Below are 72089 nucleotides of genomic sequence, written 5' to 3' on the forward strand. Positions count from 1 at the left end.
TCAGATGCAAATAGTTTACAACAGACATAGACATACCCCTTTAATCACTATTATTCACCATCTTTTTGGAACAGTGCTGAGAGGATTTTTCTCCATTCACGTGTACTTTTTTTTTTTTTTTCGAATTTGGTCAAATAGCCCTCCTCTATTCCCCCCAGCATTGGACATTTGAAATTAGGCCTGCAACTAATAATTATTTTGGTAGTCGACTAATCTGGCGATTATTTTTCTGATTAGTCGATCAGTCAGCAATTATTTCTGCCTTGCCCTCCATCTCTGCTTGCTGTGGGTATGGCTCATGTTTCTTTCTCTGTCTGCATACACAATTTAAGTTTCTACAAAATTTGGAACACATTTTAAATGACAAAAAGTTCCATATCCAACCAATTAGTTTGTGCTCATTAGTTGATTTATCGTGACTTAATTTCTAGATGTTTGCACCTAGGGAACTACATGAAAGTACTGTGTGTGTATATAACAGTGTGGTTTTTTTTTTAACTACCTGTGCACTTTCAAAGTTCAAGTGCCTCGTTTTAAAGAGGGAACTAAACCCCCTGATTTTTGCTGACTCCACCCTCAGCTCAAATATAAATAATACCAACAAAATGGTATTGATATGATTTAAGGTTTAGTGGCTCTTTAAATGTCAGGGCCCTCAGAATTCTACCAATGAAGTGTATAAAAATAGTGATTTCTTCTGGGGGTGAATGGAGGTGGGCTATTTGACAAAAGTTTGTACTCATTACCGTGTTTCACTACAACCCAACTCCTTTAAAAGAAGCTCGATGCAGTCATTTGGAAGAGGTGTACAGAATAATTTGCAGATATAACTAGCTAGTTTTTACGTTCACACATTTAATACCACTTTAAAGAACGTTAAGTTAAAATTTATATTGGTACTTGTAAAAGATGGACAATAGTTTGAGTATTAATGAGGTACAATTCACCCACAAATTTAAAACACAACCTAACTAGCTAACCTTACCTACAAAAAAATATTTTAAATGGAAGTCAATGTAAAAAAGGTTTATTTCAGGTCATTTTGAAGTATTTTTATTGGTCCCTTCTTCGAGATTTTTAGTAACGTTACAGTGTTAGAGGCAGTTTGTCTGTTCATATTATGTTGCTAGTAAACTAAAAGTCGACCAAAATTGAGACACTTGTTTTTCATTTGACAGGGAGGTTTTATAATATAATCAGAGCTTTAATAAACTGATTTAATAATAAACCTCCCGGTCCCGATTAAACTAAGCTAGCTAGTTAACATACAAACCCCATAACTGAGCATTAAAAGTGTAAAACAAACCAGCTCCAGTTCCAGTCTCCTTCACAGCCCAGCGCCAAGCACGCCGCTCACAAATCCTTCAGTCACTCAAATAACACTGAATATCTCCTCATAAAGCCCGCAGAACTGATAATGTAGAGGTTTAAATCTTTAATAAACTGTATTTAAATAAGCTCTATCACAGCGTTGAAAAGTGAATAAAAGGGTAGGCAGCGGACAGGCAGAATAATCCCACCGCCAACTACTGGCCGGAGGACTGAACTGCACAAAACTTACCGCTGAATCAAATCCAAACAAACCAAACAACGAAACAGAGAAATAAAATATTTTATATTTATTATGTTTTTTGAGTAGCACTGCTTTCACATTATTTTTTTTATAATATTCATAATTCTGTAAAACTTCTGTAAACAAACCAGAATATATTTATACTTTCTAGATCTGCACAGTGTCTTTATGAGGTAGAGTCACCTGGAATAGTTTTTTTTTGCGTCTTGAAGGAGTTCCTTGTTTTGTACTGTTTACTACATCATTCTATATGTGTCCGTAATTATTTTCATGTCTTCCTTTAAATTAAATGTCTTAATAAATGAAATAAATAAAAAAAGACAACATTGCATCAAATCCTGCATCCTAATTTTTAACTTATACTGTATATGTGCTGGGTAAAATGGGAAATACACTATATTGACAAAAGTGTAAGGACATCTGCAAAGTATTATTATTATTTTTTTTAAAGAAATTTATCTACACTAAAAAAACATTTAATGAGAAAAGGTGTGTGAAAACTTTTGACTGGTACTGTACTTGTATTTTTTATAGGGGGATACATTACATAGACAAAAGTATTGGGACCCCTGCTCATCTTTTTTTATTTCATATAACATCAAAAATTACACTAAACATTAAAAATAGCTTATTTTGTTTCTATAGTCCAGGGAAGCTCAAATGTTTCTACTAGGTCCAGAGCATTGCTTTGAGTTGTTGAGAGTAGGCTGCATTTAGCAACAAGAGCTTAGATGAGGTTAGGATGCATAAATAAATTAGTATAATTAATTGAATGTTTAGAAATTATTATTATTGTTGTTGTTGTTATTGTTATTATTCCCCACATGCTATTTTGTACAGCTGTTGAGCAAAAACTCACATTTATATACCTCTATACTGTCTCCGCCCACTGCTTTTACCTCACTCCTGATTGGCTGGCCGCGGGTCTCGATGTCGTTAATTGGTCGTGCCGCTGCAGAGCGCGCACTGTGCTGCTGTTGGAGAAACTGAGAGATGGCTCGTGCACTGTGGGCGCTCTGCTGCTGCTCTCTCGCGCTGCTGGTGACCGGGGCGCGCGGAACCACACCTGTCCGAAGACCCGTATATGGACCGGGATTCGGACCCGTACCGGGACACGGATACAGACCGGGGACCAACTGGGGAGGTAGGACCATAAACACATAAATACATACACACACATGCATAAACACACACAGACTCTGTATCATATAGATACCATAAGATATTATTATTATTAATTCATTAGTCTATTGGGTTTTAATAACCTGATTAATTTAATCCACCTCTGCAAAAAAAAGCAGGCTGCATAACTAAGCTATTTGGTCCAGTTAATAAATCATCAGGTTTATTAATAATTCTCATACAGAAACTACCATCAATTACTTGGTAACATTTTAGCATATTTTTTTTAGGCTCAGTAAAAATGTGTATTATGATAGTTATACAGGAATTAATCTGTTGGACTAATCAGTATGTCTTTAGCTGAATTTTTTTAGCAGGGATTTATTTATATTTTATATATATTTGAGATCTTGGAAAACGTACCTTAGAGAGAGTGATTCACATTACTTTCCAAAGTAAGCATTAATTCAGTGAAAACTGACAATATGCAGTGTAAAGAATGTATAGAGACAAGGTAGAAAGATCTTGAGAAAAATCTGTCATTATCTCTAGAAATCACAATAATAATGCAATTAAAATGACTGTCAGTATTTATACTGACATAGTACAACTATACTGAGTTGAAAACTCTCATCAGACTTCACATATAATCAGATTTAAGATTATAGACACTATTTTTTTGCACTGTAGGAAATGAACAGGTCACGTTTGTCCTAAATTTTGAGCATATTTTACAAAACTCTAAAATCCTGAGAAAAAAAATTACATTTATATTGTATTTATTTTTGCCCTTATAAAAACTGCCAAAATCCACATTAAATCATCCATTTTCCAAAATCATTTTTAAATCAAGAAAGCTGGGCAAAAATCAAGTTTAATTGTAAGATATCTGGCAAAAACAGAATAAAAACCACTGTACTATGCATAAAAGCATTTTGGTAGCAGATTCTGCTTTTGCTTTTGTCTACATGTCAAAACATGATTAATACTGTGTATATGGAAAATGTCTTTAAATTTCCTAATTATGATATTTTTTCACCATATCACCCAACTTAACATGATTGTTTACACCAAGAGCAGTGGCTGTACTGTACATATCTATATTGGAATTGTATTGTATTGATCAAAATTAAGAAAAATATTATGCTATATAGGTTGGACTGATAGTCCAGCCCTAAGCAGACTGGTTCTGTGCCATGGCACAATATGATAAAACAAACAAAGTAAACAAAGTATAATGTTTCAGTATCAGAAACTGTTTATAATTCCAAAACACAGCATGCTGTATACTGTATGTAAACAGTAGAGCTTGTATTTTTTTTAAACCTAAGAGAAATGTACTCAAACTGTTAATTTCTTATTTATGCTTAAGTTGTTTGAGATGAATCATGCATCAGGCATCATACTCCTCCTTGATATTTCTATGGTATAATTTGCATAAATTGATTGTACTCTGTTGTACTTTGACTCATGCACATTCTTTTTATACAGTTTCAAAAATATTGATAATTAAAATTTATTGTCCAGCCCTACTTTAACACATATATGAGACGTTTGATATACACTGCTTGGCCAAAAAAAAGTTGTCACAAAAAAATGGTAACACATTGTCGGACCGCCTTTAGCTTTGACTATGCTACGCATTTACTGTGGCATTGTTTCGATGAACAGTGTTGCATTAATTTTTCACCAAGATCTTGCAGCAGCATTGATGATGGTAAAGTCTGACCTCTGCACAAAGCCTCCTCCAGCACATCCCAAAGATTCTCAATGAGGTCTGGACTCTGGTGAACTCTCTCAATCCATGTGTTAAAATGATGATCTCATGCTCCCTGAATCACTTTTTCACAATTCCATCCCCATGAATCCTGGCATTGTTATCTTTAAATATGCTTGTGCCATCAGGGAAGAAAAAATCCATTGATGGAATAACCTGGTCTATATTCAGTATATTCAGGTAGTCAGCTGACCTCATTCTTTCAGCACATACTGTTGCTGAACCTAGACCTGCAGCATCAACCTCACATCATCTACTTTTTTGGCTACGCAGTGTATGAGAGCAATACATTCAGGTACTTTACCCCCCCCCCCCTCCCACTGGATTTTAAATCAATCCCTTTAATAAGTACAAATTCAGAGTTTCTTGACGCAACAACTTGTAGTCGTAATACCTTGTGGTATATGGTGTCTGCAGTCTGAATGGATTTGTTTTTATCAAAAGGGGGCGTGGCTGTTTGGCTGACAGGAAAGTGACCTACCCTTGCTCTCACAAATAAAATCAATGAGCCCCATTCTGATTAGCTGTTAAGTGTACTTATAAATGGGTGGGGCTAAAGTGTGGTAGGCTGAATAATTGGAGATTTGTAAATGAGCTTGTTCTTTTGACATCAGAGAAAAGGTACATTCTAAGTGGGCAGTTTCTGCTTTTTTCAAGCTTTTTGTTTACTTTCCATATATGGACTTTATGGGCTGGGGAGGGAACTGTGTGTTTTGAAGGTTGAAAGTGCGAAACTTCCTTTTTTACTTTGTCAGTGCATTTACTACTGTCATGTAAGGCTGGGCAATATGACAAGATTTTATCATATTGCAATACATTTTATTGCGGTTATACCAAATTTTGTTTTTTCTGAGCATATTGTGGATATATATTTGACATATTGCCCAACCCTACTGTCATTCCAGCACATATATTTAGAGTCAAAATGACCCCTGCCTTGACCCCTTGGCTTCACCTACAAAATGATAAAACTGCTTTTTCACCAATCAAAACAGATGTTCTAACCCAGTAAAGTTCTTTTTGATTGCAGGTTTGTCCAGTAAGAAGCTGCTGATCAGTGTTAATGGCATTAACTAAATTACTGTATAAGAAATCATCTTTTTCAGGCACAAGAAACGCTCTATTTTTTCATTTAGAGCAATCATAACTCATTGCTTTTCCTAATGCTTGTAGTAAATGTTAATATTCTCAGAGCTTTCTATCTATCCTAAATTCCATTTTGAATTACAGCTGTGAAGATTGTAGTAATCTCTTCTTTAACCTTTAAAACTTCTTCATTTTCTCTCTTTTTCTTTCTGTTCTTGCTGTTTCTCTCCCTTTCAACCTCTCTTTCTCTCTCTCTCTTTTTATACATGAACACACTAAGCTCATGGCAATAATCACAGGTATTATGGGTACCACCACTACCACCATCGGCCGCCCTGGAGGTGGCACCCATATACCCACCACCGGCCTGCAATACCTCTCCAGCCCAGGCTTCCTCTACGGCCCAGAGTACCGGTGCTGCCACCAAAACCGAAGGTAGCCATGCCTTGCACCACTATGCCCATTAGAATACCCATTGTGGTCTCCACCGCGACAGTTCCCAGAACAGTTTCCACCACAATACCCACTACTCTACCAACCACGGTACCCACCACAGTACCAACCACACTACCCACCACAGTACCAACCACACTACCCACCACAGTACCAACCACAGTACCCACTACGATGACGACCACAGTACCCACCACGGTACCAACAACGCTACCCAATACAGTATCAACCACGGTACCCACCACAGTGGCAACGACTGTTCCTACTACAGTGACAACGACTGTTCCTACTACAGTGACAACGACTGTTCCTACTACAGTGACAACCACGTTACCCACTACTCTACCAACCACCCTACCTACAACACTTCCAACCCAGCCTCCAACCACCCCACTGCTGGTCAGTACCCCAAGTGGCACATCTACCTCTGCTGCACCTTCCACTAAGCCAGGTAGACCCGTCTTCAGCTTCTTTCCTCCAAAGACACGTCTTCCTGAGCATGCCAAGGGCCATGAGAACACCACTCTCATCCTCACACCTCTCCTCCTCTCACTGTCTGTTTCTAGGTGATTCAATGAGAGATTCTTTACATTATGCAGGCTTGCAAGAAATCCTTTAACATGTACACATACACATGTACTGATGAGATTACTCCACTAATGGCAATCTTGTCCACAGAAAGTCTGCTTTTTCCCTGTTTAGCGCTGATCATGAGCCAGTTCCTTGGTATCTTCTTTTTCAGATGTAGTGCACACTTCCAATGGATCACCTTTAACCCTAGTCAAATCTTTTTCAGATAAAGCATAACGACTTTGATAGCACTTCATAATATTACCTTTATTTAAAGTTGTGCCTTGTACCTTCATCCAACATGCTTTCAGGCAGCTAATGGAGAACATAACACCTAGCTTAGCTTAGAGAATTGCTATAAAATCAAGCTTTACAACACTGATTGTTCCTGCTTTAACAATGCATTTTTATCGACTCCCCTTCAGCTCCAGCTGAGGTGTGCAAGAGCCGCCCGCTGGACTTGATCTTTATCATCGACAGTTCTCGCAGTGTCCGGCCTGCTGAGTTCGAGAAGGTCAAAGTCTTCCTTGCAGACATGGTAGACTCCCTGGATATTGGGCAGGATGCCACACGGGTTGGCCTGGTCAATTACGCCAGCACAGTCAGCATAGAGTTTCGCCTAAAGACCTACAACAACAAGGCCCAGGTCAAACAAGCCTTTTCTCGCATCGACCCCCTTTCCACTGGCACCATGACCGGCCTGGCCATCAAAACAGCCATGGAGCAGGCCTTCACCGAGGAATCCGGCGCCAGGCCCCAGAGTAAGAATATCGCCAAAGTGGCCATCATTGTGACAGACGGGCGGCCCCAGGACAAGGTGGAGGATGTTTCGGCTGCAGCCAGGGCTGCTGGGATTGAAATCTATGCAGTTGGTGTGGACAGAGCAGATATGACGTCTCTCAGGTTGATGGCCAGCCAGCCTCTGGATGACCATGTCTTCTATGTGGAGACATATGGGGTCATTGAAAAGCTCACCTCCAAGTTCAGGGAGACTCTGTGTGGTAAGACTATCCCTTAGGCTAATCTCTCATCAATCGTTTTATGTATTTAGAAGATCTCAATAAGCTCAAATTAAACAAAATAAAAAAAAAGCTTAGAGAAAGGTTTTAGAGTTCAACCCAAAACAACATAGAGACTTTACAAATACACTAGCCACAGTCGTTAGTTCCCTGAAGGAGCTGCAGCTCTGGCTTAGTAATGGGCCTCAGGTGATGGGCAGAGCCTAGCCACAGCACTATTCACTAAAGTGAACTTTTTAGCAGATGGACACTATAAAGCATATGGCTTATACTGAAGTCAGTTTAATTAAATGTCCATTTATTCTATGAGAAGTTGATAATAATAAAATAATAATATATTTTTTTAATTATAATGACAGGCCTAAATTGAATAATATTGCCAGCTCTAGAACATACATCATGCTGATGTTAATAGAAATGCTGTCGAACGCATTGAATTTAGCACTTTTTGAGCATCTGCAAAGCATCATCTACATGAAGAGTTACCCTAGTTAGTTGTAGCATGTGATCCTTACTTGTTCCAATGTTTATAACCTTTATAATCAGTAGAATTCTTGATCCCCTCATTGAATGTTCTACACAAAGCCAATCGCTACACATTAACATGTTGTTCATAAAGAATCTGATTATATTACATTGATAATGAATAGCTAGTGTGATTTCTAACTCTCCTAGTGGCCTTGTGATGATTGTTGCCTGTAGGTGTGGATGCATGCTCTCTTGGACATGACTGTGAGCACGTTTGCGTGAACAACAAAACCTCCTACTACTGCAAGTGCAGGGTGGGGTACGTTCTTAACCCGGACAAGAAAACATGCTCGCAAAACAACGGTTGGTCTTTCTACACTGTTTCACGATTGCAGTATTTTATGAAATGAGGACTGTGATGTGCATGTTGAAAACTTACATAAAGCTACAATCTTTCTCACTAATCACTGGACAGATAACAAATTTGCCATTTTGGGCACTTTTGGACTTTTGACCATTTGATTTGGATGGTTCCTATTGTATATGTCCAAAAGTCTGCACAGACCTGGTTTACCATAGTTTCTTTTGAAAGCTAGGATACTGACCTAGAGACCTATGTCTTTTTTTGCTACTTAAAAGCCTCTTATCTTCTGAATTGGCTTTGCACTAGACTTTGGAACTTTACATATGGGACTGAATACAGATTTTAATTTCATGCAGTCAAATAAGAGCATCAGTGATGATTAGTTCTGACACTCCAACTCATCCCATGGGTATTCCATGGAGCGCCATCATTCCACAGAACCCCACAACCCAACTGTTTTCAACCTCTATCTCATTTCTGGCATTAGAAATGGTGAGGATTGTCCCTTTCTATTGATCAGAGGTGTTCTTTTCATTCTTTTGAACTAGTATGTACTTAATTCATCAATTGGTACACCTAAAATGTATTAGAGGATAATTAAAAGAGCTATCTGGACACTTTTGGGCATATACAGTGGACCCTTCAAATAATCCTTTTACCCTATGAATGTACTGAATGTTCTAGAGTAAGCCAATCAGTAGACTTTTATAATGGCTAATTATGAGTGTGATTGCTAACTCTGCTAGTGCTGCTTGTAGGTGTGGATGCATGTGCCCTTGGACATGACTGTGAGCACATTTGCGTGAACAGCAATGCCTCCTACTTCTGCAAGTGCAGGGTGGGATACGTTCTTAACTCGGACAGGAAAACATGCTCACAAGCCAACGGTTGGTCACTCTACACTGTTTCATAATTGGAATTGTTTGGGAATATGGATTATATATTTAAAAACTTAAATAAAAATGGAAATATTCGTATTAAAGACCTTGCATCGATTTAAGAATGAGGAGAGAATCACTCTTTGCAGTGGTCACCTGGTGTCCTTTTGGAGACGTAACTCCAACCCATATCATATCATAACACATCTCATTCATCAATTAATTCAATGTTGTAGCTCATGTCTGCTGGAAGGTAGATCTCCAGGAGCTGGGTTGGAGATTATGGACTTTAAAACAGTTAGCATTATATTGAGTCCTGTTTGATATGGCTGAACTCCAGCATGGCTAGTTCAACTTTTTAAAACCATGTCTTATAATTAATCAGTGATATCTGCATTTATTAGAGCTAGACCTTTTTTAGTCCATTTGGTCATAAATGTCAAAACTGTGGTAATGCTTATTTCTGCTAGCCCCATATGGAGTTTCTAATACTATGTTAGCTCTTAGCTGGTTAGCATGACCAAGAAGCCACCTACTTTGACAGGAATTGACAATTTTTCACAGCAGTGTCCACCATAGGCAGATGTTTGTTATTGCTGATTAGACTTTCACTGCAAAACAAAGCTATGGACAAAACTTTCTGTTGACCTGTTTGTAATTTATTAGTTGTACCTGGTCATTCATTTCCACTACTCAGTATCTGTGTTTTCTCCCCTCATTTAGAGGCCCGCAGCGATGTGTCAGAGGATGCATGCATGTGCGAAGCTCAGATCGCATTCCAGAAGAAGGTTCACCACAGCATAAAGGAGATAACCAACAAACATATCCTTTAACTTTTCTTATCTTGTGTTTAAAACCAGTTATGGACCTTTTTAAAACACTTTAATGATACTGTAATAAAATGTTCACAGCCTGCTTGAGTGAGAAGGAGTGTCAATGGAGTGTCTCTTATTTGTGGTACCTATTAAAGGTACCACGATTAAGCCAAGACATGTTTGGTATTAGATGTGTGCTTCGTTATTTTTACAACAGGAGATGCTAGGCTAACATTGCTAACAGACACTGGCCTTAGACAATACCAGCTATTCTTAGTCCTGAAAGGAACAGTTTGCCAAAAAGTCAAATCAACATGATTGATAAGTGATGCCAGATGCTTTCAGTCAGCCTAAACATGTTTTTGTGCTTCTTCAGTTTATGACAGGAAATGCTAGAGTAACATTGCTAAAAAAATGTCATGTCCTGTAAATACACTCTTGTTCTAATTAATTAGCTTTACAGTTGAACAGACCTTATTTGAAAAAAACATAACAAGATGTTTCAAAGTAAAGAATTTTTCGTACACAGCCGAGAAATGCAGCCCACAATAGGTGTAACTGAAAGGCAGTACAGTTTTTGTAAGCATTGTTAGCTTAGCGTTACAGACTGTATAACAAAGAATCACATGTCAAATAACAGACATGTCTTGGCTGTTTGACTGCATTTGGGATCAGTGATCAGTGATTTGGGATCAGTTTTTTTTTTTCACTGAACTGCTCCTTTAAGTATTGAGTTCCCACTAATGAAACACATACAGAAATGAATAGGCTAACTAGTATGGCATCTGTAATGACGTGGTGAAAATGTTTATGTAATGATTATTCAAAATGTATTACTTAGGAAACTTAAACCCATTTAAATTCTGATTTTCTTTGACTGTTTTCACTGGACGACATCACCAGAAGAGTTCAGCAGTTTCGCTTCCGCTGAGTTCACCAGGATGGCCTTCACCAGTCTGAACCTGCCTGTTATTCACCAGCAGGATTTCTCCTTACTACACAGCAACCTGTCTGTTAGATAAGCCTATTAGAGGGCACTGCATTGCCCAGCATATATATTTCAGTTATAAACAGTGTTCATTATATCAACACAAAGTGGACAAGTAGCTTATGTTAGTTTTACATAACGTGGCTTAAATAGCTTAATCTCTTTCACAATTATTTATACTCTGTTATCCAGGCCTACCAGAACAGTACAACATATAATTAAACGTATTCCTTTTTGGAACTAATTTTGCTACAATATATATTAATGTGGTGCTTGGTCTTTTATTATGTAAAAGATGGATAAAGTATATAACCTTATGAAGGTTTCTTTTAATGGGAATATTTTAAATATTATATATGTGTGTTTATCACAACTTAATGTATAATGTTCTCTATTTTTGGATACTTTGTACAGATGTCTGTTAGACAATAAAAACACCAAATGGAAAACTTTTGAATTTGTTTTGAATAAAACTGCACACACCTTTTTTGCCAGATAAGAAGATAAAACTGTTGGCCTCACATTTTTACAGATTTTAAAAAAAAGAATATTACTCACACGGCTGTATTAGTTATTTTATTTTTTTTGAATTAAAATAGCTAAAAGCGAGAAATTACTTAAAATTAGTATGTAAAGTATGGATTTTTCAGGGCATCTGGCCTGCATGTGCTGGACAATAAAATTTGTACATTTATGTTGAACCTAAACCTGCTTTACTCTGGAAAAGCTATTCAAAATCTATGGCTAATTGGCTGGCCACTCTCTCACACACATGGAGGACATAATAGGAGTGGGCCATCACCTGTCCTATCTTCTATTACTCTGTAACATTAGCTGATACACACACAGACAGTACTAGTCTAGCACACTGGCTTTAACACACAGACTGACCAATGGCACCAAAACTAGCCTGATTTAGATTTAAAGATGTGCTGACCCAGTAATCTACTTTCACACTTTAAAGCTTGCAATTATTATAAAAAAAAATTGGGGTCGAGCACACATTACCTCTATTCATTCATCTATACAAGACTCAAATCAACAGTAATTAAATCTCAGAATTTAAACACCTAATATGCCTAATAGCCAATGGTAAATAAATGTTGTTTTTTCACCATCAACCTTGTATGATGTAATGCAAATAATATTCTTTGTTATCATGATACTTAAAGATGTTTGCTGACTTCACCCAAAGCTCATATTTAAAAAATTGTGAGGAGTAGTCTGGGAGGGACACTGGGTGATGTATGGGTTTAGAGGCAGGGCAGGAGCACGACCTGATTGGCTGGACTGGAGCAGAAGCAGTGTGCCTCTGATAGCACTGAGACACAGATGGTTGGACATCACCAGTGGGGTGGTATTATTGATAGACCGATCTGCATATTGTGATGTGTCTGCATACCAAAGTGCACGAACACATTATCCACGCCTGTAGCACAGTTGAACCTGAGAGAGTGCTGCAGAGGTAAAATTACCACAATAAAAGACCTTTTTAAAGGTTAGGAAATGTTTATAATTTTTTTAAGCAGAACTGGTATGCTTCATTACTTCAAAGAACACATTTCTGCACTTAATGTAAAAAAATATATTGTTTAGGGTTCAGTAGCTCTTTAATAATTTAACTATATTTGCAACATATTTATTATTAAATAAGATAATAATGTTAAAATATATTATTAATATTATTATTATTATTATTATTATTATTATTATTATTATTATTATTATTATTATTATTATTATTACTGTTATTATTAAAAATAATTAAATTCCCGCGGAGGAATACGTCATTTCCTGTAGCCGGTTACCTAGAAACCAGGGAACGCAGCAGCGCAGCGCTGATGATAATAATGCTGTGTGTTGTTTTAATTCAAAGAATAAATATGATTATTTTGAAGCTCTGAGAGCCGTTTCTGCACTGACTCTATCAGCAAAGAAGAGCGCCGGGGCCTGAAGGAGTCTCTCGCTGAGGACGGAGCGGAAAAAAACAAAAAAAAAAACAGCAGAAAAACTCTAAAAGCTGAGCTAAGCTAACACGGCTAACGGCAGCGATGTTTATTTACCTCAGCAAGAAGGTAACTAGCATAAGCTAACTCACTAACGGTCTCGAGCTCGACTCTCTGTACTTAAAACGGGATTTTAAACCTTAAATTAATGCGAAATAATGTGAAAACAGCTGTTTTACTCTCTGTAGCTGATAAACAGAGCTGCTGAACTGGGGACTGAGAGTTCAGCTAGGTTAGTTCTGATAGATTTCTGTCAGCAGGGGAGTCTACATTTTTGATATTTGAAACCAAAATTATAATAATATTTAGTTAACTAGATTAACTAGCTAGCTAAACGTAGGTTGGCTCTCAGACGTTAGTTTGACTTGCATATCAGTCAAAAACCAACACCGGGTTCACCTGAAGCTTTAGTTTAGTTACTGACAGCAGACCAGCTCATTCACATAACTTTTCACATTGTGTGGATTCTAATATTACTTATGGTTTAGCAGACTTTGTTATAATTGGATTGACATGTGTATGTAGGTCAAGGGTCAATGAGCTTACCAAGCAAATTTTGTGTTCCAATAATTTGTGCTAAAGGAATTTAAATCAATAAAACCACAAGGGTTCCCAAATTTCTGCAGCTGCCTGATAGTTTAAAGAATTATTGCACACTTTCTGCAAATCCTTTAAACTTCATTTCACTTCTTAAATATCACTGTGTTTGTCTGCTATATGATATATTTAACTAAAATTGCTCATCTGAACAAACAATGATTTATAAAGAAAAATCATAAAAATTATCAGGGGTGCCCAAACTTTTTCATACCACTGTACTTCTGCTAGTTTGTCAAACTAATTTTACGTAATAGAGACATGCTTTTATGTTTTCATCTCCAGATTGCCATACCCAACAGCATCCGGCTGAAATGTGTCTCCTGGAACAAAAATCAGGGTTTCATAGCCTGTGGAGGGGATGAAGGCCTACTGAAGGTTCTGAAGTTAGAAACCCAAACAGGTGAAAAAGCTTTTTCTGTGGCCAGTCTGTGTGTGTACCGGAACTGCTTGCATCATTCTCATTACAAAAGCTGGTTATGTAATATTATTGCACACGTACAGTAGTGACCCTGTTTTAGCTTAGTAAATCTAAACCTGAAGTAGATCTCGTGACACAGCAGGAACAAGGTAGTACTGAGTAAAATCTACTCTTGCTCTTTTTGTAGGATAAATGGAGCCACTAAATGTAGTTTTACAATACATGTTGGATATACAAAATAGCTTGAATAATCAGTATTAACCTGTTGCCATTTTCATATTCCAGATGATGCAAAACTGAAGGGTCTTGCAGCTCCCAGCAACCTGTCCATGAATCAGACCCTGGAAGGACACAGCGGTAAGAAACATATGAGGCAAAAATCATAGCTTGAAGGTAACTGTGTCAAATGCAGAGTGCTGAATGCAGTAAAATTCCTAGAGCAGTCGTACAATGATTAGTGTAAATTCTTTCTAGAGAAGTAGATGCTCTTAATCTTAGAACAAATAATGGATGAGTAAGTGTTTACTAGGGGTGTGCCGTATCATATTTTATGCAAAAACAACGGCCAAAAATTCTGACACTATAAAAAGCTCAATATCATGATATTCTTCAAAGCAGTTGATTTACACTTTAAATGCACTACACTACATTACACTACACTACACTACTCTACACTATTATTTTGTAGATGTTTTTATTGTTACATTGGTGTTTAATAGTTTGTGAACCCTTAGAATTTTCTGTATTTTTGCATAAATATGACCTAAAACATCATCAGATTCAAGCTCTAAAAGTAGATAAAAATAACCTAGTTAAACAAATATTAATGCAAAAAAAACTCTTATATTAAAAAATATTTAATATTGGATCATTTTTCTCAGTAAGTAAATTACTAAATATAATAATAAAAATAACATTTGTTTTGTTTTAAATAATGTATATGTTTTTTATAATAATAATTTATTAGAAAATCTTATAATGGTTTAGGTCACATTTATCCAGAAAAAAAGACATTTTAAAATGTTACATTACTTTGTTTTTGTTATATATTTTTTGATTTTTTAAATATTTTGTTACACTATTATTATTTTAGACAAAATCAAGGTCTTGGAAAGTTGCAGTTTACAAAACAGTCATAGGTTTTTCAGATGTTTCTGTTTCTACTAAATGTATGTAACTGTTTTATTTCTACTAAATACAACTTTAATATTTATTTTGTTCTTGAAATTAATTTTAAAATGTTCAATATTTTGTCTTGTCCCGAAGAATATTGTTATTACAAATATAACCTGAAATATTGTGATATTATTTTAGGATCACAAGTTGAACTATAGAATTAGAATAGAACTATACTGTTGTTTTCTTCTGTTTTGCAGGAGCTGTACAGGTAGTCACATGGAATGAACAGTACCAGAAACTAACCACCAGTGACCAGAATGGCCTCATCATCGTCTGGATGCTCTACAAGGGTGGGTGTGATATTATGGTAACCCTCAGATGAAACCCTCAAAATAAGCTTAAGTGTGTTTGTAACTGCTCTTTGTGCTCTTTGTTAAACAGGCTCCTGGTACGAGGAGATGATTAATAACAGGAATAAGTCAGTGGTGAGGAGTATGAGCTGGAATGCAGATGGAGAGAAGATCTGTATTGTGTATGAAGATGGTGCTGTCATTGTTGGATCAGTGGACGGTGAGTTGGTTATTAATAATATAAAAATACACTGACCCATTACCCTCTAAACCTCTAAAACCTACAGATAATACTTTACTTCTACTCTATAGATTCAGATAACATGTCTAAACCTTTATTCTCGCCATGGTTCTTTGTTCATGATTTCTGTAAAACTCTGATAATGATTTATGTGTCTCCTGGTTCTGTAGGGAACAGGATCTGGGGGAAGGAGCTGAAGGGGATCCAGCTGGCTCATGTGGCCTGGTCTCCAGACAGTAAGATCCTACTCTTTGGAATGGCCAATGGAGAGATCCACATCTACGATAATCAGGGCAACTTTATTGTGAGTAAAGGCAGTGTTATTTGCTTTGTAATTAGAAGAGACCTGTTTGTAGAGTTACACTGTATGGAAACCTTTAGGGCAGCCTGTACTCTGAAAGGTTTGATGTTTTCATTACTTTTTGTTTGTAGATGCAGTAAATAATGTGAGTTTAAACTGTCATTAAGAGCCAGTACTCTAGGCTTGACTGTTCTTTAAAATTGAATATTTTATGAAGTCATAAGATAAAGACACTGAGAGATTTAATGTGTTTCCTATAGATGAAGATGACCCTGCATTGCTTGATGAATGTGACGGGCCCTTTGAGCATTGCAGGGATTCACTGGTATGCTGGAACGGAAGGTTACATTGAGCCAGACTGCCCGTGCCTTGCTATCTGCTATGACAACGGCCGCTGTCAGGTCATGCGATTTGAGAATGATGACAGTAAGTGTAATAAAGAGAATAGAAAGAGAGACAGTGAATTTAATTAAATTAAATTAAATTTATCTCTTAGTTTAAATTGCTCTTCAGTGCTCTTTATTCCTTTAGTACGTTCTTTTTCTATTATTGTAGGTTATTGAAGGTTATTGTACCTTCTTTCGTAGTATAATGTTTGTCAATAGTCTGTGTAATTGTTACATGTCATACATGTGTTGCTCTCACCAAGCCAAATTCTTTGTGTGTGTAACATACTTGGTGAAATAAAGTGATTCTAATTCTGATTCTGAGAAGACAGGTTAATATGGGATATGCAGTCTGGTTGACTTGCATAGGTATTGTATTTCTAGACGTAAACTAAGAAGAATTACAGAGACACAGTAATACAGTAGAGCTAGAATATAATCATATTTATCATGCTGAATTATAGTGTGAAATATATCTTCATTTTAGCAATTTTACTGTGAAAAAGATTTTTGAAAACAAAGAAAGGGTAGTCAGAGGGACATGCAATCACAAAACAGACAGTAGTCTGAACAACCCAGATTTTTTTCAGAACTGTGTAAATGCAGGATTTTGTTTTTGTTTGTGTGCATAGATCCAATAGTAATCGAGACCGGAATGAATGTTGCCAGTATCCAGTGGAACCACTGCGGGAGCGTACTTGCTATTGCAGGATCTCTCAGGAGCTCTGGCGGTGATAAAGATATGAATGTTTTAAATTTCTACACTCCATTTGGAGAGGTGAGGCCAACGGATGAATCTGAATATGAAATTATGTTTAATGCACTGCTTAAGTACATGTACATATCCTTGTTGTGAAATCATTTAGTTTTATGTTAATCCATTCAAGCATATTACAGTATTTCTTTTTACACATAATGTAGGTTTGGCTATTTGTCTTCAAATTGTGTCTGTATTGTGTCCTCTTGCAAGTGACCTGTATCAGTTAGTGGAACTATGTTCTAATAACCACACCTGCCCTTAATTTACAATTTATGTACAATCAAATATACACATATTCATTATGTTGCCCCATTAAGTATGACATGACTTATTTTTGCCCTCTTGTCCAGCACCTTCGTACTCTAAAGGTTCCTGGGAAGCAGATCACTGCTGTATCGTGGGAAGGTGGAGGACTGCGGATTGGCCTGGCTGTAGATTCCTTCATTTACTTTGCCAACATCAGACCTGATTACAAGGTAATGTCCGAGAGCACCTTCAGAGGAGTAGTCTTGAGGGACTACTTTGAGGGAGCTTGGCTTAAAAGCAGCAGGGGGAATTGATTTATTAGGATGGAAGCAAACTAAGTTTGCAATTTCTGAAACAGCCATTGCTCTCCAAGCTCAGTGTCATAGACAGGCTACAGGCTACAGGTGTAGGTGATACAATACCCTTATTCTCTGCAGTAATATAACTTATTTACACCACAAATTTGAGGGCTTTGAAATCTCCTCCAGGACACTTGGAAAAGCTACCTGTTCTCTCTCTACTCCAATTAATAATTCCAGATCAGTAACAGGAATCAACACAAAAATAGATATAAAACATAATAAAACTAAAGGTTTGGAGGACATAAAATGCTTGATTTGTATTCAGAATTTGTATTGATTTCAAAAATGAAGTTCAGGAAAGAGCCAGTTTTATGATTTTATTCATTATATTTTGACAGCTGCAAATTTACTTGACTATTTTTCTATACTTTCTATTACAATTACAATTATGATTTTCAGTAACGTTCCTTAAAATCCTCAAAATTTAGGGGTGTAATGTCAGGCGGACGATTTACAAAGATTCTGGCCTATTAAGGAGTTTTAAGCATGTAGATGTTTGACAACAGTCTTCACTTTGCTCTAATCTTTTAGATTTCTCTTTGGCTGCAATATATTAGCTTGCATTAAAAACACTATAAAACAATACAAAACTACTTGGGCTTTCTTTCTTTGCTTTGCTGTTTCATTTTTTGTAATATTCCAGTAAATATTAATAGACAATAGTAGACAATAGTAGACCACTATGCCACTCAATATTCCATGGTGGTCTATTGCTATATGACTTAATTCACCAGAAGATTATTTTTCTCATTTCCTGTTGCTTAATTTAGTTCTGTCTATAATGCCTATAATAAATATTGCACTGATTAAACGAACACTGAGGTCTAACTGTATATACAGTATACAGTTTTCCCCCTGAAGCTTGGAGCACCAGTAGTGTTGGCTATGTAGCAATGCTCATAAGCAGATTGGGTAGTAGCTGAAAAGGAAGCATGCTAAGGTCTTTATCTCGGTAATGCGCACTACATTAGTAGTGTTCCCTGCTGTACACCTCACTAAGCTTTTATACCAAGAATCTGAAAAAAAAGGAAATTAAATTGTTAATTAGAAAGTTTGAAGTTTTTCACTTTTGCTTTTGACAACTATAACACAATTACATTAATATAATGGCATTAAAACAAGAATACAGTTTGTACTTAACCCCATTTGCTTGCAATTATTTCTTAAGTGCACACCTCTTACTATGCCACAAACATAGAAAAGATAAAAAGTAACTGTAATTGCTTATTGAGTTCTTTAGCACCAGTCAGGCTGAGTGTGTGAGAAAAAACGTGAACATCTGAACAAACCCTTCACTAAACAGGATGTAATGCTCAAATATTTGTCCCACAGTTAGTTTGGTGTGAAAAATGGGCACTGCATCAGCATGTCACTGTTTGTTCCAACCTGCGTAGAAGAACATTCCAGACAACAGCATAATGCAGTCTGTGTCATCTTTCTTTTCTCCATTTATCCGATTTTTATGATTTGTTTGTGTTAGCTTAATGTAGCTAACAAGCAGTGGCACATATCTGTTTTTTACATTTTAATGTAAAATGTATTAATAAGTTAAAATCTTATGGAGATACAAATCTGATTTCAATCATTGATTCATTCATTTACAAACCATGCCACTGTACTGAAAATAGCTATACTCATCTTTGCTGTGTGTTTGGTGTTATTGTCTAGTTGAAATGCCCAATGGTACCACTTTAAAATATGACTACCTTTATAAAGGGTTTATAAATGGTTTACAATTAGTTTATTATGGTTAATAATGCCTTATAAATGCCTTAAAAATCATTCATAATCAGTTATAACACATATGTAGAAAGGGCAACAGTGTAGATGGCTGTAGGTTCACTATTTGACAGACAACAGGTCATTGTTGCCCTTTCTATGTATGTGTTATAACTGATTATTAATTATATTTATGGCATTTACAACCTTATTAGTAACCATTAATAAACTAATTGTGAATCATTTATAAACCCTTTATAAAGGTAGTCTTATTTTAAAGTGGTACCTGCCCAATTATGTCCAGGTTTCCACCATGATTTGAGGCTTTAGAATTAATTCCTACTGCTTCATTATTTTATTCACTTTGAGCGATGTACCAGTTCAAGTTGCACCAAAACAGCCCCAGATCATAATACTACCACCACCATGCTTAACAGTTTGTACAGTATTTTTGGATTTATCCTCATACCTAATTTATTGTTATTTTTAGGTTGCATCACAAGTATATTGCATTCTTGCTTCTAATTGCTGCTCTGCTCTCTTTTTCTCTTTCTCTTCATGCCTTTTTAGTGGGGTTACTGTTCAAACACTGTGGTATATGCCTACACACGACCAGATAGGATGGAGTACAGCGTGGTCTTCTGGGATACAAAGAACAATGAGAAATTTGTGAAGTATGTAAAGAGCCTGATTTCAGTCACCACCTGTGGAGATTTCTGCATGTTGGCTGCCAAAGCTGATGACTCCCATCCACAGGTACACACGTACACATGTTCATGCTAAGAGAATGTTCGGCCAGAGGTCCAAAAAACTGGTTTTGTACATGCTGTTGTTCTTTTAGCAAAAAATAGCAAAAAACAAGTGATTGAAAGATATTTTAACACATTCTTTTACAAATGTCTTTTTTTAATGCTAACATTTGAGTGTTAGAGATGCAGTGTTCAAATAATATTAATTACAACCAGATGATTAGCCATACATTCTCATTTTAGATGTTTTTAGACGTCCATTCTCAAATATCTTTTCTCGTTTGTTGGACTTCACGAACAGGAAGATCCAGACCCAGAAGCTGGAGCATCAACGGTAAGAGCAACACAGAACCAGCTTTGCCTGACTGGCATTCTATGATATGTTAGTACCATGTTTAAAGTCACTGCTGACTTCTGTAAAACTCGCTTTAATGTTCTAGTGTATTTTTGCATAGACCTGTGCGGATGAAACACCTGGATTCCGTAATTAAAAAGGGTGTTTTCATGCTTTTGGTCATACACTGTAGATATTTGTAAGCATTTATGCAATTTTCCAGTTACCCGTGGACTTCTGTAGTAGTTCTGTCTATATATTTTTTTGAGGAAGGTATGTTTAAGAGTGTTTTTCAGGTCATATTGAATGGTTTTACTGCAGGAAACCATTTAATCTGCATAATTAAATCTAAGAATAGAAATATAGAAAAATAAATGTACTGTAAATGACTATAAATTAAAACATTAGACAGTTTAAGATACGTCTATGCTGACATTATGGCTACATTTGCAAAGCAGTTAGAAGTGGCCCAAATCCGATTTTCTATCCAAATACCCTTTTTCTTTTCAACCATTCACACAATCTTTTTAATGTGACCCATATTTTACATTTGTCTGAACGGTTTGTGCTGTGTAACTGAGGCACATGCTCAAAACAGCATTTCTTCATGTGAAGTTATGGTTTCATTCTACTTAGCATCACAGCAGCTGCGCATGAGTTCAGGCTGCAGATGGGCTTATCACAGAGACACACAGTCAGCCCTTTTTATTAACTTTTTTTTCTTTTAATAAATATTTTTAAGCTTTTTATTTTTTTTATGTTCATGTCTGCATGTTTTATGAGAAACACTGAGTGGTTGCGCTAGCCATGTAACATTATTGGAGGAGAGACCTCAATTATTATTTATGAGCTCTGTTGCTTCATTATCCTTCCAATGAAACCCTTATTTTCAGTCAGGCATTTTATCCTCTACTCCTTTCACCTTGTCATAAGTCACATAATTTCAGATATTGGCCTAAATCGCATACCTATCATATCATAGCACCACACATTGAAGTTTTTTTTTTTTTTTGCTAGTCACACAGCCACACAACTAACATATTTGTGTCACACATAAGGAAAAAGATTGGATTTGGGCCACTTTTACCTGCTTAGGCCACATAACCTATAAAATAGCTGTTGTAAGCTGATATGCAATGTGTGTTTTTTTTTCTGCAGTATGTGCTGGTGTTGTGTAACTCCATCGGAACTCCCCTGGACTCCAAATACATTGACATTGGTAAGTGAAACAAAATCAGTTTTTTATATGCTGATGACCCAAAACCATGCACAGATCAAGGGAATAATGATTGTCTTGTAATAGTGCTGCTTGGAGGTGAAGATATGGGAATCTCTGTTAGCCTGTAACTGAAATTGTTAGGGATATGCTAGAAACACTGAGCTATTGAGCCAGTAAGATTCCATATTTTAGCCCTCATTGTTCTTTTGTATTATGTATAGTAATAATGTCTGTAAAAACTGTTTTTTTTTCTGTGTTTTTATTGTATGATTTTATACATGTTTTACCATGTATGACTAGAAAGGGTGAGAACCCTTTAACTAGTATATTGGTGAACCTTTTCACTGTATCTACCCCCAGAAATTTTCACTAGCATTGTTGCTTGATTATATCAACTATAAACACATAAATGCCTAATTAAGGACAACTCAATCTGATAAAACACATCAGCACAAATCAAAGTCTGTTCAACTCTGTCTTTTTCCATGTGGATCTGAAAGTGTGCTTGTCTCGTGATCTCCTGAGCCAGCGTTCCCACTCTCGGCCGTCTCTTTCCATTGCAGAGTTCACACTGGTCTCTTACAGGCACCCTGCTAAATTCCTCTGAGGGTCAGAAGGGTTGCTGATGGTTTTGGGGTAGCCGTCAGTGACTGCAGTGGCTTAGAGCAGAAATCAAAAGAACGGACTGTATTCACAGGGCGAGACTGTGTTTGCTTCTCAGACAAAGTCTTTCCTGTTAGAATCAGTCTGATTTATGCTCTGAGACTCTGAGGGTTTCTTGCTGCTGTATGGCTTTGTGTCTGACCACTGCAGTAGAAGCTGGGCAAGAACATTTGTTCAAATATAAGAAATACAGCATTATCTTTCATTATCGTTCAAAAGCCACATTTTATTTGCTTCATTGTAATTTATTAAGATTTCTTCATTCAGGAGCTTTTAAAATAGTGGACAGTAGTTTAAAAGTAGTTTAAATCATTTTCATTTACCAGGGCGGTCAGCTTCCTTTTATATAATTTGTGTTGGAATGACAATCTCAGGGTCCAAGCACTGTGTGCTGTTGTGAGGCCAGTAGAACGCAAATGATGAGCAGTGTTTTATGGATGGCCTTTGTTAACAGTAGATCTGATTACATACAACAAAAGTTTGAATCTCCTCATTCAATGTTTCTCTTTATTTCTTAATTTAATTTATTTTATACATTGTATATTAATATTAAATACGTTAAAATAGTTAAGGAACACTGTAGAATCATGTAGAAAACAGTAAAAAAGTGTTTGTCCTCCACAATCCCCCGAACTAAATCTAATCAACTGAGAAGATGATTTTGGATGAGTGGCAATATGTACTTCTAACATGTTTTTAAGTATGACCTGTAATATTGTGTTATTTAAAGCTTGTAAAAGGTGTTTCAAATGTTGTCTTAATTGTTTATCATACATTTTGATAAACATGAGCTTGTTTGTAGCAGTTTAATAGCAACTGCTTTGGTAGTCCCCTGTAGTTTTTCATTTCCAGCAAATGACAGCAACTTGGTTACACTGCTTCCCAGACTTGCAGCCTATTTCAGATCTCCAGAAGGCAGAACGTGACATTTTATAGTAATGTAATTGGTCCGACCCACATAAAATAAAAATGCGATACCTGCTTATCTAGTCAGATCGTCAGTCCAGCTCCTGAAGACATAGACAGTGGTACAGCTGGCTTGGCTATCTACACTATATTGCCAAAAATATTCACTCACCCATCCAAGTCATTGAACTCTGGTGTTCGAATCACTTCGATGGCCACATCTATATAAAACTAACCCCCAGGCATGCATTAGTGAAAGCATGGGTGCCTCATGTAATGTGATAGTAGAGAGCATCATGGAATGGGTTTCCAATGGCCGAGCGGTCCTGGACCCTCCATCCAAGACTTACGTCTCCAAGCACAAGGCAGGCGAACAAATAGTTTTGACAGTATAGTGTTTTGAAACACATAACTAGCTGTAATAATTGTCTCTTTTCTCTATTCTTTTGCAGACCCTCTGTTTATAACCATGACAAAGACTCATGTGATTGCTGCATCCAAAGAGGCCTTCTACGCCTGGCAGTACCGTGTAGCCAAAAAGCTCACTGCCTTGGAGATCAACCAGGTCGCCAAGACCAGGAAAGAGGGCCGTGAAAGGTCAGAGTAAAGGACACCTCAAGTTTTTAACAGTGAGGCTTTGAGCTTTGAGAAGAACCAGTCTAGTTACGCAAAAAGAAAAAGTGGAGGCGCAAGCCTTCGTCATCTAGGATGTGGCTTGCGGTGTTCCATTCATAGTGGTGTGTGAAAATACTTTAACTGTCAAAAAGGCAGAGGAGAACCCAGTGTACTGCCAGGCTTGCTTCTTCATACACGCTGCAGCAAAAATACAGATACACCTTTTCTTTTATCATCACCCTCTCCTCTCTCAATCTTTCTCCCCTCCTGCAGAGTTTACCACATCGATGACAGTCCAACTGGAGCCGGCGACGGGACTCTCGACTTCGCCAAAGCCTTCACAGTGAGTGGCACACACACACACTCACTGCCAGGATCACTAATATGTTAGCAAGACTGACACACACAGTCATAAACACCTGTGGAAGTTTTTTCATCTCCTTGTCAAGGGATTAGTGGGAAAAACCCATAAAACATTGCGTACGGGACACACACTTCACAGTGTCAGCTCAGTAAGCTTCATTTCATAAGCATAGAGACAGGTTCTTCTGTGTGGTTTATTACTGACTTCAATATTTACAGACAGCACAGCTCACATATTTACACAGCTTCATTATAACATAAATCCAAAATTTAGCAGTTACATAAACACGTTGTACACTGTACAGCTAGCACTGAAATGCTTTGACAAGTGTCCAGTCATGTAAAAAATCACAAAAAAAAGACAGCATTAATAGAAAGATATAAGAACTGCTTACTGCTATATAAGAATACTTATAGAGTTATAACAGTTATACTTTTAGAGTGTTTCTTTTGTAGATGTATCTGTGTGCATGTTTTACAGTTGTTTCTTATTTGCTCCAGGCAACGAGAGATCCCATCTGTTGCATCACAGCATCGGACAAAACCCTCATAGTGGTATGTATGTTTATCTTTTAAAGACTTTTAATATTGCTTTGTTTCATTATTAGTTATTAAAGATTGTATGTGAATTAAGTCAAAACACCAACTCTTCCAGCTTGTTATTCAGTTATTATGCTTAAGAAAGATTGTGTCTGTCTGCGTATTTGTGTATTTACAGGGTCGTGAGTCTGGGGTTCTGCAGAAATACAGTCTGCCCAGTATTACCCTCCTACAGAAGTATTCTCTGAGCTACAGGGCTTACCAGCTGTCTCTCAACTGCAACTCCAGGTGTGTGCACATTAACAGCATTGTTAAATCACTGGCAGCTGTGTTTTATAGTTTTATAGGGATTTACGTTATATATATTAATTAATTGCTTCATTTGTTGTTCAAAATTCACTCATTTGTACTGTGAAGCTACTGTGATTTTATTTTTACAGACTTACTACTGTAATTTTAATTAAAAAGTTAATTGTAGTTATATTCACCCATATTTTTACTGGTTTACTACTGTAATTTTAGTTAAGCACTTAATTATTTTTAAACTCACCCATATTTATCAGGGTTACTACAGTGTTTATGAATATTTTGTATACTATTGTTAAATTCACCAGTATTTGTATAGGCTTACTACTGTGATTTTAATTAAGCAATTAATTAGTGTTAAATTCACTCTTATTTTTACAGCGTTACTACTGTGATTTTAATCAAATGGTTAATTATGGTTAAATTCACTTAGCTTTAACAGGCTTACTATGATGATTGTAAATAAATTGTTAATTCTTGTTAAATTCACCCATATTTTTAAAAAGATAATGCTGTGATTTTAATTAAACAGTAAATTATTGTTAAATTCACTCAAATTTAACTGGGCTACTACTGTGATCTGGATGAAATGGTTAAAATGTGTTAAATTCACCCAAATTTAACAGGGTTACTACTGTAATCCTAATTAAGAAGTTAATAAGTGTTAAATTCACTTATTAATTAGACTGTTAATTATTATGGCAATCCTCTGTAAAATGTAAAGTTTACAGGCTTTAATTAATTGTTAAATTAACTAATTCTACTGTAAAAAAGGAAAAATTGCAAAAATTTGCTGTGAACTTCAAAAGTAATATTCTGTTTTCTTAAAAACGGCCTTTGGCATTGTGATGCAGAAGAAGAGTGGTATAACACAGTGACAACACTTGATTTATGTAGAACAGAGCTGACAGTTCTGTTACTGTTCATGTCATTGCAAATATAAATGTTTCAGTACTCTGTGAGGTCCATGCTGAAACTTATTATACTTGTTCTCTCTCCACAGCCGGCTGGCTATTATAGATATGACAGGAGTGCTGACATTTTTTGACATAGAGACGCGTGGGTCTTTAGGAGATGCAGAGGAAGGGGCTTCAGCTGGAGACCCCTCTAAATTTGAGCGCAAAGACGTGTGGGATATGAAATGGGCCAACGACAACCCTGACCTGTTTGCCATGATGGAAAAGACCAGGATGTACGTCTTCAGAAATCTAGACCCAGAGGTAAGAGAGGGTTAGATGCTTTAAAAACAGATGTTTTAATATTGGCTTAATACAATATACAATTCAATTGTTGTTATTACAATCAATTAGGGGTGCATGATATGGACCAGAATATTTGACGTGTGATATTGATGTAAACATGATAAATTAGAATACAAATTTGGTGTACTCTACTTGAAGATTTGGCTGCACATTCTTGAGAAGTAGTTTGGTATACGGCTTTTGTGGGGACCTCTACCTCACTCAATTCATTTAACCTGTTGATTATTTTTTGATTAATAGTTTATTAATCAGATAAAAATGTAAAATTTGAAATACAGCTTTTTAAGTTAATAGCTACTAAATTAAATGTATAAATGGACATTGGGTGATGCTGTCATGTGCTGAGGATAACAGGGAAGTCCAGTGAATATATATTTGACCAGATATTGTTCAGGTAGGAAAGATTTTAAAGAACTAATGTTCTCTAAATCTACCATTATTAAAATATTACTGTTTACATGAAGAATGATTTAAACAGTTACATTCATTTTATTATTACTATTATTTAATAACACAATTTAGCAATTTATGTAATGTAAATATATATATATATATATATATATATATATATATATATTTGGACTTATATATATATATATATATAATATATATATATATATATATATATATATATATATATATATATATATAAGACTTTCTTGTTTAACTACTCTTGCAGGATCTAGTAACACTTAAAAAGGGATAAAAGGATAGAACGATAGCTTGACTAAAACTACACCTTGATTTGAAACTGCTGGTCAACCTACTATATTTAAGGTGGAATTAAAGGTGGAAGTGAACATTCAGGGTAAACAGGCTAAGGTTAATTTGTGTACTAAATGTAATGAGATATAAATTTACAAAGAATCTTGTTTAACTATTCTGGCAGGGTGAGAAGAAAAATAGAATTAACTAACTTATTCTTCTTCTCCCCTAGTTTCACTCCACAGCTTTGGTTGGCTTACTGCCCCATATTAGTGGGTAGCAACTGTACTTACGTATGTGTAAAGTAATGTAGACCCTACAAATGGATTATTAAATTAGTTGCCAACTATTTTATTCATACTTTATTCATTTTACTTGATTTGTTGTTGCAACCCTGACAACCTAGAGGTTCCTTTGTTGCTTCTTGTGGGCAAAGCAGTTTGAGTTTGCAGTTATTCATGTCTTTTTTTGCAACTTGTTCTGTGTTTATCATGAAAACTCATCTTGCAATTATAACAAAAGTACAAAAACTGATAACTATAATGACAGAACCCATAACTAGGGACGAGGTACATTATTGAGCTGAGCTGACTCAGTCAGAGCTGTTTCTTCTAAATAAGTCCACAGAAGGAGTTCTTAATGAACCATGTTACGGGACATGACCTAGACCACCCAACCACATATGTAGACATAACATCCTGTCTGGGAGAAATAGCTCCTGTAAGTTTGACCTTAAGGTCTATTTTATCACCTTTACTGGCATTTTACAATAGAGTTTGGTCAACAGTCACTTTGTGACTTTGATTTTTATTATTAATGTCTGTTTAGGGTATTATTTTTGTCTTTACTAATAATTTTGCTTTTATATTTTTATTTTCCCATATTTTTAACGTAGGAACCAATTCAAACATCTGGATTCATCTGCAACTTTGAAGATCTGGAAATTAAGTCTGTTCTTTTGGATGAGATAATGAAGGTTTGTACTTCCACTACATGTTCTAGAGTTTCTAGACATCTGTTCATTCACTGTTTCTCTAAAAATCAGGGTCTTACTATAGAGTAGGTCCCTCTTTGTTGTAGTAACATCATCTACGGTGCTGAAAAGGCTTTACTTTAGAGATCGAAACGATACAATGAATGTCTTACTGAATCTAATAACATAATGTCGCTGTACAATGAAAAACAAGTATCTCCAAAACAGCAACTTTGCAGGAGAGAGAAAAAACATCTTAACTTTCAATGGAAGTCAATGTAAAAACAATTTATTTTAGGGAATTTTTAGAAATTATGTTGGTCCGTACATCAAAAAAGTTTAACACAGTAAAGGGGCTAAGGCACCACCACTATGATTGGGAGATTGCTGGTTTGAATCCTGTTCATGTAGCTTGCTATCAGCTGTTGGAGTCCTGAGAGAGCACAACTGGTCTTGCTCTCTCTGGGTGGGAACAGTAGATGGGCCTCTCTCCTCTCATCACTCCAAAGGGTGAACCGAGTCGCTGCGCTTTTCTCCAAGCTACTCGCTAATGCTGCATAAGCAGTTCGAAATAACACAGTGGCTGACTTTACATATGTCGGAGGAGGCATGTGTTGGTCTACACCCTCCTGGTGTTGGGGCATTATTAGGGGGAGTCCTAATGAGTGGGTTGGGTAATTGTCCTTGTAAATTGGGGAGAAAATTAGATAAAATGAAGTAAAAATAAAGAAATAAAGAAAAAAAAATAATTTTTAACACAGTATGAGGGACAGTTGGTTTGTTAAAATAATGTAGTAATCTAAAAAATCAACAAAAATGGAGGTACTTGTTTTTTCATTGGACAGCGACAATAAGAGCATTGATGAGTTCCAGTGCTGGTGTTTGACAGTTCTCGATCACAATTTTTTTGTCATTCATCATCATACAAGTGTCATTACAGGACATATTTCAGACTTTGTACTTTGTATATGTGCACAGACACATACGTCAAAAGCATACACAGTTGTCTCAAAACTTAAGAATTGTTTTTCTATTAATTTTTCCACCTTAATATTTTCCGACATCAGTGTGTTTATCTTTGTTTTAGGATCCTGAGCGGCCGAACAAAGATTACTTGTTGAATTTTGAGATCCGTTCCCTGCGGGACAGCAGAGCTCTGATAGAGAAAGTGGGAATAGAAGATGCCTCGCAGTTCATCGAGGACAACCCTCATCCTCGCCTCTGGTATGGTGGACCAACAGCACACATAACCATGCAGTGTTCATTAGCAGATAGGAATCTTCATAAGAGTGCATAAGAGTGCATAGTGCTGTACATGCTATGCCCAATTCTATCCTAAACTGCAGTGTAGAGTTCTGTTTTCAAAAGTAGTAAAATTAAAAAAGTTTCCCACTCTGTGCTGCAATAACCGCTTTTACTCTCCAGAGAAGGCTTTATACTAAATGCTGGAAGATTTGATGACATACAGTACCAGTAAAAAGATTGGACACACCTTAAATTCTGTCTTTTATAATTATTTCAAATTGTTCTGCATTGTAGATTAATAATAAAGTCATCCAAACGGTGCAGAACAACGTATTGAGTTATTCAGTGAACAAATAAGGGTTTAAAAAAAACAGAATATGTTTTATATTTTAGATTTTTCATAGAAGGCACCTTTTGCTTAGATGACCGCTTTGCACCTCTAGGCTGTATTTTCTCAGTCGGCTTTATGAGGAAGAGTCACCCAAAATGGCTTTCAGTTAACAGCTGTGCTGAACTCCTCAAGAGTTAATTATATGAATTTCTTGTCTCTTAATGTGTTTGAGAGCATCAGTTGTAAAGTTTTGAAGAGGTAGGGTTGATATACAGTGAAAAGCTCTATTTGAGTAATGTTCTAATCCATATTATGGCAAAAACTACTTAACTAGTAAAGAAGAAAATATGAGAAATGAAGGTAAGTCAGTATGAAAAATTTCAAGAACTTTGAAATTATCCTCAAGTGCAGTCGTGAAGACCATCAAAAATGTTATGATGAAACTGGCTCTCATTAGGGCCGGCGCAGGAAAGAGAGAACGAGTATATGAGAAGGTGTGTCCAAACTTTTGACCGGTATGAGCATCATTAAGGTGATGATGAATGATTTCTTTCTTCAGTACTAAGATTAATTTATAAGATACAGTATTTGAAAAATATAAAATATATTTTTGTCCATTGATTGGAGAAATTGATGGTAAATGGCAAATATTTACCATTCCAGCAGACTTCCCCGGGGGAATTCTGAATTCTTGTTAGGTGGCCATAAGAAACCCCTTGTCCAGTGTGTGTTTGGCTGAGTGTAGGACTGTGTACTGACGTTTGCCACAATGTTGAAAGAATGCTTGTGCTCTCGTCCAGAAAAGCTTTCCGTGCATCTGAGTGTGGGCATGTGAACATGTGTGTGTTAGGTGTCTTTGCGCTGGGCTCGGGGCTGCAGTGCACATGCTGCTGTTTGTTTACTCTTGTCTCAGTGACGTGAGATGCTGGGGAGTCCGAGCTGCTTTACGATCGTCATGACGTTCATTTTATGCTTCTGTGACATGACGTCTGAGCTGCTTTATGTTCTGAGATACAGAAAACTGCACACTGCATAGAACATTCTTATAGAGGGAAAAACAATACAGAAACATCATACTAAGGACAAAATGTACAGCAGATATAACCAATTTCACAATACTTGCAGTACCAAATGGATTTTTGCATAAATTTAGACAAAAACAAAACAATTGATAAAAAAATTAGAACTGAATAACAAATAGAAAAAGACTGCTTGTATTCTTGCACCAGGAGTGCTATAAAGTTATCCAAAAGCAGTGTGTAAGACTGCTGGAGAAGAAAACTTTATGAATATGAACTGAAAGCTGAAAGCTTGGCATCTTTTTTGTTATTTTAGCCTTTTCTCATTTTCTGCAAATAAATGCTCTAAATGACAATATTTTTATTTGGAATTTGGGAGAAATCTTGTCTGTAGTTTATAGAATAAAACCACAATGTTCATTTTATTTAAACACTTACCTATAAATAGCAAAATCAGAGAAACTGATTCAGAAACTGAAGTGGTCTCTTAATTTTTTTCTAGAGCTGTATATAAAAAAGTAAACTGGTTTTTGTACCATTTCCTGTGGCAAAAATAAAGTGGGAAAATTAGGATGTTCTAAAACTTTCACCAGTATTGTATTTTTTTTAAATCCATTTCGCAAAAGCAAGATTTAAAATTTTGACAAAAATTCCCTATTATGACGGAGCTACAATAAAGCACAATAAACAGTGAAATAATAACATAATGGTTAAAAACCTAATACACTACTTGTTACTATGCAGTTTGTGTGGACTCTTGTGGTTAACAGTACCTACAGTATTCTCACCAAAGCACATTATGAAGTAATTATTCATGATACCATTACAATTCCATCTAATAGCCCACCCTTACATTTGACATGTAAGACCTGCTGCCACTTATACGGTCACCAGTTAGTGAGGGGAAGTTCTCCAGTTAATAAGTAATCCATCACTCGGATGCATATGTCTGGCTCTGGCGCCTGTAGAGAGTGAGAGAGAGATGATGCCTTGAGTGTGTCAGGGATGTGTGAGCTGTGTCGGAGGCTATCGAGAATTCCCTCGCTCTGAAACTCTGGGCCTTCCGACACTTCTCACAGCATGGGGAGGAATTTCAGAATGTCCTGGTGAAAAACATAAAAAAGAGAGCTCATAGTCTGAGTACACCCAAACCTAACCAATCAAACAAGTCCAATGTTTAAGCTTCTGAGTCAGAAGTTAGTTCTGAGACAGGTTAGGGTGGAAGTAGGTCTGTGTGGCAGACAGAAAGACAGACAGACAGACAGACAGACAGACAGATATTAGCTGTAACACTGTTCTAAACAGCACTAAAAATGAGTGCATGAATAGTGTGACAAGATCACAATGTGCATTGATGTGCATTTGAATGCAACACTGCTTGAAATTTATGTACCATATGTGGATATTAGGGGTGGTCGATATGGCCCTAAAATAATATTACAATATTTTCACGATAACGGTTCTCTTGGCGATATGACAAAACACTTTTTAAAAAATATTTCAAAAATACACTATACTCTGCAAAAAAATAAAAAATATATATATTATTATTACATACAATATAATACTGGTATTAAAAAATACAAGAATTTTATCAGATTTGTAACAGAATTCAATAATCCATAATATCATGATAATAATAATAATGCACTTCAAATATCTCCATATATCCAGGATTAAAGTAAAATAAATGATACTGAACAGATATAAACTGTCTTTAGTACATATATAATGGGAAATGGGATGGGTGACATGGCACAAAATTTTATAAATAAATATAGTTATTTATTTATGTGTGTAAATAAGGGAATATTACACATGTACACTAGTGAGCCAAAACACTATGACTACTTTGGCTGAATGCAATGCTGAATGTCTGTGTGACCTCTGCCTGACCTCTGAAGGCGGTATCTGGCAACACCATGTCCCAGAACATCCTTTAAATTCTAAAAAGGTATGAGGTAGATAATTTGTTCCAGTGCCTCTTACAATTGTTGTTACTTTTAGTTGGTGGACAAGGTTCAGAATATGCCTGACACATGTTTGTGATGTTATTCTAAGATGTTGAGTTATTGATACATTTTAGAGATTACAGGCATCCCAAAGTCTAGACTGCAGTAGAGGTCAGACAGACCTTGTTAGCACTGGTATATGAAGGCTCTGTCTCAGGACTCATCACTCTTTGTTTGTTGTACAGGAGACTGTTAGCCGAGGCCGCGCTGCAGAAGCTGGAGCTGAAGACGGCGGAGCAGGCGTTTGTGCGCTGTAAGGATTATCAGGGTATTGAGTTTGTGAAGAGGCTGGGGAACCTGCAGAGTGAGGCTATGAAGCAGGCAGAGGTAGCGGCCTACTTCAGTCGCTTTGAAGAGGCTGAGAGGATGTACTTGGACATGGACCGCAGGTAAAGCTGGAAATGCCACACACAATGACATTTAACATTAAATTAACACTACAGTTAACACTTTTGTAAAAAACATTATCACAACAGTTAATTTAACACCATAGGGAGTCATATATTAACTTTATTAGACACTCATCTGATTATTTGTTAATTTATACCCTGTTACTTTCCCAAACTCTAAAACAGAGTATCTATGTGAGGCAAAAGAAACATGCAGCATGCATTAAAATTAAATGAAAATGGGAAGTATAGGAGAATAGGCTGTGCAAAAAATTCTAGACTATGAATTAGGGATGCAAAAATGTGAACATTTTGTAAGGCTATTTTTTTTTTTAAGAAAAGATACTATTAAAATGCCACCAAACAAGAAGTGGTTCTCTCATAAAATGGTGCTTCACTGGTGGAGACCCTTATTCACTCACCATCCCAGCAACAAGAGCAAATATATTGCTCCCATGAGTACCCCTAAGCCTCTCCTCCATACTTAGAACTGCCACAATGGGTTTAGATATAAGAGATAGGACATTAAATATACACTTAAACATGAATAAAAAGCACATTTTACGTCAGCCCTTTACTAATTAAAGACTACAAGCAAAAGTCGCACCTGGTGAAATCAAACAGTTGCAAAGAACAAACAGCTAACCAATTTTAGTGAAATCAAATCAAAAGGCAGAGCCTGTGAGACAGAATGCACTGTGGGAGATGAAAGTGCCCACAAATAAAGCACACACTCTCTAGACTCTTTAACACTGAGGGCACTATCATACACGCTGCGCAAGGCACATAGAAATGCTTAATGCTATCTTACACCACATCAATTGTCTTTTCACGTCTTCTGCCTGCGTTGTTTAAATGGCAGAGATGCTTACACATATCTATTTGTATGCATCTATTTAACAATCTACGCTGATGGGCATGGTGGTTTTAAACTGAGGTGTGTTAAGGTAAAGTTCTGGTGTGTTGCTATCTTGACAACAGAAAGCACAGGTGCGCCACTGACAGATTAAAACCCTGACAACATTGAAAGGTCAGACGTTTGTTCCTAACTTGGCAATGCAGGCACACTATGTGTTCTCAGCATACATCCTCATTTGGTATTCACACATGGTCACCTGCATCAGTGTTAGACAGCACTAGTATCAGTTTCCTCTGCTGAAAAGCGCAAAAGTGCTGTTCTATTAACATACCAATTCACCAATCTAAGTCAGAACACATCTGGTTCTTAAAGGGAGTGTCAAATGACGCTGATTGGTTTATTTTACATTACTTATAAAACAAACCCATGCTTAATTAAGAGAATTAGTACATGCCTGTGCAGGACTACTTTTTCTGTCGTTACGATAGCAAAGACACTGTCATGCCCTAAATCAAGCTGCATGGTGCGTGGTTGACAACTCACCTATAGATTTCTAAAATATGGCTCTGAAGGTTGATAACACTATGGACAACAACTGAAGGTCAGGCTGAAATTGCTTTGGACTAATATGTTTGGTCCAGTTTCTTTAGGAAGTTTGTGACTTATTTTTATTACTGTGTTGTTTTTTTCTCTCCTCTGTTTCTGTCCATCAACTCCTCCCTCCAGGGACCTGGCGATCAGTCTGAGGATAAAGCTGGGTGACTGGTTCCGGGTGCTCCAGCTATTGAGGACTGGATCAGGAGACTCTGATGACGCTCTGCAGGAACAGGCCTACAACGCCATTGGAGATTACTTTGCTGACAGACAGAAGTGGTACAGTTGGAAACAGCTTAATTAGGAGAGCCTTAGTGGATGTCAGTTTTTACATGTTATAAATCTTCTATGTTTTATGTGTTTGTGTTGTTTAGGCTGAATGCAGTGCAGTACTACCTACAGGGCCGGAACCAAGAGAGACTGACAGAGTGTTACTACATGTTGGAGGACTACGAGGGCTTGGAGAGACTCGCTAGCTCTCTACCAGAAAACCACAAACTGCTACCAGTATGACTTCTTTGAGCTAATTGTTATTTTTTCAACTCTAAGTCTATAATAAATGTCTAGCAGCCTTGTGCAGTGTAGTCTTGGTATGTTTCAAGAGTTTGATCGAGTGTTGTGTGTGTGTGTTTAGGACATTGGCCAGATGTTTGTCACTGTGGGCATGTGTGACCAAGCAGTAAGCTCCTATCTCAGATGTACCCAACCAAAAGCAGCAGTGGATGCCTGTGTGCATTTAAACCAGGTGAGACCAATCAGGCATTTATAGAATACAGTGGCTAGCAAAAGTATTCATACATCTTGATTTTTTTTACTTTTTGTTACTTTACAACCACTAACGTTACTGAAAGAAACTTTACACATCTTTGTGTAACACATGACACATATATGTTACCCTGGCCCTTTTATGTTAGGCATGCACACACACACTAGATGGTTACAAAGCCCTTATTGAGCCCGTATTGAGATATGAAGCAGTGGCTCTATGTTCTCTCAAATCCTCACAGCAAAACTTCAAAATCAAGAAAAAACTTTGAAACAATGTGTATTATGTGTAAAAAAAAAATAGGGCTGTCAAGTTAACATATTAAGTTTGGTTTATTCTTTATTTAATGTGTAAAAAAAACACTGATTAATTGCATTGCTATTTAGTTATGCAGGAATACCAGAATAATGTACAGCCATCATACACATATCATACCAACCAGCATAACTTATAGTATCTAACCAGCACAGTAACATCATTTTGATATTTATTAGGAATATTTTGTTTTATTTGGACTTTTATTAATGTAACAATGTATTTTAAAGTGTAGTTACTCTTAAAGACATGTTTGAATGACATTTTTTCCCTTCAAATAATATCTTTAAAAAAAATGGTGTAATTAATAGGCGAATAGAAATACACACATTTAATTAAAGGAATTTATATAAATATGTATACTCTGACCTGTTCCTACAGTGATCGACAATGTGGAGGTGAGATATAGAGAAAGAGTTAAGGGTGATTTTCACCCTCTCTGTAATTCAGCACTACAGTACTAAGTTCCTGCTCCTCCTAATGATGAGCACTGCGGCTCTAATAGCATACCACTTTCTCCAAATAAGTGTGTAATTAGAGTCACAAGAGATTGATTGGCCAGCAGTCTTCTCCAGATGTTTGTGACTGTTGTCTGGCACTGGCAGTCCAAGTCGTGCCATACTTTTGCAAGATCGTGCTTTTCATGCTTTTCAGTCACATCTGTTTGTAAAGCTCATGTTACTGTTTGAGATTATTTTCACGTAATGATTGTGTTAACTTTGTATATAAATTAACTTTGTTTTAACATGTGTGTATGTATTTTAGTGGAATAAAGCTGTAGAATTGGCTAAAAATCACAACATGAAGGAGATCGGCCCTCTGCTGTCCAAGTATGCCTCTCACCTGCTGGAAAAGAACAAAACCCTGGAGGCAGTTGAGCTCTATAGGAAGGCTCATCACTTTCTGGATGCTGCTAAGCTCATGTTTAAGGTGAGATTGAGTTGCATATGCCAGGAACCAATAATATTTATGCTAGGAATGGGGGAGATGCAGCTTGATTCGGAGAGTTTCTCGACTTTGAATTGATTCACAAATTTTAAAAAATGATTTCAAACCTACCAACATATAGCTATGCATTTTGCGTAACAGGCGCACATTTTGACCTACTAGTAGGGATTTGTGCAGTTCATTGTTTTAAAGTATGCATTTTACCATGTTGTCTCTTGTTTGTCTGTTGTGAGTGTGCTCGTGAGCGCTTGCGCTTACCGGTTACAAACATGCTAATCCATCAAGCTACTTATGGAGCCATCCACTACTTTCATCCACACTTCGTTTACCTCCAAACTGTTGACGCACTGTCACTGTGCTGAAGACTCTCTGGTGTTGTCCCTCACTAACTCTCTCTCTCTCTTTCTCGATCTCTGCTAATGGCATGTTTCCGCAGCTACATTTTTGTTTAGTTTATTTCCTCTGTTAAAGCGTTTAAACTCAGTAACTCAGCACTAATTCTAATTTCTAATATAAAAAGAATCAAAACTAACATAAGACATTATAATACAGCAAAAAGGCTCTATTATATACTATGAATAATACTTTATTCATAAGCAGATCAAGCACAGAAACACAGATCAGCTACAACAATAAAACAAGCCCTGTATGTACATTAAACTGGTCAGCCATAATATTATAATGTCCTTCTTGTTTCTGCCTTTCTTGCAGCTGGTTTTATTATTGTGGCTAAAGCTTGCCTAACCATTACCCTAATAAATAATCCTAGATTTTTTATTTAATCATTTAATAATTTAAATAACTCTATGTTTTTTTTCAAGTGAATAGAATCATGTGAAAGAGCCTATTAAATTGCTGGATTCATTATGAATTGTTACAGACACTTTACTTACCAAGTACCAAGTAGTCATGAAATGAGAAAAAAGAAATCCTGTATAGAAGAAAAAGCTATATCAAGATGCATTGATAATTGTTTTATAATCACATTGCAGACCTATGAATCTGAATTGATTTTAATCGTAAGGTAGGGGTAGGAATCTCTAGTGTACAGTACCCCTGAACTGTTCAAAATAGTCATATTTTGATGCAGATTTCTGATGATGAGGCGAAGAAGAGGACAAGGCCGCTGCGAGTGAAGAAGCTGTTTGTGCTCGCCGCCCTGCTGGTGGAAGACTACCATGCTCAGGTCAAAAACACCCAGCAGAGCAGAGCAAAGGGCAAGAAGTCAGAGGTACACTCTATTTCATTAGGTATAATGTGTTCTAACTAGATTAAGTCAATCATATCAACACTGCCTGTCTAATAGCAGCCATAACTCTGTCCGGAAGTGCCAGAGAGCTTAATTGTTCTCTCTTTCTCTCTGGGTAGGTCGGATGGTCGGAGTGTTCGTTACCTGACCCAACTGTATTAGCAGTTAGCACTCTCCTCCAAGTGTGTTGAGCACCAGTAGTGTTGTGCTGTGTTGTGTTTGAGAAGATGTAGTGTAGATTCATGTGTCGCATTCAAACAGAGTCCTTAAAAAGTCTTAAATTGTCTTAAATTTACTGTAAAATTGCTGTAGGTATTACATTTTCAAACTGCAGCGAGTTAGCTAACATTACTGGAGGGAGAACTAAAGTTAGCGGAGAGCTAGCTAACATTAGCAGGGAGCTAGCTAACATACTAAGATTAGCGGTGAGTTAGCTGCGTTACCGGGTAGAGAACTAAGGCTAGCGGAGAGCTAGCTAACATACCAACATTAGCGGCGAGTTAGTTACATTACTGGGGGGAGAACTAAGGTTAGCAAAGAGCTAGCTAACATTAGCAGTGAGTTAGCTACGTTACTGGGGGGAGAACTAAGGTTAGCAGAAAGCTAGGTAACATTAGCGGAGAGTTAGCGACGTTACCGTGGAGAGAACTAAGGCTAGTAAAAGTTAGCTAACATACTAACGTTAGCTTTGAGTTAGCTGCATTACCAAGGAGAGAACTGAGGTTAATGTAGGGCTAGCTAATGTTACTGGGGAGAGGTTAGCAGAGAGCTAGCTATCATTAGCAGCGAGCTAGCTATGTTGCTGGGGAGAGAACTGAGGTTTACAGAGGGCTAGCTAACGTGACCGTGAAGAGAACTAAGGTTGATCGAAAGCTAGCTAACATTAGCGGTGAGCTAGCTAACATACTAACTAACTTACATATGTTATGTTGGATCTGTTTTGCATCAAAATGAAACAAAATTGGGAATCATATTGATAACAAATGGGAAAAACTTAGTTTTAATTTCCAATATAATAGATTCTTTTCTACCAAATAAATTATGACTACATTTTTTTATCTTAAATTATATTTATTTGAGACCCTAATAAGCATTAAATTTGGATTTTAAAATGGTGCAAGAACCCTGTCAAAGGCTGTGCTAGCATTCATCCTCCCAGCACTCGTAGCATTGTGTGATAGGGAGTCCTAGTCTTATTGGGGGGAAATTAGCATTACTAAATTGGGAAGAAAACTGGAACTAGAAAGTCTACTAAATTACAGTAACTTACATGATTTGACAAATTTTTCATAGGCCAGAAATAATGACCCAGACAGATGTCAGATATGCTATGTAAAGATAAGCACATGAGGCTGATTTAAATGTATCTTAAATAACCTGCTTTGTCATTTTTTTCTAATATAAGTATTACTCAGAAAATTCTAAATTAAAAGAATCTAAGGGGAGTCTAAGGGGAGACTGTGACATTCTGTGGGCAGTGGTTTAATTGATCTGAGGCTTTAGTCAGTGAACTCATTTTTGGATAATTTAACCAGCTTCCTTCTGGATCTATTCATTACAGATAAAAGGGGTAATTTGTTGTCCAATTGTGGCTTGTGTTTAGTTTATATGTGTGTGTGTGTGTTTCTTCTCCAGGCCACGTCTGCTCTGGCAGGCTTACTGGAAGAAGATGCATCCACGTCTGACAGTCGTATTGTGGATAAGGCTTGGCGTGGAGCAGAAGCTTACCATTTCTTCCTTCTGGCTCAAAGGCAGCTCTATGAAGGCAAAGTGGAGGCTTCTATGAACACAGGTATAACACACATACATCTATCAAACATGGGTGGCATCAAACATGGAACTTGGAACTGGTTTGCTGAGCTGAGTCTGAAATAATTATTTTACAATACAGCATGGTTTGTTATGGCTGAGAAAAATTGTATATTCATTTACACTATGAAATTGGCCTCAACAATATTTGGGAATAAGGGTGTAATAGAACAGCTCTGAAAAAAATTAAGAGACCACTTCAGTTTCTGAATCAGTGTCTTTGGTTTTGCTATTTATAGTTATATTTTGGGGTAAATTAACATTGTTGTTTATTCTATAAACTACGGGCAACATTCCTCCCGAATTCCAAGTTAAAAATATAGTCATTTAGAACATTTATTGCAGAAAATAAGAAATTGCAGAAATAACAAAAAAGATGCAGAATTTCAGACCTCAAAGAATGCAAAAGAAACAGTTCATAAATCAATATTTAGTGAAATAACCCATGTTTGTAATCACAGTTTACATGCATCTTGGCATGTTCTCCTCCACCAGTCGTACACACTGCTTTTGGATAACTTTATGCCTTTACTCCTGGTGCAAAAATTCAAGCAGTTCAGTTTGGTTTGATGGCTTGTGATCATCCATCTTCATCTTGATTATATTCCAGAGGTTTTCAATTTGGTAAAATCAAAGAAACTCATCATTTTTAGATGGTCCCTTATTTTTCCATAGCTGTATGTTTGGGTCCTATTAAATAGAAAATAATAAATATACCGTATTGATCCTGAAGAAAAGTGCAGTGTTGCACCAATACTGCATAGACATGCTCATAAACTTAAACATTGAAACACTGATTATTAGAAAACCCTTTTTCAATTTTGTTGCACAGCTGAAAACGGTATACTAATAGAGGAACATAAAGGGGAGCACAGCATTTTATGTTAGTTTCGTATCTGAAGTATCAACAATTGTTGGCTAGCTTACAGGCTCAAAATTGCCAGAAAGGAGCAATTTACTATAGAAACTATAGAAAAAGTGGCATGTGCTGTAGAGAAGTAAAGAATAAAAATAAAGAAAGAGTAAGAGAAACAAAAAAAGTATTATTGAATTAACCCCCTAACAGGCCAGGATTTTTATCAGTTGTCTGCCTGACATTACACCACTAAATCTTGAGGATTTCTATTCAAGCAATACATGAAAAGCTTTCCTGTTTGATAAAGAACATTACTGCATAAAAGCATAATTGTAATTGTAATAGAAAATTAAAAAAACAAATTAAGTAAATCTCCTAATGTCAAAATATAGTGAATAAAATCATAACATTGTCTCTTTCTTGAACTTAAAATCTGAATTTCTGAATACAAATAAAACAGTTCATGTCCTCCAAACCTTTAATTTTGTTGTGTTTGTCTAGTTTTTACGTCTTTTCGTCAAACATGCAGAATTTGGGTTGAAGTGTAGTAGAGAGAAAACAGGCAGCCTCTTCAAGTGTCCTGTTGGACATTTTAAAGCCCTCAGATTTTCAGAAAGTTATATTACTGCAGAAAAAAAAGATTTTTGTATCACCTACACCTTTAGCCTGTATATGGGAAAAGCCATTTAAGGGCTTAATTAACATACATAATCACAGGGACAGAAACACAGCTGCATATTTAGTATTTGATTTTCTTAGATTGAAAATTAATAGCTGTGTATAATTAAAATCACATTGTAACCATTTAAATTATAGTTTAAGAGAGATCCCAGACCGTTACATGCAGCACTGTTACCACATCATCAAATCTACTCACATCTGTGAGTGGTCATAATGTTTTATGCTCGTTGTATGCATTGACATCGGAACAATTTTTGGAGTGTGTTCTTGTGCGCAGTATGTCTGCCCTTAGTCTATGAACTCAAGGTAGGAAAACAACCTGCAGGTTAAATCCTTCACAGTTTATTCACAGCCAGACATACACACACACATACCTACATACACACTCCGTCACTACTGTTCCCCCAAAAGACTTCCACATGTACAGATTTCCAGACTAAAGCAAATAAAACGCAACATAAAGTGTGTCTGCTGACCACACACAGCAGTGAGGTGTGTGTGTGTGACGCAGACCTTTACCATTTACCTACGATGATTCTACCCCACCTTCTTTCTTCTGTGACGCAGAAGAAGAAGATGTACCTCTTTTTTTTTTCTTTTTTTTTTTTCTAACGTCTTTAGAATGACGACATACAGTGTGGTCATGTTTCCTGCTGCAGAATGGCTTGAAGTGGACCAGAACGAAATTCAATCGAGGGAAAAGTTAAACAGGTCTACTGTCAAAAAATGATTCGGACGTGCATTTTTAATTGTACACAGAGTCTAAAGAAGAATTCTTCCAGTGCTGTGTAGGGTGAAGGCTAGACTGTGCTTCCTTGGAGACCCCAAGGCCTATTACAAGAATTACATTATCGATATATCATAAAATTTGGACGTAATTTTAATATGTCCTAATGTTTTTATTAAGCAATAAGGGCACTATTAACATGAATGAGCCAGTAGCTGTGTAACTTTGTTTAAAACAGTGTTTTTAGTTTTATTTATACTTATGTAAGCATTTTTATATTTTAATCTTTGAATTTTCAAATGAATTAAAAGGTATTAACTGCACAACTATGCTATTTTATCATCCAATCATAAAGTGGTCTAAAAAATTAGCTGTCTGATCATCTTTTTATGTGCTTTCTCTCTTTTCTCTTTCTTTAGTTCTTCACCTACGTGACTATGATGATATCATTCCAGCAGAGGAGATCTACTCCCTGTTGGCCATCTGCTCATCAGCGAATCGTGCGTTCGGTACCTGCTCTCGAGCCTTTGTTAAGCTGGAATCTCTGGAGAGTCTTTCCTCAGAGCAGAGGCAGCTGTATGAGGACCTGGCCCTGGAAATCTTTACCAAACACAGCCCTAAAGACAACCGCAAGAGCCACATGGACAGCACAGACGACAGGTGATTGCACTTAATCCAGGTCCAAGAGCTGGATTTACAAAAGCTTTCAGAAGAGAAAACACTTAGAAAACACCTATGTAATCAATAGATTAACCATTAATTGCGAAGATGCAAAAAATAAGCTTTGTGTGGTTTGGAACACGCAATAGTTATGTGCTAATTCTCTTAATTAATCATGGGTGTGTTTTGGCCGCAATGTGCAACAAACCAATCAGTGTGTCACTTGCCATTTCCTTTAAGAGCCAGGTGCACAGCGCAGGGCTTCTGCGCTTCTCATTAGAGTCAACTGATCTGCTTGTTCATGCTGTGAGGTGTGTGAGCAGGTCATTTACAGGAACAGCAATTTTTTATTTGATTTTTATTGTTTATTATTGGTTTAGTGCAACTACTGCGTGTCCTTGTGTGTTCGAAACAAATGGGAGTGTATGGGTGCTGAGTGCATGTGGCCTTACCAAGATAGTAATGAACGTCTGATGGTTGACTGTTGTCAGGGTTTTAATCAGTCAGTGGCCCACCTGTGTTTTCCGTTGCCAAGATAGCAATACACCAGAAATTTACCTGAACACACCCCACTTCAAGACCACAACGCCCATTATCATAGATATATTCATAAACTTCATTGCTATTTTAAGGAGCAGTGAGCAGTGTGAGGCACCTTGCGCTGGGTGTATGATATTGCTCTTAGAATCTTAAGATAAATACTGAGAAATTCATAAGAATGCTCCTAAACCATAGGAGTCTGGGATTAGTTTAAATTATTGATTTAAAATAATTGAGCCGGTTCATCTTAAACTATGGTATAAACTTGCGGCATTCAATAAAATATTAAATAAAAAAGCTTAAAATCTTTATAATGTTTTCACCTGTAATTTTCCTAACATTACATTTGATTGTGTTTAATGCGTAACTTTATTTAATGCTTAATTATTGTGGACCCCACAGGACTGCCACGAAGCAGGAATTAGGTGGGTCATTATTGGGTGGAGGGTCATTCTCTGAAGCTAGGGTTTTTTTAAACACCACATTGTCAATGCTGGACTTTGGAAAATAGTAAAATATTAAACCAGCAGCTCCCATTGGCAGTGTCGCGTGGTCACTTATGAAGGAGTAAAGAATCTACAAGGTGGAGCAGCTTTAGGTAGGAATGCCTAATAGAAAGGAGGACAGTGAGTGATTAAACACAGTGTTTAAAAAAACCAGCAGCACTGCTGTATCTGATCCAGTTGTACCAACAGAACACACACTAACACACCACCTGAGTCCTGAGCATTGACGAACAACAGGGTGAAAGGAGGATAATAATAAAGCATGCAGAGAAACAGATACATGACTATAGTTGGAGCTACAATGTATTCCTATGCTGAAAAAAACTGAGTGAAATGTAGTTGTCGAGTACACATTTTAAAAAGGTCTCGCATAAAGACACTTTTTGTAACCTTTTTTAAAGCTTTTTTTCTGTAACAAAGCCTTTTCAGCTATATTTTACAGCTGACCTTCTGATCTCTGAACACCAGAGTGAGGTGAGTTTTAATAAAGACAAGTTAAATAAGATAAACATGCCTTAAGGCAATAGTACCACTGTTACATATTGAGTCCAAGTGATTGCTCTCTGTCCATGAGAATTTTGAGGATTTTTATCCAGGATTTACATTGCACAATACATTTACGTCCATGCTGCAGTCTAGACATTTGTCTGTAAGCCATTGGGTTTAGGCTAGCCAGATTATAATTATATGTTACATTTTATTGCCTGCAGCCTTTGAACCCTATTGGTGTTCTGCCAGTAACAGTGATTCTAACCATGCATTAAAGGTTTTACAAGAAATCCTTTCAAACCTTCCCAAAGTATGTTTTGTAATTCACTCCAGCAGCTTTCACGCTTGAGTGGCTCAAGTGAGACATAAGCAAAGCTAAAATAAATGTATGTTTCTCTCTTTCAGCACTGAGGGCAAGCTGCCCACCTGTATAGTGACCGGCAGGAGCATCTCGGATTATCAGTTCTGGATGTGCAGCGTGTGCAAACACTGTGCACACGAGCAAGAAATCACAAACTACAACTTCTGCCCTCTCTGCCATTCTTCTCTGACCTGAGACTGACCTTCTTGTGTCTTTGTCCACCTCTGTTTGCCTAGTTCACATCTCTTGAGTCTTAACTCATCATTGTTTTTTATCTGCAGCCAAGTGGAAACTCTGGACGCTTCATACTTCATGAACTGTAGCAGAGTTCAACTTACTCAGCAGTTAACTGAACACACAGTGAAAGTACAAGAGTGAGGCACTGAGGCAGGGTATTTAAATGTCTTATAACTCTGATGCTTTTGAAATAATTTGTCTAATCCATTTATCTGCAGTTTGTATGCCAGATTTTCAGATTTTCACCAGTTTGCAAGGTACAGATTAATTGTGAATGGATCACAAGCAGCCAACAGTGGATCATAACCCAGCCAATTGACACGGTCATAAAAATCTTTTATCTCCATTTTCTGTTTTTTCACATGCAACAGGAAAATTTGAAACTTAATGTAAAAGTTTTTTTTTTTTACATAGTGTGATAATTATGTTGAATGTACTAATAGTACAATACCAAAAATAATGTTTTCCACATTGATTTACACTGAAAGTGCACATTTTTTCATGGAGATACAAGATTTCTGTCTGGAAACACTTATAATCTAATCCAGTATAATGCTATTTCAGCATCCGCTCATTGACTTTTAATAACTCTGATGTTTAAGTCATTTGACTTATTTTTTTAATACACACAGGAATTGTTGTCTGTGTTGACTGATTGTACATACTGGATACAGACATATGGAAAACACTACAGTATCATTTGGACAAGATGTTTAACTACATTCCAAGCAAAGTCTAACTGGCTATATACATTTTACTTAAACTGAAGTCTGACCATGTCATTTTTGTCACATTACATATTCCATATATTAATAAATTTCATTTTATATAACAAATTCAGATGCATTCTTAAGTCATATTGTTATCTTTCACATCCCAGTTATTTTTTACAAATGTTATACAGAATGATATCTAACATATCATGTTGCATTGATTGTAAAGTGAGAGAGCAGCTATTTTTACTGTGTGGGTTCAAAGCCTGTTGCAGAATGTTTAACACACCATACCCATAGAGACGTTTTATGAAAGAGACCAAACAACATGTGTATGCAAATATGTTTTTATTGTCCTGAATAGTAAAATAAAAAGTTATCTAAAGTATTATTGGTGCATTATTATTATTATTCCTATTATCATTATTACTAGGAGTATATTTATTGTAAACTATTTAGTAACACACACACACACACACACACACAAGCCAGTGATAATCACTGGCTTATGAAAGGCTGCCCTCTTGTGGCATAAAGTTTTTTGAGCGTATGACTGATCACAGTTCACAACACTATTTACAATCTTTGTAAACTTTACAAGTCATATGCCATTTACTGTTTGTTATTTTGCTAACTAAATTAAATATTCATCTTGATTAATGATTATTTTAATTACTGTGATATTTTACCACTACAGGCTAAGCTTTATCTCAGCTTAATATAGAGAAACAAAATATTAAATGGAAAATATTATATTACTTTTAAAATAGAAACTTGTGATCCGAATTAAAAACCAGATCCATTAATTTGAGTTTTTGATTTAAAACAAAAAATATACAAAGTATTAACTATTTTTAATATTTAAGTTATTTTTAAATGTATTTTTCAACAGCACATTTCACTTACTAACATTGTTAAAATCAAAATGTATGAATTAAACCATTAAATATAGCAAGTGTTTCAAAAGTCACATAAATTTAATTTAAGTATACAAAATGTGAGTCAAATTTTTGTCATCTTTTAAGCTCCATACATATTTGCGTCATCAATTATAAAGGGAAAGGGTTTAAAAATACTTTTGTTTCATATTCAAAATGTACAGGAGATGTTATAATATGCCCTACAGAAGTCAGAAGCTCAGTGTCCTGCACTGTCCCCAGAGGCCTGTAGATGGTGCTGTTTAGCTTTATTCCGCGTGCCCTCTGTCTCTCCGCTGTCCGGTGAGAGGGTTTGGAGCTCGCGCTCTGAGAGAAGTTGAGGAAAACAGCAGGGAATTCCTCTTTCTTCTTCATTAGAGAAGCTTTTATTAGTTTACTAATCCTTTATCCGCCCTTCACCCTCTCTCCTTCCCTTTATCCACACTCCTCCATCCCACTATCCCCCTCTCCTTCCCTTTATCCACACTCCTCCATCCCTCTATCCCTCTCTCCTTCCCTTTATCCACACTCCTCCATCGCTCTCTCCTTCTCTTTATCCACACTCCTCCATCCCTCTCTCCTTCCCTTTGTCCACACTCCTCCATCCCTCTATCCCTCTCTCCTTCCCTTTATCCACACTCCTCCATCCCTCTATCCCTCTCTCCTTCCCTTTATCCACACTCCTCAATCCCTCTATCCTTCCCTTTATCCACATTCCTCCATCCCACTATCCCTCTCTCTTTCCCTTTATCCATACTCCTCTATCTCTCAATCCCTTCACCCTCTCTCCTTCCCTTCACCCTCTCTGCTTCCGTTTATCCACACTCCTCCATCCCTCTCTCCTTCCCTTTATTCATACTCCTCTATCTCTCCATCCCTCCATCCCTTCACCCTCTCTCCTTCCCTTTATCCACACTCCTCCATCCCTCTCTCCTTCCCTTTATCCATTCTCCTCCTTCTCTCCAACTCTCCATCTCTTCACCCTCTCTCCTTCCCTTTATCCATACTCCTTCATCTCTCCATCCCTCTGTCTCTTCACCCTCTCTCCTTCCCTTTATCCACACTCCTCCATCCCATCATTCCTCTCTCCTTCCCTTTATCCGCACTCCTCCATCCCTCTATCCTTCTCTTTATCCAAACTCCTCCATCCCTCCATCTCTCCACCCTCCTCCTCCTCAGTAGACGAAGCTCCAGTCTCTCCAGAGAACTCTTCAGAAAGTGTCATACAGTGTCCGAATACTTTTCAACATAGTGTATTTCACTTTATCTTTATTCTTTATCGCTTTTTTCTTTCTCTTTTTCACCTCTCTATTTATCCCTGTTTGCCTTTTCACTCTCTTTCTCTCTTTACTCTTCACTTTGTTTTTTTCTTGTGCTCTTTTTTTTTACATTTTTGTTCACAGAGCTTTCTGTCTCTCTCTTTTCATCTTCTTTGTTTACTTTATTCCCCCCCACACTCTCTTTCTCTCAATCTCTACTTTCTTTCACTTTGTATATCTCTCTCTCCCTAATCCATTTCTTATTGCTCTCTCTTTATTTCTCTACCTTTTTTTTACCTCATCTCTCTCTCTCTCTCTCTCTCTCTCTCTCTCTCTCTCTCTCATTTCTCTTGTTTTCTCTATGTCTTCTTCATGTCTGTTTCTCGTTTGTCTTTCACTTTATAAGTCTCGCCCCAACATCCTCTTTTTCTCTTTCTTTCTTTTCTCTCAATTTTTGCATCTCTTTCACTTTTTGACATTTCACTCTCCATCTAACATTTTTCTCTCGTCTCACCCTCCTGTATTTTTCTTACATTTCTCTCCTTCTCTCTCTCTCTCTCTCTCTCTCTCTCTCTCTCTCTCTCCCTCCTCTGATTTATTTGCTCTTTCACCCTCTTTCATTCTTTAACTTTCTATCAGTTTTTTTCTCTCGTTCACTTTACCATCGTTTCTTTCTCTTCCCCCTTTTCTTTTCTTCTCTCTTTCACACCATCATTTCTCCGTCTCTCTCTCTTTCTCTCTCTCTCTGTCTTTCTCTAATTCATCTCCTTTAATTTATCTCCTTTTAACTCTTTTTCTTCTCACCTGCCACCATCATTTCTCTCTCTCTCACTTTATTTTACTTTGTACTCTCTCTCTCTCTCTCTCTCTCTCTCTCTCTCTCTCTCTCTCTCTCAGGGGTGTGTGTGTGTGTGTGGGGTGGGGGGGTGTTTGGATGCTGAGAGTCAGAGGCGCGTCCCCGGTGGAGAAGTTGCACGCTGACTCGCTGGCCCGAGCCAGTGACACGCATGCGCACACGCAGTCCAGCGGCACGGTGCACGCGGCGACCTAAACCGGGAGCAGAGCGCGAGCGGGAACCGGGAGAGAGGATGCGTCCCGTGGAGGAAGAGGAGTGAGGAGAGCTGTGGAGTCTGAGAGAGAGAAAGAGAGAGAGTGGTTAGCCTTTCCATCACTCTGTTTAAACTTCAGCACTCCTGTAGCTCCAGCTCCTCCTCCAGTCTGATCTCCAGCTCTTCCACTGGAGCAGCATCATAATCATCATCATCACTGCTGATTCAGGATCTGATTAAAGTCTGATCACTTTGCTGCTGCTGCTGTCATAAAACAGAGTTCTGACACTTCACTCAGGAGTTCTGCTCTGATCCAGCTCTGAAAGCAGCTTCTGAACTTCTGAAGGTAAGGGAAGAAACTACATTATCAGATCAGATCAGATGAGGTCAGACCAGGCCAGTGTTCAGATTCTCATAATGACTCTAAAAGCTTGTGTTTTGCATCACTGTGAGGGATCAATAGCCATTAGCAGCTTTTGGTAGTGTTTTGAGCAGGAGTGGAAGATGCTCTCACTGTGTTGAGGTTTAAAGGTGTGTTGAGGTTTAAAGGTGTGTTGAGGTTTAAAAGTGTGCTGTGGTTATAGGGTGTGTTGAGGTTTAAAGGTGTGCTGTGGTTATAGGGTGTGTTGAGATTTAAAAGTGTGCTGTGGTTATAGGGTGTGTTGAGGTTTAAAGGTGTGTTGAGGTTTAAAGGTGTGTTGAGGTTTAAAAGTGTGCTGTGGTTATAGGGTGTGTTGAGGTTTAAAGCTGTGTTGAGGTTTAAAAGTGTGCTCTGGTTATAGGGTGTGTTGAGGTTTAAAAGTGTGTTGAGGTTTAAAGCTGTGTTGAGGTTTAAAGCTGTGCTGTGGTTGTAGGGTGTGTTGAGGTTTAAAGCTGTGTTGAGGTTTAAAAGTGTGCTGTGGTTATAGGGTGTCTTGAGGTTTAAAAGTGTGTTGAGGTTTAAAGCTGTGTTGAGGTTTAAAGGTGTGCTGTGGTTGTAGGGTGTGTTGAGGTTTAAAGCTGTGTTGAGGTTTAAAAGTGTGCTGTGGTTATAGGGTGTGTTGAGGTTTAAAGGTGTGTTGAGGTTTAAAGCTGTGCTGTGGTTATAGGGCGTGTTGAGGTTTAAAGCTGTGCTGTGGTTATAGGGTGTGTTGAGGTTTAAAGGTGTGTTGAGGTTTAAAGCTGTGCTGTGGTTATAGGGCGTGTTGAGGTCTAAATACATGTTGAAGTTTAAAGATGTGTTGAGGATGTAGGATTTAAAAACTGTTTAAGACTTTATTGAGTTTTAAAGATGTACTAGGGTTTACAAATGTGTTGAGATTTAAAGCTGTGCTGATTTGTAAAGGTGTGTGGAGGTTTAAAGGTGTGCTATGGTAATAGGATGTGCTGGGGTTATAAGAGGTGTTGGCTTTAAATGTGTATTGGGGTTTAAAGATGTGTTAAGGTTTAAATATGTGTTGGGGTTTAAACTAAAGATGTGTTGAGGTTTAAATATGTGTTTGGGTTTAAAGGTGTGCTGGGGTTATAAGATTTTAAAATAAAATGATCTGAGCATAATTTTCAAGTCATTTCTCGTGGTTCTTGAAGGCAGGTGCGTGTGCTTTACTTTTTTACATAGAGGTTTAGAGCACTGTTTTCATTCTTTAAAATGTGTTCTCAGTTGTTATTGCACTTCTTACTTATTTCATTATCAAAAAATGACAAAAAAACCTGTACAAATGTGAAGAATGTTTTCTTTTTTGCAAAAAAGAGACTTTAATTTAAGAAAGTTTCATATCTTTAAAACTACGTACACCATTTGCTTTGACTTTTGTCCTATTCATGTTTTTTTTTTTTGGGTTAATTTCATGTCATATTTAAATAAACATACGTTGCTTCATTTTTTCCTAAAAAGATCTGGAATATTGATTTATTGATTTGTCTGACCACAACACACATTTCACTGTGTGATGGTCCATCCCAGAAGCCTTCTTGCCACTTCTGGACATGGTTATCATAAGTCTTCTTTTCTGCACAATAAAGTTTTTAGTGGTATTCATAAATGAAACTCTGCATTATAGGGCTTGATAAAGGTTTATCAAAGCAATCATTTGCTTCCATGTGATTCTTTCAGCCATTGTAGACATCATAGTCTTATGCCTTTGTGTTTTACAGTGAAATTTCTCCTGAATTCTTAATTGGTTCAATGGTTTAAATATGCTGGGCTGTATAGGGAGAAATATGCAAATCTATTGTAATCTTTCTGAGAGGAACATATTTTAAAACATTTCTACATTTTCTCCTTTTCAACTTTATGGAATATGTTGCCTGATGCTGTTGCAGAAATGGATATATGTTAATACTTAAAAGTAAGTTGATCAGATAAGACTTAAAATATATTTGGGTTCATAAAGCCTTCAATCGAATTAAATTCAAAGTAAATTTAAGAAATACTGTTCCAGCCTTCATTCATTATTGCTAACATTCTTATTTTACAAATAAGGGTACTATGCTTTCCTTTAAACACTGTTTTTTTGTGCTTTGCTTCAGTTTTGTCCCTCAGACTGAAAGTTTGTCGATATTGAAAGGCTCATTATGTGAATCTGTGTCAAATCTGACAGGATTTAGTAGGATTTGAGTCATTGCAGTGCTTGTAACTTATAACACAGTGTAAATATGACTGTGTAAAATTAACTCTTACAGAGTTGAATTTAAAACTGTACTTGATAATTTATAATCCCCACTTGCTAAAGTGTTAAAATCTCGTTACCACATCTTGTTAGATGTTAATCTTTACCACAAGAGTTAATTTAACACACAATGTAAAGTCGTATTTTACAGTTTTTTTTATAACATTGTAAAAAAACAATGTTTTACTTCTCAGCTAGAACAACTCTCAAAAGTGTTAATTTATCCAAATTTTCATATGTACATCAACTTACTCATTTAACTTACACGACTTGAGGTACCTATGGGAAATTCATTAAAAGAAATAAAGTGTATAGGGGAGGTATAGGAGATACATGTGAATAATTAAGAGATTATGACAAATAAGCTATGCCGCAGTATAAATATATTTATATCTATTTATCCTTAAAAACCTCTGGAGGTTAAGGGTAAGGGATAAGGATGGAGACACTTATCCACCCTCCAACCTAACACAGAGACAGCCAGTAACACTTCATCAGTACAACCACCACAATTAAACAAAACTAAGTTTGGACAAAAAAAATATGTGTTTTTTTCATTATTTAAAAATTTTCTGCATTGTAGATTAATCAAAAAGTCATCCAAACTTTGAAGAAAAACATATGGAATTATTTAGTAAGCAACCAGAATATGTTTTATATTTTAGATTCTTCATTGTAGGCACATCTTGCTTAGATTAAATATTTGCACCCCTTGCTTGGCTGGATTTTCTTAGTCAGCCGTACGAGGTAGAGTAACCTGGAATTCAGGCTTTCAGATAACAGCTGTGCTTAACTTGTCAGGAGTTAATTACTTGAATTTCTTGCCTCTTAATCTGTTTAAGAGCATCAGTTGCAAAGTTGTAAAGAGGTAGAGTTGGTATGCAGTGAATAGCTCTATTTGAGTAATGTTATAATCCATATTATGGCAGGAACTACTCAACTAAGTAAAGGTCAGTCAAGAGCAAGAGTTACCTCTGTTGCACAGGATAAGTTCATCAGAGCTACCAGCCTCAGAAACTGCAAGTTAACAGCATCCAAGATAAGAGCACCTAAATGCTTCACAATTATAGTAATAACCACAAATAAAGAATTAGAGTGTCCACAGAGCACGCTGGGACTCAGCAAAATCAAGAGATGAAGCCTCTGAGACAGAATTCGCTGTGAGGAATTGTATTTTAACTCGAATTTAGAGGGGTAAAAACCCAAACTCCATGGATTGTTTAACACTGAGGTATGTTAGGATAACTAACACACAGAAAGTCCCAAAATATTAACACTGATTTTAACACTAATACACTATTTTACTGTGCTGGACTTCACTTTAACCCTCTACAAATTCTCTTTTAAAAGGTCGAGACTTAATTAAGGTTTTCAAGACAACTAACAAATCACTACCTGCACCTTTTAAAAATATAGATTGGACTAATATCGCTGGTTTCTCATTGAGTGTTCTGTGTTACAGGGAATGGAGCGTTAAACTGTGGAGCTGTGGAGCCCTCACTCCTGCCCCTCCAACCCCAGGCACCCATCATGGTGTACGGTCAGATCCTGCACCACCGAGGTCCGGACGAGAGCTTCATTAACCTGAATGTGGGCGGCTATAAGCAGAAGGTGGCTCGTGTGGTGTTGCAGAGATTCCCGCACACGCGTCTCGGACAGCTGCTCTGCTGCCATTCAGAGTCGGCCATCTTGGAGCTCTGCGACGACTACAGTGGGGTGGATCGTGAGTACTACTTTGATCGGAACCCTCGTTTCTTCTGCTACGTGCTGAATTTCTACCTCACAGGGAAGATCCATTTGATGGAGGAACTTTGCGTGTTCAGCTTCAGCCAAGAGCTGGAGTACTGGGGCATTAAGGAGTTGTACCTAGACACCTGTTGCAGCAACAAGTTCCAGGAACAGAAAGAGGGAGGATGCGACCGGGACTGGAATGAAGATGAGCCACAAAACATTAACGAGAGCTTTGACTCGTCCATGGAAGAACTGTCAGCAATCGACAAGGACATGGAGAAATTCGATGGCACGTGGTGTTCGGAGAAGCGCAAGCAGCTCTGGCTGCGACTGGAGAATCCAGCATACTCACTATCTTCCAAGTTCCTAGCTGTTATTTCCTTGAGCGTGGTGCTGATTAGCATCATAGCAATGTGCATTCACAGCATGCCTGAGTTCCACCGGGTGGACTCCAATGAGAAACCAATAGAGGATCCAGTGTTGAGTATCTTTGAGACTATTTGCATCATCTGGTTTACTTTTGAGTTCATCATCCGGTTGTTAGTCACGCCTTGCTTGCGCAAATTCCTGAGCAACACCCTCAACATCATTGACTTTGTCTCCATCGTCCCGTTTTATGCCACGCTGGCGTTCGAGAAGGTGGACCCTGAGGAGAGCGAGGAGCTGGAGAATGTCGGGAGGGTGGTCCAGATCCTTCGCCTTATGAGGATCTTCAGAATCTTAAAGTTGGCGCGCCATTCCGTTGGCTTGCGATCTCTTGGCGCCACTCTCCGGCACAGTTACCACGAGGTCGGACTCCTCCTCCTCTTTCTCTCAGTCGGAATATCCATATTTTCCGTGCTCATCTATTTTGTGGAAAAAGAGGAGGATGAGTCGGAGCTCCAAACCATCCCCGTCGGGTGGTGGTGGGCCACCATCAGCATGACCACAGTTGGGTATGGGGACACGTATCCCGTCACGCTTGCTGGGAAACTCATCGGGACTCTTTGCATCATCTGTGGCCTGCTGGTGGTGGCTCTGCCCATCACCATCATCTTTAACAAGTTTTCCAAATACTACCAGAGACAGAAGGCTCTCGTCGAGTCGGACCCGTATGGGTTTGAAGGGAAAGGGCCGATCCCTGGGATGCCTTTCTTCAACATAAAGGATTTGTACGCTCAGGGGGTCAACTCTCTATTGGCCAGCATGTCTTCCAGGAGCAGTGTGGCGAGTGAAGGGGATGCCACAGATGCCTCCAGCATTCAGGACATTGAGACAGTTTGCCCAGGAGGTCTCACTGAGACCAGAGACACAACATGAAGGAATAAGTTGTTGAAAAATCTAATGTACACATTTCCCCCTTTTTGCCCAAAATCTCGTCAAATAGCTGAGGCATGTTTGGTGTTTGAAGGTCTAGTTTTGTTCTGCAAAGCTAATAAGTAACAGGCTAACTAGAACTAAAACCGGTAACACCTTACTTAGATGGTCCAATATAGATGCCTCATAGAGACACAACTAACATTTATTACAATTAAATTTCTATTAAATGCAACCAAACTCTAAGCGGAATGTAAATGATGTATAAAGATATAGGTATAAAGGTGTAGGGTTAGAGACTATACAGAACCAAAACTAAAACACTCAGCTTAGAGTTTAGTTGCATTGCATATACAGCTCCAAAACATTAAGAGACCACTTCAGTAAAATGAACTACAGACAACATTTCAAATGTTGTCATTTAGAGCATTTATTTAGCAGAAAATGAGAAATGGCTGAAATAACAAAAAAGATGCAGAGCTTTTAGATCTCAACTAATGCAAAGAAAACAAGTTCATATTCATAAAGTTCAGAAAGCAACATTTGGAATTTTGGAATAACCCTGGTTTTTAATGTTTTCTTCCACCAGTCTGACACACTGCTTTTGGATAGCCTTATGCCACTCCTGGTGTAAAAATTCAAGCTGTTCAGCTTGGTCAGATGGCTTGTGATCATCCATCTTTCTCTTGATTATATTCCAGAGGTTTTTAATTTGGTAAAATCAAAGAAACTCATCATTTTTAAGTGGTCTCATTTTTTTCAAGAGCTGTATATTAAATGGAACGTTAGTTGAACATTAGATGAGCATCTACAAGACATCTATAATGGACCATCTAAAAAAGTGAAACCCTGGAAACTTGGTAGTGCACAGTGCAAACTAATACCAGCAAAATACCAGTAATGGCAGTCATCATTAACCTCTTGAGACCCTGTGTCCTTATATGGGGACATTGCATTTGTACTTCTCTCCACCATGATACTTGATTTTTTTTAAAACATTGACCCTTTGGCCTCATATGGAGACACTGCCCGTACCATCTTTTGGTCACAGGACAACATTACTTTCAATTGATTGAAAATAAGATGGTGGGAATCCCAGTCAAAAGTTTCTACAGCCAGTTTAGACAGGAACATGGACCAGGTAAAAATTCTCATCCAGTTTTATGTTTAAAACTACTTCATTCACTTACTGTAGAAAGCTACAATTTAGTTTTTGGACTAAATGGGATTCTTCTGCTCCCCAAAATAAGTATGGATGACAGTGTCAGAAACCACATGACCAACTGTATGAAGACTTTGTATTGTATGACGAGATGCTCAGCTTGGTCACTAACTTATTCTTCCCTAACCTTGTGCAATGCCTCTTAACACTCTCTGCTCCAGGGTACTGTACAAGCATAGTAGCATTAAAATGCTTAAAAACAGTAAAGAGTAAACAGCAGCCAATCACAATGCAAGACAGACCTGCTCTTGGGAAACAAGACCCAAGGTTCCCAAACAAAAACAAAGATGGTGAAGTGCTCAAAGAGAGTCTTTTGAGAACATATTTTCTGGGATATTGACCTTGGCTGCCTCTCACTGCTGGTTCAGTTGAGTATGAAGCCTCTAAGGGAATACCCACAGAATCTATCTCAACTGTGCTGGAAACACAGGGGCTGTGAGGCTGGACGGAATATAATTCTTTCATTTACTACTCTAGCAAAATTCTCCAGTTTAGAATGTTGGTCACGTCTTGTGTTTATTTGCATACAACACTGGGATTTTGTCAGTTTTACAGGTCCTTCAACCGAACCCTGTGGAACTCCACTATTCCTCAAAGTTTCTGCTTTATGATAAATAGCTAAATAATACCAAATCTAAGGTTTAATATGCTGCCATGTAGACATTGTAGTTCATTAAGTCATCTCTAATCCTGTACAATAAAAATAAACCAAAAAACCCACACGCTATCCCCAGTAAGTCCTACAAATGGTTCTTTGAGTGATGGCATAGAAGATCATACATTTTTGGTTCCATAACGAATCATTGGGAATGGTAAGATTTGAGAAGTAGCAGGTGGTTCTTGGCCAATGTCTAAAAAGAACTCTTTGAACAAAAAAAAAACTAAAGCACAAGCACCTAAACGAACCAAACTCAGGAAGAGAAGAAGGTTGTGTCATATGTATTCTTTTAGACTGGTCCAATTGGTGCTGTGCAGTGGATAACTCAGCTCTCCCAATGAGCTACCAAATCATGTGGGAGACTGCGGTATTAGGTTCTATTTTTCTGTTGTATCAAATACTTACAGTATTTCAGGCAATTGCTTTTAGATTCTGTCTCTCACAGTTGAAGTGTACCTACGATAAAGATTACAGAATGCTACATTCTGTGTAGGTGGGAAAACTTGCAAAATCTGCAGTGTATCAAATACTTTTTTTTCCCCATTGTATATTTTGCCATTGGTTTGACATCACAAGGTCAAATTTTGAGAAAGTTATTCATTACTTTTTTTTAATTTGTCAGGTATTTTTTTCTAGCAGGATTTTGTCTCTTTCTTGGTCAGATATTAGTACTGTATATACAAATTAAGCTTAGTAAAATAAAAGTTAAGTAAACATGGTGGTTATACTTTATTGTGCACCCTGAAAGCTTGAAGCTTGAAGAGTCACATATACAGTGTAGCATCATCCTCATGACCCCCCCAGGTTAAAGCAGTCTCAACAAAATTTGCCAACATTTTCACTCAACCTCCTGAGACATTAACTTTTGCTTGGTTTGAATTTTTTTATTTCTCCTAGTTATTATTATTTGGAATTAGTCAAACCTAGCAAGTATAAAAACTGAACTTTGTCTTTGTATAGGAAGTTTTTTGCAAAAGACAGTGTCCTCATATGGGCACAGTATATGGGCACAGTTTATAAAGGATCCTTTTGGGATCAGAAGGACCCCAATTAGTCCAAAAACTAACATTTAGCTTTTTACAGTAACTAGTTTCAAACATAAAATTGAGAGTTTTTACGGGGCTCATATTTCTGTCTGAACTGGCTGTAGAAACCTTTGACTGGGATTCCGTCATTTTCAATCCATTGAGCACTAGATGGTATGGGCAGTGTCTTCTTATAAGGCCGAAGGGTCAATGTTGTAAAAAATTAAGTATTATGTTGCAGAGAAGTAGAAATGTAATATGCCCATATAAGGAAAATATTTTTTATGGACCCCAAAAAATGGATTTTCTGTGACAAAACTGTGGCAAGAACCTGTATTAATTTGGTCTCTGCCTTGTCTTGATCTTGTCTTGACTCAACCTCAATATGTTCTGGTCTTCGTCTTGGTCGGACTCGACTTGACTAACCCTAGTGAGCTGTACAGCAATTCTTGAAAATTCAACTTGAAAATCATGTATTGTCCACTTGTTATTAGCCTCATCTCTCCAGTCCAGCACTGAGAATCTTCAGGCACCAAACATATCCAGCCTAATCTGCTGCATTCACTTTAAAGGGGACATTCTGTAAATTAGATTTTTAAAGAACTACTCCTTCAGACCCAACTGTGCACTGAGCAGTTGCAAAAATGCATTCTGCTCACGCTCTTCCAGGAGTTCACAGGACGCAAGTGCTCACTGATGAAATGTGAGGCGTGATGCTGTCCAGCCTCGTGCCAGGAAACCTCTGAGCTGTGGTTGATGGACATGAGAGTGAATTGACTTGAGGAAACTCAACTCAATAGACAAACAATAGCACTTTTTTGGCTTTAGTTCTCAGGGTAAAATGCTACTGACCCATGTCTGTCTTCCTGCTCCTCTGCAGCTCAACAGATGCTTAGTTTTGTTGTTAGGGATGCATCGATATGGGAGTTGTTGATTTTCATGTGCACATCTGCTGACGGTGATACATTAACATGTTTAACATGTAGGAATTGGGACTTGGCTTTAGAGAGATATAGAGTATTTATAAGTAAAGGGTTGCAAATGCAGTAAAATAAATATTTAAAACGAAGATATATTCATCATCAAAAATGAGAAAAGGTTCCAGCATCCAGAAGGAAGTGTGGGACTGCAGTGCTCTGCAGTGAGTAGGGCTGCATGATATATCGTCTATTGCATGTGCAATAGTCACATCGCAGGACGTGAGATGTCACTTAAAGCAATTAAATCAAACACGGCATGTTGCAATGTTTTGATTCTTGACACAAAAAGTAGATACACAGCGCTGTCTCTGTCTCTGTGTCTGTGTGAGTGACAGGCTGCTGCTGCCTGAGAAGCACAAGAAGCACGAGGGGAAGCGTGAGGGGGCGCGCTTGGGATGCAGGAGTAAACACGATATAACCACATGGCATTACTTTTAAGACAGAGCAGCCCTATTATTACGATATGGATTTTTAATATCATGATATTTCTGTGTCACGATATATTATATACGATATAATATTGCCCACCCCCACTTCCGAAAAGCATTACAATAATCTGACACTTCCTTTTGGGTGCAAGGACGATAAGTTCTTGCTTTTTGACTTTGATAAGTTCATTTTCATGCAGTAGACCAGCAGCAAACAATCTGAGAGTCTTAGAGTTAGAAATGCTGTATTTTTCGCACTATAAAGCACATCAGATTATAAGACACACTATTAACAAACGTCTATTTTCAAACATAAGGCTCACTGGATTATAAGGCTCATTATGTGACACTAGGAAGGAACAGGGGTGTTTCGCCATGTTTTCTTTCTAATTCAGCAGCTCTAATGATTTATTAGGTAAAGCTAAGCTAAGTAAACAAAACTGAAATTCTTAAACAATACATTTCTCTTAAAGCCAATGAGCATTGAATGTTAATCTACACCAATTCCTCTCCTGAAAACCGTTTATTTGTTTATTTAACAGTAAGCTTAGATTTGCAGGTTTCCACTAAGTCTGGGTGCACCAGCATTTGCATTAGCGGCTAACTGCTGCCCAACAGCGCAGTTAACAGTTAATACTAATGCTGCTCTAGCAGTGCTAGCCAGGGTAGCAGCAGGCTACAGGCCAATAATACTCTCTTCTGTATAGCGAAAGAGCTAGCACTTAGTGTGGTTGGCTACTTATGCTAATGCTGCTCCAGAAGTGCTAGCCAGGGTAAGCAGCAGGCTACAGGCAGATAATACTCACCTCTAAATGGAGAAAGAACTAGTGCTTAGCGTAGTTAGCAGTTAATGCTAATACTGCTTCTGTCTTAAGTCTCAGTGCTTCAGCGGAGTGACATTACTGCCCCTAATACCTGACAGGAAAAAAATCATACATAAGGCGCACCGGATTATAAGACGCATTGACAAATTTTGAAAAATATTATAAGTGTGAATTATAGTGCGAAAAATACGTTACTTTTTATTTTGGTAAAATCTAACTATCTGTCCAATACAGATAAAATGTTTTTTTTTTTAATTCCAATATAATTATGCATCCCTAGTTTTAACAGAGTTCCAACCATTAAAAAACAATGTCCTGCTCTAAAACCGACCTGTCGACTGTATTTAACTTGCTAGTCTCAGAATGTTAAAGAAAACTGAATGACACGTCTGCTGCCTAAACAGACAACCTGCTCGTCTAATTAAAGTCGAAGTGTGTTTTCCCAGATCTGAGAAAAGAGAGAGCTGCTTGAATATTTTATAGGAACTGACAGCATTCCCTACTTGTTTGACTTGAATATGGCATGTTAGTGCATACCTCCCATCCCTTAATCTGCCTGTCAGAAAGCTGCGAGGGGAAGTGTGCATGCATATTTCAGAAGCTGAGGGGTCGAGGGAGGAGGAGGAGGAGGAGGTATTGATGTAATAAAGTGTTGATGGAGAGCACCTCTGGATTGCGGCTGTTCATTATGAAATCATTGCATTGACCCGGGATGAGACATTGATGAGGTAATTGGATGCTTTCTTATGTTTTGCAGTTGAAAAAGTATTTGCCCCCTACAGATTTCTTTTGTTTTTGCTTTTGCTTTTGTGTCATACTTACATTTATCAAGCAAACTTTAATATTAGATAAAGATAACCTGAGTAAATATAAAAATCACTGTTTAAACAATTATTTTATTGATTCATGAAACAAAAAAAAACTATCTAAACCAATCTAGCCCTGTGTGGAAAAGTATTTTCCCTCTCAAATCTAATAACTTGGTTGTGCCACCTCTAGCGGCAAAACTGCAATCAAGCTTTACTGATAATTCAGACACTTTGGAGGGTTTTCCAGCATGAACCACTTTTTTAAGATCATCTACAGCATCTCAATCAGACTACAAAACCTACAAAACCTTCATTTCTTTCTTTTTTTTTAAGCCATTCAGAGTTGCACTTTTGTTTGTTTGCTTTGGATCAATGTCCTGCTGCAGAACACAAGTACGCCTGAGCTTGAGGTCACAAACAGATGAGATATGTAATGAGATATTTTTTTACCATGGTACCCCTGACACTGGATTATAATACAGCGTCCCAAATAAGAAAGTTTGCACTTAATTCATTTCACTAATGCTGCATTGGTTTTGCCAAATTTAAAAATACTTTTTAGAGACAGATTTGGAAAAAGGCCTTGTTAAGGTTTGACTAACATTACATTTTCTCGTTTTTGCATCTTCAGAGCTAGACTAAGTTTAGTTTTACAGTTCAGGGGGTGCAGAGTAGTCCAGTAATTGGAATCGGTCATGTAGATTGCTATCAGCTGCAGGAGCCCTGAGAGAGCACAATTGGCCATGCTCTTTTTCCTTATGACTCCTAGGGTGATGTTGATCAGCACAAGGCATCTGTAAGCTAATGTATAAGAACCGAGTCGTTGTGCTTTCCTCCGAGTGTGCTGTGATAGTACTAAGCAATGGTGCATCAGCAGCAGTTCAAAAAGAGGCGTTGGCTGACTTCACATGTATCGGAGGAGGCATGTTCTAGTCTTCTCCGTCCTTGTTATGCACGAGAGATATTTTGCACAAAATGTAATATTACTGTAATTTAAGAAATGCAAAAAGAAGCAATAATAATATATATATATATATAATGATCTTCTATGCAATGTTCTACCTTAGGCAAAAAGAGTGAAAAAGTCTGAAAATGTAGGTAATTGTTTAAATGGATCATGTAAGGCCTACATGAGACATGAGCATGTGAAGTGATCTTAACGAGAATTCGCCCATTCAGACAGAATAATGTCACTTTGCAGTGTAACTGAACTCGTCCAGTCCATTCAGCGCAATAAAGCAGAAAGATCACTCACTCAATAATGCTCTCATGCCATTTAGATCTGTCATGGCCTAATGCATGTCTCCATACACTTGGATAATTGAGTCTTCCAGGATGCTTTTTAGGTTCTTTCAGATGGTTTCATGCTTTCTAACTCTCTGCCGGGGCTGAGTGTAAAATATATCAACAGAATATGAAGGATATGAAGGCAATGCAGTCCTTGTACTTCCAATTCTTACATTCTTAGCCACTTTATTGCCACGCCCACCCAGTTTGTGTCTTCTACATTTGTGTTTTTGTGCAATTTCCGGTCAGATTTTATTAAATGTTTTACATCGTATCATATTCAAAGTTAGTGCAGTCTGAAGTTACTACTGATCATAGCTACTGATGTTAACCCAAACATTTCAACAGGTTTATACATTTTTTTAGAGCTGTTTTAGAGCACAACACAAAAAGATCAGATTGTTGTGGAGCATCATAAAACCTACTGTATATCCTCCACCTTGCAAAGAAGAGGAGCTGCATCTGTGGTTGAAGGCATTAAAGCATCCATATACAGTATCTGCTCTTACTTTTTTTTGGAGGAGACGCTCTGGTAAAGTGGATGTTTTTAAGACAGCTTAATCAAGAAAACCAAAGTAAACAGAGTCTAGAGCAGGGGTCAGCAAAGTGAGTTTGGTTAGATTTTTTCCAAGCCTTTATGTGCTGGGCCACACACACAAAAAAAAAATCTGTTTTGGAAAATGAAGTGTAATAGGATGTTGTGCTGCAGACCAGTAGCTCTCCAGCCCAGAGGGTTGTTGAACCCAATTGCAGAACAGTTGATCTCAATGCAGGTACACCCAAGAAGGAAGGAAAAAATAAATAAGTAAACACATCGCTCCTCAATCGCTGGATCAAATTCGTGTCGTCAGGGTCATGGTCCAATGCACTACCACGTAACCAAAGGCTCTCAAGAGAAGCTTTTTATTATATATATATTGTTTTTTATTATTATTCATTATATGAGGTTTAAACGACCTCACGGGCATGATCTAAGCATGGTCTATAGGGTTTACTCACTAAATGACCACAACCCTGGCATTCGGCCCTATCGTACACCCTGCTCAAGGTGTCGCAATGCTCGTTGCTTTCTTACACCTCATCAACAGTTTTCAGGTCTTGTGCCCGCGCCATAACATAGCATCAAAGTTTTGGGAATATATTTGCGCTGATGTGCATGGTGGTTTGTTGTGCAAGTGAGGTGTGTTCAGGTAAATTTCTGGCTTGTTTCTATCTTGGCAGCAAAAAATACAGGTGCGCCACTGACTGAATAAAACCAAAACACACCCACGATTAATTAAGTGACTTAGTACATGGCTTTTTTTTGTGCCCTCAAGATACCAAAGACACACTGAAATGCCCTAATTCCAGCTGTGTGATCCGTGATTAACCAGTGCGCTATAGATCACTAAAATAGGGCCCAAGGAAACATTCATCCACTCGCCTAAAGGCCTACAGTGTGTGCTACGTTTGATGTAGGGATATTTGTTCCTATGAGACTTTATATGGCTTCATTGCTTCAGTACAGTTTAGAATAACTGTGTTCATTTCTTATTTGATTTAAGAAAGGCTATAAAATAGAAACAAGAATTTATGAAGCGCTCTAAAGCAAACACAGCGGCAGCAGTGCCTCCACAGGCTATGTGATTACGGCTCTAAAACCTATAATACAAGTCCAGTAGGAGTAACTGTAGCCGTCTGCTATGGTGGCTTCATTCGTCCCATTAGGCTGATGCACTCAGCCTTGATTTGATTCCCTTCTCTCTTTTTGGAGGGAGGAATATTTCTCTCTCTAAGATTGAGATCGAGCATCCTGGCTCGATTAGCGCAGGGAAAAGGGGGCCAAGCACCATAAGCTGCTGTCAGGCCTGGGACAGGAGGGCACGCTGGCAGGAGCGTCACTTCAAACCCGATGGATGTGCTCAGAGCGGAGGGGTGGGGGCTGCGGTCGCGGATCAATGTGTCGTACTCTGTGTCCACTTTGCTTTTATAGCTGATGTTTTAATGCTTTTCATGACAAGCTGTCTCATTTAGACCTGTTTGAATCGTGTGATGCAAAAAAAAATAAAAATAAAAAAGGCCTGTAAATATCACACATCATCAGTGATAAAACCAGTGAAAAACCTTGTACACTTTAAAACTTAACTGCACTTTTTAATAAGATAATTTAGTAAATTAATAGTAGTGGTGTCAGTCAATTAAAATATTTAATCTGTGATTAAACACACTTGTTCTTCTTAACCCTTTCAGACCTGAATTATGATCCAGTGATGGAAAAATATAAGAATGCTATTTTCTGCCTGTGATGAACACAGAAGAAGTTTCTAGTGTCCTAATATAAACTGTATGTACGTTTTAAACCCAATCAACTAAATATTTAACTGTTTTTTGTATGTCCATTGCATTGGAGGCCTGTGCTTAACATTTTTTTAATTTGATATTTATACCTTTTTATTACAAAAAAAAACATCCCTAATCACGATAAAAAGTTTTCTATTATATTGTTGTCAAATAAAATACTAGTAGGCTACAGTATATTATATTTTTTGGCACTATTACATTATAAGGCGCACTTAAAATCCTTTAATTTTCCCCAGAATCGTCAGTGCACCTTATAATCCGGTGCACCTTATGTATAAATTCTAACAGTCAGGTTGTAAGGAGCAGCAAAGCCGCTCATTCGCTGAAGTATAGCGTTATAGAGTAATTTCAGTGAAGTTTCTCCAGCACCGAGGCTAGAGCAGTATTAGCATTAGCCACTAACCACGCTAAGCGCTGTCTTTTTCGCCGTTCAGAGGTGAGTATAGTGGACCGCAGTCTGCATTTTTACCGTGTTAAAACATGCTACGCGAGACGAACCGCTAGAGGATAGCGCCTCAGCTCAATGGAACACTCAGGGTTCCTCAGTGTAGCACTTTAAAACGGTGTTTACTAGCGCTAAGCGCTGCTAACTGTGCTGTTAAAAATATTGGAAATCTAAGCTTACTGTAAATAAACAGAAGCACTTTACTCACCCGAATAAATTTTTTTTTTAGGAAAAAAATATGTGTAGATTAATGTGCGACACCCTTGTTCCTTACTAGTGTTGCTTAAAATGTGCCTTATTGCGCTTTTTGATAGTGTTGCTTGCACCTCATAGTCTGTAAAATATGGTACTTGTATGTTTGAGGGGAAATAAAACCAATGTAGGGCACTGGAATAATGTATGACAAATTGGATACTTGTTTTTTTACTTTGTTGTATATATACAACATATATATATATATATATATATATATATATACACACACAGAGGTGTATATACTTTGTTGTATATACACCTCTGGTATATAATCAAGAGGAAGATGGATGATCACAAACCATCAAACCAAACTGAACTGCTCGAATTTTTGCACCAGGAGTAAAGGCATAAAGGTATCCAAAAGCAGTGTGTGAGACTGGTGGAGGAGAACATGCCAAGATGCATGAAAACTGTGATTAAAAAACAGGGTTATTGTACTAAATATTGATTTCTGAACTCTTAAAACTTGAATATGATATTGTTTTATCTTTGCATTATTTGAGGTCTGAAAGCTCTGCAGCTTTTTTTATATTTTAGCCATTTCTCATTTTCTGCAAATAAATGCCCTAAATTACAATATTTCTATTTGGATTTTGGGTGAAATGTTGTTCGCAGTTTATAGAATAAAACAACTGTTCATTTTTTATCAAACATATACCTATAAATAGCAAAATTAGAGAAATTGATTCAGAAACTGAAGTGGCCTCTTATTTTTTTTCCAGAGCTGTATATATCTCAGCTTGTTTTTTAAGGATTTCTGAATTAGAACTTAATTTTCTGAGTATAAAAATCTATGAAAGTGTTTGCAGACATGCTCACAATAGGGGGATGATCATTTAAATGTCCTGGGGGAAATACTGTATGTGTTTTAGCGATTGGAAAAAACTGTTAATCAGGTATTATTTCCAGCCGGCAAAAGAGAGGAGTGTTTAGCAGAAGAGTTTAGAGCCTGCAGAGAGAGGGAGAGTGTGTGTGTGTGTGTGTGTGTGTGTGTGCATGTGTGTTTGACAGACCTTATAAGCGTCCTCCCCCCTCCCCTCACACTATGTCCACTTGTCTTTTCCGCAGCGTAATTGATTATGTGCCATGTGCTGCTGTTCAGGATGCTGAGGCAGAGCAGTTGACACAGCGGCTCTGGCTTCCTCTCTGACGGACGCAGGTTAATAAAGAGATGCCGCTGAACCTCTAGAAACCAGATTGAGATACAGAGAGCTGCACAGCTTCCCACAAGAGAGAGAGGAACCAGAGAGACGGTTCAGTGAACGCGTGAAGAGCTTGACTTGGATATTTTATTAAATAACTTGCAGAAGCGAATGACGGATCTATTACACTGAAAAAAGAGAGAAAAGTTACTTCAGTTGGTAGTTTTTGGAATGAACACAGCTACTTTAAGATCTGTTTTCAAATGAATGAAATATTTAAATCAATGGAACTTAAAGGAGAACTCTGGTGTAAAATGAACTTTTGGTGTAATAAAATATGATAAAAAATACTTACCTTTGATGAATAGCACACCTCTGTTTTCCCAGAGTGTTCCGAGATCCAGAAATTTTAACAGTTTTTCCAATCACCCTTCAGACTGGGTGACACGGGGCATCATTTCCCCCAGCAGCTCATGCCCCAGGCATTTATAACTTAAAAAGTGCACAATAAGTTTTTTAAAAACCTCTGTTTACATCCTATAATGCTAGCTTCACCTCTGAGCGCAGCCATCACTGTACTGATAATGACAGACATATATATACATAGACTCTGCATAGTCTGCCTCCTGGTGTAGCAGTCAGCACCCAGTGCTTTTAAATGTACACTGAGAAAGGTGTTTAATACACCTATAATAATCACAACTCTACCAATTTTTTGTTTACGGGATGTAAACAGTGGTTACATAAGCTTTTTGTGCACTTGTAATGTTATGGATGGCTTGTTTTAAATGCCAGAGTTCACCTCATTCTACCAATGAGGTATGGAGCTACTTTTACTCTGTATAACGGTGTAATAAACTCTTTACATTGCCCCGAAGCAACCACTGTAAAGAGTGCTGGGCAAAAAACACAACATTTCTGGATCTAAGAAAGCTGTGGGAGAAGGGAGGTGTGCTATTCAACAAAGCTAAGTACTCTTTATCATGTTTTATTACACCAAAAGTCCATTTTACACTGGAGTTCTCCTTTAATTGTTAATAACTCAAATTATTTGAGCTTAAATAACACACTGAACCAAGTACAGGCTAATGCATTTTTCAAGTTGTACTTCTACAAGTGAACTAAAACTGTGCTTCATTTATGTTGATCTTGAATGCAGTGCAATGTATACAGTCTTGCATTTTGTAATATTAGGTAGATGTGGCGTTTTAACTGGCCAATCAAATGCATCAACTGTTCCTTTAACCTCCAGTAATAGAAAATGCAGGGCTGGAATCTGGATTTTAAAACATGACCAGAATTGGGAACTCAGTTCACTGAAATAAGACTCAAATCTGTCGTGTAACAGGGAATGGAGAGTGCAGCAGAGGAAGTGTAACTTGCTCTTACAGCCTTTAACACTAAGGCCAATGTTTGTTTCCATTACATGGGGGAAGTAATCAAGCTGGTAGAGTGGAACAGTTGCCACCTTCTGTAATGGAAGTACAGTTATACACAAAGCCTAGAAGTAGTAGGTCTATAAAAATGATGTCTAAAATGAGTCAATATTTTACATAGAAAAGATGTTCACAGCGACCTCAGACCTGGAGGTCTGCGGAAGAAGTCGGTAAAAAAAAGGCGTCATCTGGCATCACAGTGTGCTCCTTAAGGGGACCAAAATTGGATGGGCAAAAATCAACCGAGAAAAGAAGTCATTTTAACGTCTCTTTGTCTCAGAAATTCTTCAACAGCATTTTAGCCAAAATGAAGTTACACTGCACAATAAAGGAAATGGTAACTGGTTCTTATGGCCTAAAACACTGTGCCAGGGAGTCAACCATTATATAAAACATAACTGAATAACCAAAGGAAGTTCATAAAAAAAAAAAAAATATATATATATGGAGATTATAGTTAAACATTTTTAGTGACAGAAAAAAAAATACAAAACATATAATTGAACACTAATAATGATATGGCAAGCCAACTAAGCCAAAACGTGTGGTAAAGAAATGCCTCCATGCGTCCACACGTAAAAAAATCACGTGAACAGGCGGTAAAACTGTTTGTGTATATACGTCTTGGCACCTAACATCCAATCAGTAAACGCGCCTATGCATACATTTGCATTGTAATAAGGCAGCCTGACAACACATGATGTCATTCATCGTATTGTACTCCATATTCATAAGACGCTTACGTTGGTTATAATGCAGTGTCAACGTACCGTGACATAACCCCATACATACTTATACACACTTTGCACGTAAGGTCCACATAACTAAAACGTTGTAATCATGTGACTATGATCTACCCCCAATTTCAGGTAAAAAAAGCACTTGATGTACAGATGGCGTAAATTTACGCCTCTACACGTGATATTTTTATGCGTGGAAGCGTTTCTTTCCCACACGTTTTTGGCTTAGTTGGCTTGCCATACTTGGAAACCACATGGTGTCGTTTTGGTGTTTTTTGACACCTTTCAAGGTTCCCATAGAGAAAAAGTGCTTAGACATGAAATCCCTGATTTAAGTATGATTCCAACTTCAGACTGACTTTCGACTGTGTGCTTCAGGAGAACTGATGAGTGATATTGTGTCTAGTGGAAAGAATCGTTCCTTACACAATTCTTCACCTGTCTGTCCTTATCCTTCCACACACACACACACACAGACACACACAGACACACACGGTGAGTGTCAAACACTTGTCACACTTGGGAAATTGGATCGCATCTCCTGTCACTAGCTAAGAATGGCGATTAGAGCTTGAGAAGGAGGTGACATGAGTCATGCCACAAAAGAGAAAAAGACTTGTATGGAACTGAGAGTTGACGTTTGCACTGTTCTGCTTCACCTGAAAAAGAAAACCAGGCTCCATAATATTGAATTCACCTGTTTCTCTGGTGTATCTTCAATAATTCAAGCTTTTAATACAGCCTTCAGTTTGACATGGGGAGGCGGGGAGATGGAGTACTAAAACATTTTTACTACAAAATGTCTATAGAATTAAGCAGGATAAGGAAATTCAGCAAATGAGATGGGAGTGGCTATTCGATTTATGCATTGTCATCATCTACAAAAAATGCAATGATGTAAGATATTATAACCCACCTATAACAATTTTTGCAGTTACATATATCGGTATACAGTCATATGAAAAAGTTTGGGCACCCCTATTAATCTTAATCATTTTTAGTTCTAAATATTTGGGTGTTTGCAACAGCCATTTCAGTTTGATATATCTAATAACTGATGGACACAGTAATATTTCAGGATTGAAATGAGGTTTATTGTACTAACAGAAAATGTGCAATATGCATTAAACCAAAATTTGACCGGTGCAAAAGTATGGGCACCCTTATCATTTTATTGATTTGAATACTCCTAACTACTTTTTACTGACTTACTGAAGCACAAAATTGGTTTAGTAACCTCATTGAGCTTTGAACTTCATAGCCAGGTGTATCCAATCATGAGAAAAGGTATTTAAGGAGGCCAATTGCAAGTTGTTCTCCTATTTGAATCTCCTCTGAAGAGTGGCATCATGGGCTCATCAAAACAACTCTCAAATGATCTAAAAACAAAGATTGTTCAACATAGTTGTTCAGGGGAAGGATAGAAAAAGTTGTCTCAGAGATTTAACCTGTCAGTTTCCACTGTGAGGAACATAGTAAGGAAATGGAAGACCACAGGGACTGTTCTTGTTAAGCCCCGAAGTGGCAGGCCAAGAAAAATATCAGAAAGGCAGAGAAGAAGAATGGTGAGAACAGTCAAGGACAATCCACAGACCACCTCCAAAGAGCTGCAGCATCATCTTGCTGCAGATGGTGTCACTGCACATCGGTCAACAGGAGAAGCTGATGCAAAAGAAGCCATTTCTGCAAGCACGCCACAAACAGAGTCGCCTGAGGTGTTTCTTTTTTCCACAAAAGATGAGTCAGCGCTGCGGGCGAGCGTGCCGTGCTTGGGCGCTAGGCTGTGCTAAGCTAATGCTGCTGCTGGAGATGATGATTCAAAACTGTCCTGTGTGTATTAATACGGCGTTACTCGGCAATGCATCGGCGCAATGATACAGGTTTAGTGTGAAAAGGCTGTGATGTTATCACAAATATCATGACGGCTGGAACACTTCTCAACCAATCAGATTGTGAGGTCGGAACTAACTGTTGTATAAAGGAAAATACAACAAAAAAAAACTACAAACTTGCCCGTTCCTGAATAACATGTCCTTCTTTCAGGGTGGTTTGAGTGAATTCTCTGTAATGAGCCCAGCTGCAGTGTAAATGCCTTTATAGCGCTTGAGATTCAGACGAGGATGAAACCGAAACTTAACATGAAGCAGTGCTGTTTTTAGAGAGGTGTAAGATATCAGTCAAATTTGTCTGATTTGGGCTACTTTTACCTGCTGTGTGAACAGAGCTTTACTGAAGGAAAAGGAGGACGGAGAAAGTGTAACAGGGTTTGAAGAACGTGAAGAACTAAATTGAGATAGATGTTCGTGTCATGTCTTGATGTTAAAGCTCTTACCAGTCTTTCAGGCCTGCTATGGAGTGAGTAAATCATTCAGGAAGTGCAGTGTTTAACTCTTTAATGCTCCTGGCCTGTAGGTTTCTGACAGGGTCTTCCCTCAGGCTGAACACATGCCTCTGCTAAAGTCTGTAAAGCAGGTTATTTGAGAGCGTTGGGCTGTAATGGATTTCCGTCACTGTTGCGGGGTGTGGATGGATCGGGGTTGTCACGTTCAGTCAGCCGCAGCTGGAATGGGATTTGAAATGTGGTGGTGGGGCTGGCGGGGTGTGGTGGGGGTGGGTGGTATGGGTCGCGCGCTTGGTCAAAGCTTTAATTCCCTCTGCGGCCTTCAGCGGAGCGCTTTCAGAAAAGTTTTGTGCCGTTCCCATCAAGCAGAGGTCACTCCTGCACTGAGTGGCCGGTCGTCCGTGAGGTGTATTGATCCGTTTAACCATATGCTGGTGACTGATATGAGTTGAATGCATTTGCTGGCCGATACATTTTCTAAGAACTGCTTGGCTTTAGTTTCACTATTTGTTTTAGTCTTTTTTGGATGCCGAGACCAACCTGGCCTGAGAAGAACTGCCAATGGAGAATCGTTATTGACCTGATTAATCTGTACCCAGAAAATGTTTCTTAACTGCCTCTGGTTCTTGGAGAGGGGTTCAATGCAATATTGCAATAGTAAGTCAATACAGCTCTGTCCCATTGAGGCATGGACTCAACAAGACCTTTGAAAGTGTGCTGTGGTATCTGGAACCAAGACATTAGCAGCAAATCCTGTTCTAAGGGTTATTATGAGGAGGAGGGAGGAGAAACATGCCTAAAGCACACCCCCCCCCCCCTTTAATCTAATGTCCTATAGATGCCCTTGCAAAAGTATTCATACTTCATGTACTTTTTTACATTTTGTCACCATACAACCACAAACTTAAATGTATTTTTTATTGAGATTTTAAGTGACAGACCAACACAACACAAGTAGCACATAATTGTGAAGTGAAATGAAAATGATAAATAAAATCCAGTGCAATCAATTGCCTTCAGAAGTCACTAGGTCTTTACAAACAAAGAATTAAACAATAGTAAGACAATTAACCAGAACTCTGTAGACCAAAACAGCAAACACAGATAAACATTCAGACAGGCTCAAACGGGACAGAGTCAAACGAAAAGCACGACAGAGAACAAAGGAGCACATTTATACAGGGTTTATACAGGGTATTTATACACAGGCACACACAAGGGACACCTGTGGAAGTAACGAGGGGGCGGTGTTACAAACGAGAAAGGAGGGATTACAGATGACAGGGCGGGGGCTAAGGCGGAGACAAGATCAAAACAAAAACATTGAGTCATGTGCTTCACATGAAGCACATGGGGAGGTAAACAAAACAAGAGAACAGAGGTGAGGAGCAGGAAGGACCAAAAAAAAAAAGAAAAAAAAAAAACACTAGACAGACACAGGCTAAGGTGTGACAAATAGAGTCCTGCAGCTGTGTATAATTTAGTCTCAGTATAAATACACCTGTTCTATAAAGGCCTCAGTAGTTTGTTAGAGAACACTAGCGAACAAACAACATCATGAAGACCAAGAAACAGACAGTTCAGAGATAAAGTTTGGAGAAGTTTAAAGCAGGGTTAGATTATATAAACACATCCCCAAGCTTTGAGCATCCCAAGGAGCACTGTGCAAACCTTCCAAGAAATGGCTTTTCACCC

At 37.6% G+C, this 72089-nt stretch overlaps 4 protein-coding genes across 8 annotated transcripts in view; 3 read left to right on the top strand and 1 right to left on the bottom strand.

The window, feature by feature from the left end:
- Positions 1-1539, bottom strand: part of mtres1 (mitochondrial transcription rescue factor 1) — a 5629-nt gene extending 4090 nt beyond the window's left edge. Inside the window, exon 1 of the mRNA XM_015605388.3 lies at positions 1307-1539. The gene's annotated coding sequence lies outside the window, so the exon portion shown is untranslated. The remainder of the gene's footprint in view (positions 1-1306) is intronic.
- A 980-nt stretch (positions 1540-2519) lies between these two features.
- On the top strand, positions 2520-10802 carry matn3b (matrilin 3b). Of its 4 annotated transcripts, XM_015605420.3 has the most exons (6): positions 2524-2717; positions 5839-6462; positions 7007-7582; positions 8303-8431; positions 9191-9319; positions 10034-10802. In XM_015605420.3, the coding sequence occupies exons 1-6, from the start codon at positions 2567-2569 to the stop codon at positions 10141-10143; spliced, it is 1719 nt and encodes a 572-aa protein (XP_015460906.3). In that variant the 5' UTR covers positions 2524-2566; the 3' UTR covers positions 10144-10802. The 4 variants fall into 4 exon arrangements, with proteins under 4 accessions (XP_022540794.2, XP_015460907.3, XP_015460906.3 ...); XM_015605421.3 differs by lacking the exon at positions 9191-9319 and having other exon boundaries at positions 2522-2717; XM_007247536.4 differs by lacking the exon at positions 5839-6462 and having other exon boundaries at positions 2531-2717.
- A 2120-nt stretch (positions 10803-12922) lies between these two features.
- wdr35 (WD repeat domain 35) lies at positions 12923-45950 on the top strand. 2 transcript variants are annotated; one of them, XM_007247535.4, is made up of 28 exons: positions 12923-13188; positions 14002-14119; positions 14423-14494; positions 15514-15606; positions 15698-15826; positions 16018-16151; positions 16409-16574; positions 17167-17312; positions 17645-17770; positions 20192-20377; positions 20672-20704; positions 21863-21923; positions 23945-24089; positions 24381-24450; positions 24972-25025; positions 25189-25298; positions 26320-26536; positions 28179-28259; positions 29344-29480; positions 33049-33252; positions 34838-34984; positions 35080-35212; positions 35340-35450; positions 36552-36716; positions 37825-37965; positions 39619-39775; positions 42476-42716; positions 44657-45950. In XM_007247535.4, the coding sequence occupies exons 1-28, from the start codon at positions 13165-13167 to the stop codon at positions 44805-44807; spliced, it is 3552 nt and encodes a 1183-aa protein (XP_007247597.3). In that variant the 5' UTR covers positions 12923-13164; the 3' UTR covers positions 44808-45950. The 2 variants fall into 2 exon arrangements, 1 of the variants encoding a protein (XP_007247597.3); XR_007440041.1 differs by lacking the exon at positions 44657-45950 and having other exon boundaries at positions 37825-37984; positions 42476-42610.
- Positions 45951-48620: 2670 nt separating this feature from the next.
- kcns3a (potassium voltage-gated channel, delayed-rectifier, subfamily S, member 3a) lies at positions 48621-57341 on the top strand. Its single transcript, XM_007247534.3, has 2 exons — positions 48621-49133; positions 52898-57341. Exon 2 carries the CDS (start codon positions 52966-52968, stop codon positions 54463-54465), a length of 1500 nt encoding a protein of 499 aa, XP_007247596.3. The 5' UTR covers positions 48621-49133; positions 52898-52965; the 3' UTR covers positions 54466-57341.
- Positions 57342-72089: the final 14748 nt, after the last annotated feature.

Source organism: Astyanax mexicanus, chromosome 7 (genome assembly GCF_023375975.1).
Source record: "Astyanax mexicanus isolate ESR-SI-001 chromosome 7, AstMex3_surface, whole genome shotgun sequence".
NCBI classification, from domain to species: Eukaryota; Metazoa; Chordata; class Actinopteri; order Characiformes; family Acestrorhamphidae; genus Astyanax; species Astyanax mexicanus.

Coding starts and splice junctions, on each gene's coding strand:
- wdr35 (XM_007247535.4), top strand. CDS start 13,165: ATGTTTATTTACCTCAGCAAGAAG. Junction 25,299..26,319: donor TCTCTCAACTGCAACTCCAG/GTGTGTGCACAT, acceptor CTCTCTCCACAG/CCGGCTGGCTATTATAGATA. Junction 35,451..36,551: donor CCTGTGTGCATTTAAACCAG/GTGAGACCAATC, acceptor TATGTATTTTAG/TGGAATAAAGCTGTAGAATT.
- matn3b (XM_015605420.3), top strand. CDS start 2,567: ATGGCTCGTGCACTGTGGGCGCTCTGCTGCTGCTCTCTCGCGCTGCTG. Junction 7,583..8,302: donor GTTCAGGGAGACTCTGTGTG/GTAAGACTATCC, acceptor TGTTGCCTGTAG/GTGTGGATGCATGCTCTCTT. Junction 9,320..10,033: donor AACATGCTCACAAGCCAACG/GTTGGTCACTCT, acceptor CCCCTCATTTAG/AGGCCCGCAGCGATGTGTCA.
- kcns3a (XM_007247534.3), top strand. CDS start 52,966: ATGGTGTACGGTCAGATCCTGCACCACCGAGGTCCGGACGAGAGCTTC.